At 41.6% G+C, this 51,225-nt stretch overlaps 3 protein-coding genes across 9 annotated transcripts; 1 reads left to right on the top strand and 2 right to left on the bottom strand.

The window, feature by feature from the left end:
• The first annotated feature begins 6,298 nt into the window (after nt 1-6,298).
• KANSL2 (KAT8 regulatory NSL complex subunit 2) lies at nt 6,299-25,848 on the top strand. 7 transcript variants are annotated; one of them, XM_080811712.1, is made up of 11 exons: nt 6,339-6,353; nt 6,472-6,558; nt 6,907-7,165; nt 7,969-8,147; nt 8,675-8,789; nt 12,922-13,085; nt 13,309-13,475; nt 14,019-14,115; nt 17,866-18,119; nt 23,474-23,593; nt 24,265-25,242. In XM_080811712.1, the coding sequence occupies exons 3-11, from the start codon at nt 6,915-6,917 to the stop codon at nt 24,394-24,396; spliced, it is 1,479 nt and encodes a 492-aa protein (XP_080667838.1). In that variant the 5' UTR covers nt 6,339-6,353; nt 6,472-6,558; nt 6,907-6,914; the 3' UTR covers nt 24,397-25,242. The 7 variants fall into 7 exon arrangements, with proteins under 7 accessions (XP_080667841.1, XP_080667836.1, XP_080667839.1 ...); XM_080811710.1 differs by lacking the exon at nt 6,472-6,558 and having other exon boundaries at nt 6,300-6,353; nt 24,265-25,848; XM_080811713.1 differs by lacking the exon at nt 6,472-6,558 and having other exon boundaries at nt 6,300-6,353; nt 23,474-23,624; nt 24,265-25,014.
• Nucleotides 25,849-39,027: 13,179 nt separating this feature from the next.
• On the bottom strand, nt 39,028-44,657 carry LOC308347104 (lysozyme C, milk isozyme-like; the record flags this gene model as incomplete). The annotated part of the gene is given in 6 exon segments (XM_080810252.1): nt 39,028-39,094; nt 39,448-39,524; nt 40,083; nt 40,085-40,244; nt 41,271-41,411; nt 44,624-44,657. Coding segments are annotated over 6 exon segments (480 nt in total).
• A 3,295-nt stretch (nt 44,658-47,952) lies between these two features.
• Nucleotides 47,953-48,957, bottom strand: LOC308347103 (olfactory receptor 11A1-like; the record flags this gene model as incomplete). The annotated part of the gene is made up of 1 exon (XM_080810251.1): nt 47,953-48,957. One exon carries the CDS (start codon nt 48,955-48,957, stop codon nt 47,953-47,955), a length of 1,005 nt encoding a protein of 334 aa, XP_080666377.1.
• Nucleotides 48,958-51,225: the final 2,268 nt, after the last annotated feature.

The raw sequence follows: 51,225 nt of genomic DNA, 5'->3' as shown, positions 1-51,225 counted from the left end.
TTTGATTCAGTGTGTCATTTTTCATAGTTCTGTATTATTGGCTTCACCAGTGTTGATAGAAAAAAAAATTAATCTCCAGTTGGAAACAGCAATGGATTAGGATATAGAAATAAAATCATGGTAACATCAGTGCTGGATTTCCTTAAGCTTCTGCTACCTAATTCCCCATGTTGAAAATGCATACCCCTCATACTTTGCTTCTGGACAAAGGCAATTAGAGGGGTCTTAGCCCACTACGGTAGGATTTTAAAGATCTTTGCCTCCCCTCCCCCCAATAAATGTGGGAACTTGGGAACAGATTAATTTTTTAAAAGGATTATTCTTTTGCCAATGAGTTATTTTGATACTAATGCTAGGAAAAGGGATATTCTAGAACATCTTGAAGTTGGAATACAAATATTATCTTGGGTTTTGGAGAATTTAAGCAGTCTATGCAACCCTTTACACGGTGAGAAATAAGCCCTTTGCAGTCCCAACTAAGCTTTCAGTGACTTTAATACCTCCCCAGATTTCTTGTGTTGCTGCTTGTTAACACCCAGCTTTTAACTGAGTGTTTGCTCCTGATGGTTTAAGAAATGTTCATGTTGTATCACACTATCAAGTTTTATTTTGTCTTTTATCCCTCTGTGGGTGTAAGTTTGAAACAAGCATGGTACTGTAATCCTACCTGATAGAGTGGTCTGGAATGAGAATTATTTTCTAAGTGGGAGACCCTTCCATTTTAATGTTTCTAAAGTTTTTAATATGAGCTTGGCATTGGAAAAGAGAGGGAAAGAAAATGTTTACTAAAAAGCAATGTCTGCTCTTCCCCTTTATGAGTGCATATTTATGGTTGAATGAAAAGACGAGAAAGACTCTTGGGTTTTCTGTTTCCATGTTAAGCATGGAGAGGGATGCTTGACAGCATGCTAATTGAAGCCAGAGCAAGTATGTCTCCATCATGTTATCAGGAACTCTTCAGTTGAATGCTGAGGACCTAACTAGTTAGTGGTAGATCACCTTGGAATTGGTTACAAGATGGAAGTGCTGTCTGGGTTAAGCACCCAAAGAAAAGAATGCAGCAGCCTAACATAGTGTTAACCTAGGTTTCTGGATTTGAAACTGACCTTTCCCTTACCCTACTCTGCACACCTGAAACTGTCCGTTTTCTTATCAGACCAAAGAGCAAAGAAGAAAAAAAAAAGTAAAATACTTTACCAATCTATGTCACTCAGGTACAATTTTGTGGTAATATTTTTGTCTGTTTTCTTTGTATTGCTCTAAAGAGTCCTTTCTCAGCATACTACTCTGCTGTTGCCTCTGTCCTCCTTGGGGCACCTCAGTTCTGGATGCTACCCCTGGGATCTCTACTGCTGTTATGTGATTGATAGGATGTAAGTGACCATTACAGTAAGGGCTCTTTGTAAAAAATTCAAACACATTTTTAAAAAATTTAAAAAAGGATGTTGTATACATTTTATAGTCTGGCTATCAGTTTGATATCTTGCTGTCAAGTATGTTTCTCAATCTGTATTTATCCATCCCATCAATAAATGTTAATGATAAAACACTCACCTGATTGTTGTTTATGTGTCCTAAGTCTTCGAATTAGTCTTTAACAGTCATTTTACTGTTAGGATTACAGTTTTCAGTTTGGGTAGTAGTGTGTGCTTTCTGACCACAAGATCCTGTGGGAATTAAGTCCGTTGGAAAGACCTAAGATTTGGTTGTCACAGTGAACCTGGTAGTATAAAGTATGATGTAGTCAGAGGGGGAAAAAAAACCCCTCACTCAGTACAGCATTCTTGGTGATGCCTGGGAAAATTGATAGTAAATACTCTTCATGGAAGATAAAAAATCACACACACAAGGTAAATCTTGTGAATTACATACTTAAAGGAAAAGAATTTTTTTTAAAAGATTTTATTTATTTGTCAGAGAGAAAGCACAAGCAGGCAGAGGCAGAGAAAGAAGCAGGCTCCCCGCTGAGCAAGGAGCCCCACACGGGACTCGATCCCAGAATCCTGGGATCATGACCTGAGCCGAAGGCAGCGGCTTAACTGACTGAGCCACCCAGGTGTCCCAGGAAAAGAATTCTTATGTTAAAATACTCCACAAACTTATAACACAAAGTAGCAGAAGGTATAGTTTAAAGGGAAAAAAAGATCAATTTGATAGAATGAATGATGTACACTTCTGAAAAAAATAATTACTTGAGTTCTGGTCATCCTTCCACTTTCTAAAATAAGACAACTTAAGATTTTTTGATTGCTGTGCCTCTCCTGAAACTTTTGTGGAAGTTGCTAACATTTTAGGAATTCTGTTCTGGTTTGAAGGAAGAAAAGAGAAGTAACTGAAGAATGTAGGAATGGGTGATATTACAAAATCCTGTTTAGTGATTTGCCTTTGTTTACTATCAACTGTCATCCTTGGCAGTAGATAAGATAGAAATCAGCATGAAGGTGGTGTGCAACTGGATCTTTGTTAATAGGGCTTGTTAAACTATTTGATAAGTTAGGCTTCATCTTATAGTCAGCGTTTACCATGATTCTCGTCTCTGTGGCACTTGATAGTGGAGTAAGATAGACTTGATCTCTATCATTCAGTGATCTGAGGAAAGTTTGAAGCCCTTTCTATGTCTTCCGTGGATTGTAGTTACAGTATTAGAGGCATGTATGTATGTATGTATGTATTTATTTTTTTTAAATTATTTATTTATTTATTTGACAGAGATCACAAGTAGGCAGAGAGGCAGGCAGAGAGAGAGGAGGAAGCAGGCTCCCTGCAGAGCATAGAGTTCCATGCGGGGCTCGATCCCAGGACCCTGGGATCATGACCTGAGCCGAAGGCAGAGGCTTTAACCCACTGAGCCACCCAGGTGCCCCAAGAGGCATGTATTTACTGCAATCTGTAGCTCTGGGGCCTATTTCTGAACTGATTTGGTTTATGTCACGTGTCCTACTTGTACTGCCTTTTTTTGCACTGTGGTATATCAGCCCCTTCATTTCACATAACAAACAGGTAACCAAAAAACCACAGTGATAAAAACAAGTTAAAATTGAGTACTAGACCTTTTCTGAAGAGTGGTTTCAGGTACTTTCCTGCCTTAAATTTATTCATTCATTAGAAAATAGTACCTATCAACTGCTATGTATTGTTTACTGATGGAAATGCGGCCGTAAACTTATCAAACATCCTGCCCTCATGGAATTTACATTGTAGTTGTAGGGGAGACAAATAAGTAAAACTTAGTGTGTTCAATACTAAGTGCTTTGGAGAATGTAAAGCAGAGAAAAGGCGATAGAGATGTTTTGTGTGTCTCTGTGTAGCTAAGTAGGGCTCTTGAAAATGGAAATAAGATGGCTAGGAAGGAAGGACTCATGAAATTACAGTTTAGCAAAGATCCGAAAGAGGTGAGAGAGAAAGCCATGAGAATAGCTGGGTTACCCCATGTTCTTACGAACATTATGGGCTCATTCCAGGAAACAAGTGCAAGGTTCTGAGGTGAGAACATGCTGGTATGTGTGAGAAATTGCAAGGAGGCCAGTGTGGCTAATATGAATACAAGTGAGGAGAGAATAGTAGAATATGTGGTTAGAGAGGCAGTGGAAGGCTGGTTACTGTATGGCCTCGTAAGCCACTATGGAGATAGTGAAATGCGCCACTGAAAAGCTTTGAGCAGAAAAGTGACATGATCTGGCTTAGGTTTTAAAGTGTTCATTTGGCCTGCTGTGTTTATTTTTTAAAAAAAAGATTTTACTTATTTGAGAGAGAGCAAGTGAGAGAACAAAGGCGGGGGTAGGGTGGGGCAGAGGGAGAGAGAGAAGCAGGCTCCCCATTAAGCAGGGAGCCCAGTGTGGAGCTGGATCCTACGAGTCCGGGATCATGAGCGGAAGGGAGATGCTTAACAAACTGAGCCACCCAGGCACCCCTGGCCTGCTGTATTTAAGATGGTTTTCACAATAATTAAGGTAAGAGATGAAAGTGGCTTAGACCAGGTAATGAGAAGTTATATATCTTGTAGTAGGAGCCAGTAGGATCTGCTGTAGGGTTGGAAAAGTAGTCACAGATGATTACCAGTGTTTGGCCTAACCAACTGCAAAGATGGAGTTGTCATACTGAGATGAGCATGACTTACAGAAAGGAGGAGTTTGGCCTTCATTCATACTCTCTGTCACGCGTGCACACACACAAACCTCTTTCTCTACGATTGGCCCCCCAAACTCCAAATTCTCAAAAATTCGATTTCCTTCAAGTATTCATCTTTGCCAAATTCTATTTACAAACAGCCTCAGGCCCACTTTAACCTATTCAATAGCTAACAAAGTGTTCAGTGGCTTAAAAACAGCCATCTACTTTGTTAAACAGCACAAAGAATTTGCCAACATCTTTAATAATATCCTTCCTCTTCCTTGCTTCAAAGGAAGTGGTTCTAAATAGCATTTTTTTTTGGCCTATCTTGAGCTTATCAGGAGGATTTTTTTTCTTTTTCAGCTAAGACCTATAGTAGACACTCTAATTAAACAAAGTCTGTTCATCCCTATATAGTTCCTGTTGCCTCTTCATTGTTCTCTGTAGTAGAGTTTTAATATTCCTTTTTAATATCACATTTGGTTGCAGATTCCTTTTGTTTCTTTTTCTAAGATTTTATTTTTAAGTAGTCTCTATGCTCAACATGGTACTCAAACTTAGGATGCCAAGATCAAGACTTGCATGCTCTAGCAACTGAGCCAGCCAGGCAGCCCTGGTTGCAGATTCTGATTCCCCTATTTTCTGTAATGTGATTGCCTCCCGCTAGTTTTGAGTTGTAGAGAGTTTTTAACAAATGTCTTCCTTGTACCCATTCTGAGGGTTGGAGTGTTTGCTTTTGTGTATAAATCGCAGTTGCTGTTAATATCATTTGTATTGCATCTACAACCCCAAACTGCTCTAGAATGATTACTCCGAAAGAGCAGGTTTATCTTTCTTCTACTCTCTGTATCCCCAGGTGCCTGGCAGTTAGGTGCTCAATACATATTTATCGAATGAATGAATTTCAGGAAAGGGCATTCTAGGGACGCCCTAATCTGGAAATGGCATCTCTTCCAACTGCCCTCCCCCATTTTTATTTTAATCACTTTTGTGTCCAAACTACTGTTGTTGAGCATTGTAGATTCTGTGCTCACCTGCAGTGTGAATCATACCTGCTCATTGGTGCTGGAGAAACCTCTTAAACTGACAATAGATAAAGAAGCATTGGAAGGATGGGATGCAGAAAAGATCCAGAAAGGTGAGAGGGGGAAATTGTTGGCTGCTTCCAATAAGAGGTGCGGTGGAGATGAAAAAAGATGATTTAACTAAAAATCGTTTAAGTATGATAAAATTGGGATTGTGTCTGCCTTTCTTTCTTTCTTTTTTTTTTTTTTAAAGATTTTATTTTACTTATTTGGTAGAGAGATCACAAGTAGGCAGAGAGGCAGGCATTGAGAGAAGGGGAAGCAGGCTCCCCGCTGAGGGGCTTGATCCCAGGACCCTGAGATCATGACCTGAGCCGAAGGCAGAGGCTTAACCCACTGAGCCACCCAGGCACCCATGTTTGCCATTTCTATATACCTGCCTTATTTAGCATGAAATTGTAGAGGATTTTAGAGAAACTGGGCCTAAACCGGAACTCGTATTTCCTTATTCTCGGTTATGGTCTATACTATAGGAGAGGCAATAAGGGATAAAGAATGAGGGCTGGGTTCATAACATTCACCTCCTTCTCCCATAACTAGATATAGGTCCATTCTGTTCCTCGGTTATCTTATCTGTAAAACTGCAGATAATAGCCCCCTTATTTCAGGGTTGCTCTGAAAAACCAAGTGTTTATAAATTATAAATTCCCCAGGCTCCGTAAATACTCAAATGTTTCAATAAATGAACTGCTCACAAAAGAAAACTACAGCCTTTTCCTGTATAAACAGTAAGAGTCAACTGTACAGCGATTTTTGGCCTCTGCATGTCTGATTTTTTACCCGCTGTGTCAGGGTGGTGAGGTAGTAGCAGCCTAGGTCTACACAGCGATCAAAATCAGCCTGAAAACCAGCCACGCAGCGAGCTGGAAGCAGAGCCCTGCCGCGTGAGCGACTCCCGCAGCCACCGTACGGTCAACCTCATTCTCCCCGGGGCGGAGTTGCTGACTGACGGACAGGTTGTCTTAGCCACCCCAGCCGCGCTTTTTCTCAGCGCACCGCCCCCCAGCCGTGATAGGTAGCCAGCCTCGGCCAATGGTGACACACAGCCGTGGGCACAGTAGCCAATCAGGGGTTGGGAGCTTGGAAAGGAGCGGGGTCGAGGTAGACGCGGGTGGCGCGCCCAGAGAGCTAGCGGCGCGTTGCGGCGCGGCGGCAGAGGTAAGATGGCGGCGGTGCTTAATCTCGCTACCGCAGTTAGGCTGCTGCTTCTCCCCTCCTGCCGTCTTCGAGCTGCTACTTCGTCCCAGTCAGCGTCGAGGTTTCTTTCCTTCTGTAGGCTTCCAGAAACCAGATTCTCTGGTGCCCGGAGCCGGAGGACAAAATGGCGCTTGCACGGGCGGCCGAGGACGGGCAGGGCCCAGCCGTGAGCTCTGAGGCGGGCCGGGACAAAGGCGGCGTGCAGGGAGGCGGAGGCCCGGCGCGGCGCTGCGGCGTTGCTGCCGCCGCGTGGGGCGGGCGCTCCCGGCTCGTGCGGCGGCGGTGCGAGCCAGAGATACTTAGGGCGTGCTGGTGGTTCGGGTGGCGGCGGGCATGGGGGAGAAATTGAAGTGAGACAAATGGACTGGTGGCCTGGGGAGGCGTGGGAGGAGGGCAGTTACGGAGAGTGACTTCTGCCAGTCTTTTGGAAACTACCCGCGGTCGGCCCGGATGTGGTGGAGCAGGAAATTTCGGGAAGGATAAGGGCTTTTTGATCTTCTGTGTGACCCTGCAGGTTTTGGTATGAACAGGATTCGGATCCACGTCTTGCCGACCAATCGGGGGAGGATCACCCCAGTGCCCAGGTCCCAGGAACCCCTGTCTTGTTCATTCACTCATCGCCCATGCTCACAACCTCGTCTGGAGGGGCAGGAGTTTTGCATTAAGCATATCCTTGAAGACAAGAATGCACCCTTCAAGCAGTGTAGTTATATATCAACAAAGAATGGAAAAAGATGTCCCAGTGCTGCTCCAAAGCCTGAGAAGAAAGATGGGTATATATGTATAGATAATCTATATCGTTTTTACTTTAAGTTTTAAAACGAGAGGGGGAGGTGGATATTGTGGCCTTGTGAATAGCTGGAGTTTTTGTAAAATTGGGGTTATGGATATATCCTTGAGAAGAAAAACAAAACAAAACAAAACACCCAACCCGGTGAAGACTGCAAAGAGGCCACTTCCAGTTGGGGCACTCACTTAATTTCTTTAGACCTTTTCCCTTGTCTGTAAAATAAGGGGATATTCTAGATTATTCTTAACCCTGGGGTCCCTGGCCCTTTGGTCATCCCTGAACCTTGTTAAGTTGTATATATGCGCATTCTTCTGGGAATGGCTTCATAGCTTTCATCATTTAAGCAAAAGTATTCATGCAGAATAATAACTTGGCTAGTTAATTCTGCATGTATATTTTGGATTTAAAATTGTGCCTCATATCTTATTACCTTCAGTGGATAGATACTGAAGTAAAATATAGAGTTACCAGAAACAATTTTGAGAGATGCAAGTGGATCTCTTTGATTTGTTCTAAGGTGATGTCAGCATTTTTATAGTTGGGATGTTTAGTTTGATGAATGAAGCGCCAGATTATTATGCTACTTGCATGTCCCCTTAGTAAGACCAAATGAGTTGATGTTGGGCCGGTTAAATTACTCTGCCTTACTGGCCTTTGTAACTTATAAATGGAGGTAGTAGTTATTTTAATTTCCTAAAAATGATCTAAAGACTAGTGACTGTGAAAATGGTTGAACTCTTTCAAGAAGGGACCTGAGTATAAAATGTTAATATTTTGTCTCCTTAGCGTGTCTTTCTGTGCTGAACATGCCCGTAGGAATGCCCTGGCACTTCATGCTCAAATGAAGAAGACCAATCCAGGGCCTGTGGGTGAAACACTCTTGTGCCAGCTAAGCTCTTACGCTAAGACAGAGCTGGGGTCTCAAACTCCAGAAAGTAGCCGCAGTGAAGCCAGTCGAATTCTGGGTAAGGATCTTTTCTCCTAGAATGAAAAAGGAAAAAGTAAGTTAAAGAACTTATTTTGGTTTAACACAGTGCCTTGAACATACACATGATAATAGAATAAAATTGTAATTCATTGACGATTTGGTGAGAATTCCAGGATTGCTGTGTTCACCAGTTCTTTTCGGTTTGAGGTAGTGTGTGCTTGGGTTTTCTGTCTTGAGTTTATGACTGTTTCCTTCATTGCCATTTTTATGCTTGTCTTTGTTAGGCAAGGTAATTTCAGGAAGCAAGAATAATTTTGAGTTGACCTCTCTGTCCTTTTGAGGGCACAGTTACCTTATTTATGTTTTAAGTAACCTTACTTGGGTTATATTTTTTTCAAGCCAGTTTTATTTGCCGGTGCCTTTGTATTAAGTTGTTGGGGGTTTTTGTTTGTTTGTTTCTCTTAAATGTTAATGTTTGGGTTGATGGGTTAAATAATCTAGTTCTGTGTGGTGGAGTTACAGAGGTGGGAAGTCTTAATGGCTGCTCTCCCTTCCTTGCCTCAGATGAAGACAGCTGGAGTGATGGGGAGCAGGAACCCATTACTGTGGATCAGACATGGAGAGGTGACCCTGACAGTGAAGCTGATAGCATAGACAGTGATCAAGAAGATCCCCTGAAGTAAGTTGTAACTCCACATAAGACTTTAAAATTTTTTTTGTAGTTAGAATGTGGACTACAGTAATGCATGCTTTTAATAGATAAAGAACCTAGGAGGGATGAAGAGAGTTTAGCTATTTGTGAACAGTAATAGCTTCTGTATTTTAAAGTGTCCTGGTTCATCACTGTCTTGCTGCAGAGCAAGATTTTATTCTTTTTTGGAAGTCAGGAATTTGGGAAAATTTTGGATATCAAATTCTACACATGAAAAAGTATAGGGGAGAAAATAGGAAATTTCTTGGACATAATGGGAGGTCGGTTGAGAAATGCTTCGATCAGTTAGAGAAGAGGAAATTGATTTAAATGGATTCCTGGCTTAAACCTCAGGAACAGTAATGTTACTGTATTTGAATAAATACTTTTTTTTGCAAAGTTATATTTTATGAGTTTTTTTTCCCCAGTAGAAAAATAAAAAGATGTTCAGGAGTTTCCTTTTGTTTCATGCCTAAGAAAGAGAAACTGATTTAGGATCCCAGAAGTGAGTAATCAGGCTAATTATATCTTAACTAAGGTTCTACTCTTTACTTAGCCCATGATCACCTAAGGAGTTGTAGGAAAAAAACATTGCCACTCAGAATCTCATATTTCTGTCTCATGGTTTAGGTTTAGTTTAATTTTTTCTTTTTTTGTTTTCTTTATTCTTTCTGTGTACTGTCTCAACACTTCTGTTGACAGGTTGCATAGAAGTAAATAGTACGAGGGATAATGAATTTCTAGTCTTGTCATAAAAAGTCATTTAGGTTTACATTTTCTAAGTAGAATTAATTTCATCTATTTTTCTTGAGTAATGTCAATTTAGTCAGCTCTTCAGGAAGTACTTGTTTGGAAAGTCTCATCTAAGTCCTTTGAAAAGAAAGGAATGTTCATTACCTGGAAGGATTCTCTCACCACAGTAACTTTATACCAACCCCACCCCCACCCCCCAATTGTGCTTCTGGAAATTCCAGACTTGCTGCTTTGAAGAGGTATATGCTCTCTATAGTCACAAAATGACTGTCCTTTGGTGTGGTAAATAACTCAGCTTTGAAGGTCAAAAAACTTGATTTTGTCAGTAGTAATTTAGAGTGGATCAGTCTCTAGGGGACATATTTATGCTAGTGTAACTTAAAAATACCACTTAATTTTATGAGATGTGTAAGTGTTAAAAGGACTAGGTACTTGATGTCGATTTCTCCTAAAAGGAATATTCAAAGGGGAAAATGAAGTAGGCAACTAAATAGAAGGTTTCTCTTAATTCCTCTGTGAGATGATCCAAAAAAAACTTCGGCCTCCTAAAATATTTGCATTTTTAGGGATGTCAGTAGAGTTGTTAAATGTCTTTTAATACTAAATTTGTTAATAAGGTTATGTACTGATGTCTTAAATTTAATGTAAGTCTTTTTATTTAATGAAATTCTTTTAATTTCCTCTCGTGTCAGTGTTCTGTTGTTACTAGGTCCATTTTTTGAATCATTAACAACAGCATATATCTTTTTTTAAAAAAAATATTTTATTTATTTGACAGAGAGAGAGAGAGATCACAAGTAGGCAGAGAGGCAGGCAGAGAGAGAGGGGGAAGCAGACTCCCTGCAGAGCAGAGAGCCTGATGCAGGACTCTGAGATCATGTCCTGAGCCCAAGGCAGAGGTTTAACCCACTGAGCCACCCACGCGCCCAGCATACATCCTCTTCACTTGGTTTTTTGGAAGGCTGCTTTTGTATTATCTGTGATGATGTCATTAGAGATTTTATCCTGACTAGAATTAATATTGGTATAGTTTCTTCCTCACCTTTAGGTATGTCTATGTGATTTTCCTCAAAGTAACCATTTACTTAATTGCTTTGTAAAAAGGAACCTGAGGACTTCATTTACAACAACATCCTGCACTGGTGAAGTTTTAGCTTAAGACTAATTGTTAAATCTTTCCTTTTTAAAAGATTTATTTATTTATTTATTTATTTATTTGACAGACAGAGGTGACAGGTAGGCAGAGAGGCAGACAGAGAGAGAGGAGGAAGCAGGCTCCCTGCTGAGCAGAGAGCCCGATGTGGGGTTCGATCCCATGACCTGAGCCAAAGGCAGAGGCTTTAACCCACTGAGCCACCCAGGCACCCCAGATCTTTCCTTTTTTAAAAAGTAATTTTTTAAAAGTAATTTTTATCATACGACATTCTACAGGTATTCAAAACTAGTTTTTGTAAAGGTCATTTCAGGTTATTGAGTCTTCATCATTGTTACTAAAATAAATTTGGGGGAATACTCTTTCATAAGAGACATTATTTAATAGAATATAAGATGGCTCCCTCTTTTTTGAAGATGAATTCAAGTAATAAAACCCTGACTTAAATTTGTGAATATCAGAGTAAAGGAAGTTGGTACATGATTTTAGTAACTAGCTGTGAATGTCTGAAACATCCATCTTTAAATAAATGACCCACTCCCCCCAGTGATTTGTAGTAAATTCTAGTGACTTTCCATTTATAAATTCTAGTCCCTGGACTATTGGTTAAATTCTCTTCTGGCAGGGTACAATGAAGTTAATTTCATTTTAACAAAATTAACATTAGGTTAAGTCCTCAATAGTTTAGGTTTGCAAACATACTAATGCAACAGACCTGTTTTCCTGAAGATGCAAATTAGTTATCTTATTTAGACTTCAGATGTTTTTAAAACCTTTTCACAGGTTTTGGTAGTCTTAGGTAGTCTTTGGTAGTCTTAGATTTTTGTCATTTGTATAATTTGCTAGTTTTTATTCATCATGTTTTGGTTCTTAATTTGTTATTTTTACTTCAGACTACTTTGTAATTGTACTTAATTAAGCACAGGTAGTATTGGCTTCCATTTATATTCGAGAAAGGTTTTGGGGAGAGATTACTTGCTTTTGGTCCTGAAGTTAATAATTCTATTCCGTGTGTTTTAATGGCTTAACAGCTAATTTTTTAAGAAGGTGTAATATTTGTATTTCAAATTAGCTTGAGTACAAAATTTGTATGTATTGTTTTAAATAAAGGATGTAATTTTTACTCAGTTAAAATACGAAAATAGGAAGTCAAGTATATATCTAATGTCCTCTTCCCGGTTATGTAATGATCATACAAGGCTAATGGAACCAAAAATCTTTTAAATTTGCAGTTAATCTTTTCATTTAGACTTAAGTCAGAATCAGGAAAGTCTCCAGTTAAATTGCTTCTTTAACTCAGTTGCTTATGTGACCTCATCATAATCACTAGAATAACTTCTTATGTTTATAATTGGTGGCCAAGCTTAGTAAAGTTGATGTGGATCTAGATCTTTGGCAATTAAGGGCCACCCCGGGGTGCTATATTTTTGAGAAATTTGTCAAGAAAATGAGCTGGGGACAGTGAATAGCCACTGTGGACCAGTGTTTTGAGGGCTCATGTAAATTCCAATATAGGAATATATTTTAAATTAGAAATTGAAATTACTACTTTTTGTATTTCGATTAAACTGTATTAAGATAGTAATATTATTAAATTGAATACTTTTAAGCTATCCTGACTGCTAAGTGACTAAATTATTCAATTTAGTCAATTATTCAATTATGAAATTGAATAAGATTGTAGATTAATAAAAAATTTGAATGTTCCAAATCTTCATATCTTAACTGCAGATAACTGGGAAAAATAATGAAACCACTCCCCTTCCTCATATGGTGAGATCATACGTTAGTATTCAATGCTCAGGGATTTTCTTTATTATTTATTTATTTATTTATTTATTTAAAAAGATTTATTTATTTATTTATTTGCCAGACAGATCACAAGTAGGCAGAGAGGCAGGTAGAGAGAGTGGAGGAAGCAGGCTTCTAGCTGAGCAGAGAGCCTGATGTGGGGCTCGATCCGAGGACCTGAGATCATGACCTGAGCTGAAGGCAGAGGCTTTAACCCACTGAGCCACCCAGGCGCCCCTATTATTTGTTTTTTAATAACTCAAATACTGTGATTGAAAACATTGATATTTAATAAGGTGATGGTCTCAGTGGTGGCTTACTGTTAAATAACAAACTTAAGTCTCCTCGCTACCCTTTTCTCCTTTTAAGCTTGGGTTTAATATTGTGTTTTCTTATTCTTTGCTGAATTCTGTTTTATTCCAGACATGCTGGTGTCTACACAGCAGAAGAAGTTGCTCTGATAATGCGTGAGAAGCTAATTCGTTTGCAGTCTTTGTACATCGATCAGTTTAAACGACTTCAACATCTGCTCAAAGAGAAGAAGCGACGTTATTTACATAATCGCAAAGTGGAACATGAAGCTCTAGGCAAGTTTTTTTTGCTGGTCCCAACCAGCTATTTGTGGGTTCACAATGCGAATTTGGTAGTAGTTAGATTTATCTGTCTTGGTACCTGGAGTGAAGGAGAATTTGCTTTTGAAAATAGCTATCTTATGGCCAGAATTTACCCTGTTTCTTTCTTGTTAATTTGGAGCAGCCATCCTTTATTGGTTGCTCGGCACATAACATCTTGACTGTTGTTACTCATCAGGTAGTAGTCTCCTGACTGGCCCAGAGGGACTTTTGGCCAAAGAACGAGAGAACTTAAAGCGTCTGAAGTGTCTTCGGCGGTATCGCCAGCGTTACGGAGTGGAAGCCTTACTACATAGGCAGCTGAAGGAACGCAGAATGCTGGCCACAGATGGTGCTGCCCAACAGGTAATTTGTGTTTATGCCTCTAAGGGGTATGTATTTGCTTTGTTTACTAAGTTAGAGTAATCGTCAAAACACTGTACAGTCTTGGCTCTGAAATCTGACTTAATTGGACGTGGGGTAAATTGAAAAGAGCACTTGAGTCCAGACACTGCTGATCTTGAGGTTGTCATGTGTTGAGTTTTTTTAGCTTTTAAGGATGTACCTTTCTTATATGTTACAAGTATCTATTCTCATAGATAATTCCTTGTATTTTCCCTCCCTCCCTCGCTCCCTCCTTCCTTCCTCTCTTTCTTTCTTTCTGTAAGATTTATAGAGACAGACAGAGAGAGAGTGCATGTGAGTGGGGTGGGGGCAGAGGAAAAGAATCTTTAAGCAGGCTCCCCTCTGAGCAGGAAGCCTGGCATGGGCTCAATCTCTCAACTCATGAAATCATGACCAGAGCCGAAACAAAGAGCTGGATGCAAACTGAGCCACCCAGATGCTCCAGTTGGCTGTATTTTCTTTTGATGGTTTGTTTGTTTGATTTATCTATTTTCTCCATTGTAGGCTCACACGACTCGTTCCAGTCAGAGGTGCTTGGCCTTTGTGGATGATGTTCGTTGTTCCAATCAGTCTCTTCCAATGACCAGACATTGCCTTACCCGTATCTTTTTTATTCAGTTCAACTTGCTAGCTAAAGGCTGGTGGGAATCTCTGATAGTTTGCTTAATTGAAGGTCTTTGTTTTCCTTTGGCCCTGAATCAAGGCCAGCAGTTTGCTGAAGCTGTTGGTTTCAAACAGGAGCCTAAAGAAATGTCTTTCTATGGTCTGTTGGCCATTTCAAAACTTCGGAAATGTAATGGTCAATTCATTAGAAAGAAATATGTGAGTCATTGGAGATAGCAGTGGGCTAATATTTATTTATAGTAGATTAGTATTGGGATTCCAAAATACAGAGATCCGTGCTAGAACTTTTTCACTGGAAATAGAATAGTGTTAAATCCAGTTATCTCTCTCACACACACACACAATTAATACAGGTTTTCCACCAGAAAACAGTCGGTTCTGAACTGTGACCTTTCTTTAAGAAGTATCCTTTTGTATGGTCAGGGCCCTAATTTGTATATTTTAGACTTCATTCAAATTGAAAACTTACTATTTCCAAAAACAGAATGATTCCACTCCCCACCCTCCCAGGTAGTTTGCCTTTGAACCATCATAGCATCTCTTGATTCTGCTATGAGACCACATTTACTGTCAGTTTGTAAGACTTTTTGAGTTTATTGGATTGTGAAAGTGCATCCTTATTATGGATATCAAGAAAGTTAATTTCACAGTAAAAGCACTTGTTAAGTATGATGATTTTTATTATCTAAAAGGCTTACATCTTGCTGGATTTCATTTGCCTGGCAAGAGATATAAAATACTTGGAAATGAAGTTTATCTTTTTTAATAGGAAAAGAAAAAGAATCTTCTCTTGGTCATCTGAGAGGAAAAAGTTGTTTTCTGTTCTGTTTATTTGAATATTTTACCAGTTTATTAATTATTATATCTGATAAAGGATTATTGTCCTTAATATACAAATTACTTGGTGCAAGGTAATTAAAAACTAAAGATAAATGCTCAAAACAATTGGGCAAAGGATGGCTAAGTGTTGAAAAGTTTATCTTCATTGTACATAAGTGAAAGAGGGAATAAGAAAATTTTTAATCTATGAATTTGATACTTATATATATATATTTAATGAATGAGTGAATTTCAAGTTGAAGTTGAGGTGAGGTTGTGGTGAATGAGTCCTTCTAAATGCTGCCAGTGGGAAGATCAAGTGGTACAAGCTTTCTAGAGAGGAGCTTGGCAGTATTCATATTTTTTTTTTTAAAGATTTTATTTATTTATTTGACAGACAGAGATCACAAGTAGGCAGAGAGGCAGGCAGAGAGAGAGGAGGAAGCAGGCTCCCGACTGAGCAGAGAGCCCGACGTGGGGCTCGATCCCAGGACCCGGGATCATGACCCGAGCCAAAGGCAGAGGCTTTAACCCACTGAGCCACCCAGGCGCTCCCAGTATTCATATTGTTTGATATAATGTTACCTTGGAATTTATCTTAAGGATATAATAAAATGTAGACCGATACTTTTACATAAAATTCCTTCAACTGGTGACAGCCTTTAAATTTTCAGAAATGGGGTATAGAGAAGAAAATGATGTAACGTTATATGGAATATGTTTAGGCAATAAGCATTAGATTTAACAAAATTTATGAATGACCTAGGAAAATGATTGTGACAAAAATAGGATATGAAATTACATATAATCAAATACTGGGAGGGGAATTAACAGAAATTAACTGCTTTTTGTTGGTGGGGTTACAAATGCCCTTTATTCCTCTGCCTTGTACTTTCCAGGTTTTCTTCAGTGAGTGTGAATTACTTTATAAATCAGAAAAAATCAGTTTACAGGTATTGAGGAATATTTTAGACTTAAAATATTATACTCAAATGGTTTATTAGGTTATTAGTATTTTAAAAAGCAAAGTTGAAAATGAAATGTATTTGAAAGGAGAAGGAAAGTATGATTTCTTTTGTTTTATGCTTTTTTCCTTTCCACTCCATAGTTGCTTAAGTCACTTACCCTTCCTTAAGTCCTTATCCCAGAGAAAGATGCGACTGCCATTGGTGACCTGTTAACTCTTTACACTGGTCTAATGGAGACAGCACTGGACTGAAAGTGAAGGACCCAGACTCTAGTTGTAGGTCAACCATTCCCTTCTCTTTGTCTCTCTTGTCCCCATTGGAAAGGAAAGGGGGTGGAGGAGGATGGGGGAGGGTTTTTCCAGGATATTGTATTAAATAAGAGACTTGTGAAAGTCCTTTGAATTCCATGAAAAAAGTTCTGATTAAAACATTTAATTTAATGGATTGATTTTAAGTGTTAATAATTTAATAAGATTGGACTTTTTAAGCACATTGGAGACTAGGTTTTCTTAAGCACATAGAGAATGCGAATCTGGTTGTTCCTGTATGATTCATGTGTTTGTTCGTTTGATTGTTCATTTTCACTTGATAAGTATTGTTTACTTTGTACTGTTTACTGTTCCTTTAGGGAAGTGGTTCTCAACTGGGGACCATTTTATCCCCATTTGGTGATGTGTGGAGACAGTTTTGCTTTTTACAATTTAGGGATGAGAGTGCTACTGACATCTAGTGGGTAGAGGCCAGGAATGCTGCTAAGCATCCTACAATGCACAGGCCAACCGGTGATGTCAGTAGAATTATGGTTGTGAAATCCTGTCTTGAGTTTAGCAGTTTCTAAGAATTGATTGAAACAAATGGCTTTATTCAAGAAGTTTTATTTGGTTTAAAAATAAAATACATGCTAGACTTCTTAATTTTTAGATATTACCTTAAAATTTGGGAGGAAAATTTACCCATAATTCTATAATCCTGGGTACAGTTAGTTCATAGAAAATTGTGGCTTCTGGTTTAAAAATAAGCCCACATTTGAAATAACAGTTGTCTGTTAATCTAGGGGGAAACCATGTAGTTAAGATTTCAAGAAATAGTTATCACTTGAATAAAACATTTCACAGGGAGAGTAACTTGAACTAAATTTTATTGTTTATCTAATCAGTTTAATTTTGATTCATCCTACAGAGCTGCTTTGCCAACTTGGAAACTTGCCCTTTTCTGTAGAAGTTGTTAGTCCTCCTGGAATGTTCCTGGGGTACTTGCTTTCCATGGGTCCTCATAAGCAAAATTATCTTCTTTCCTTTCTCTTTGGAACCATGGCAGAACTCCCCTGCACTAGCATCCCTATCCCCCCAAAAAGCAAGGGGGCATGGAAACTTGTTTTTATTTTTCGTCTATTACTAGATCTTCTATTTTCCCCAGTCCCCTGCTGCTTTAAACATATGTAAACATTTTGGAAACAAGATTCAAGAAGTTTTTGCAATTTTTTTTGCCAGTGTGCTTAACAGAGCAGAAACACCATATCTCTTGATTCTTGGGAGGCCTTGGTAGCGTTTCTGCAAGCTATTTGCCTTTGCCATAGCATGTTTCGTAGGAATAGATGCAGATTCCTAGGATTGTTACTGTCGTTTGCTTTGCAGTGTTGTCAAATGTTTTGTGTTTGACTCTCCCAAGTGAGAACAAGATTAGTGTCTCTAGTTTAAATGACTGGGATCCAGAAGTGTAATTTGGGGACTAGATTTAAATTACCGGTAGAGCTGGAATTGGATGGTAGTGAATGACACTTGGAGAAGAACTTTGAAAAAATTGCTAACTGTGTTTGATTCTGTTTCACATGTAACCAGTTGTCTTCTGTAGTGCAGACCTTGAATTTTACATGGCAGACAACACTTGTATTTTGTGCCTCTAGTAGATCCATTTTATTTCCCTTGACCATTTTTCTACAGATATTTGTCAGGACACGAATCAGGTTCTCTTCAAATGCTGCCAGGGGTCTGAAGAGGTACCCTGCAACAAACCAGTTCCTGTAAGCCTCTCTGAGGATCCCTGCTGCCCACTGCATTTCCAGTTGCCTCCTCAGATGTATAAGCCCGAGCAGGTACTGTCTGTGCCAGACGATCTGGAAGCCGGCCCCATGGATCTGTACTTGAGTGCTGCCGAGCTTCAGCCCACTGAGAGTTTACCTCTGGAGTTCAGTGATGTAAGTTAGAGAAGCTCTGCTCTGGTTGGCCCTTGAGGCAAGGCCTTATTTATTAATGGTGAGACTAGGTTCGTCTTTTGTGGCCAGGAGACTTGATAAGTTTTTGAAATGCTACATGTATGGTTGTGTTTGTATGTTAGCATATTAATTTAGGGACCATTAAGTTGAAGGAGTTTTTCTTTATCTGAGGGAATGATAAGGAATTAAATTGTAAACTATGGGAAGCTGGAAAGTCAAGATTGTTTTGGGTTTAGTATAGCCAGGAAACTTGGTACCCATCCACAAGGTGAGTGATTGACTAGAATCTTAATAGTACATATGAATTCTCATATCTACTCTTGATGGTTTTAAGCTGTGTGTTTGCTCTGTAGTAGTAAAGTTTCATTTTCAGGTTAATACGCCCCCGAAGAAATGACTCTAAACCCAGCTCTGGCTGCTGGCTTTTATTATTGATGTGTTATTGTAGATTCTGTTGTGAATGGACTAGAACAACAGTGATCTCTTTTTAAGTATTTACAGCCTTCTAAGTGTGTACACTACTTTTTTAAGCTTGTTCCTCAGTTGGTCCCAACCCCTTAACCCATCTCTGATTTTATTTGTTCCCATAGTTAGCACTGTCCTACTGTCAGACTCAGGGATCAGTTGATACAGCATCTTTGTCTTAGCACTTTAGTTAATATTTAGTATTCTGGATCAAGGTCTTCATTATTTGTTCTGAAGATGAGTCTGAATTTCATAATAAAGTTTTGTATATAACCATGACGTGTTTAATGTAACAAATATAAATGGAAAATTTAATATAGTTTGCAAGATTATTTACTAATGGTAGAAGCAAAGTTTGGGTGGCTTCAAGGGTATTGCTTGTTAAAAAGGATATAAAAGGACAGGGTAATATCTGAAAAAGAAAGGTGATACTAAGAAGAAACTGGGTCTAATTTTTTTTTCATGATCCCCTTTCTCTTTTACATATGATCTATAGGCTTATTAAACTTTTTTTTCATTATTTCATTTATAATAAAGTTATCATTTTTATTATAATCCTGATTATAATTGCTTTTTAAAAAAATTTCTTTAACACAGATTTCATAGAATATGAAAACTAGAAAGGGACCTTATATACTTCAGTACTTGCCAAGTTTTTCAGTGAGATTATGTTGAAGAGCGTAAATGAACAGATAGCCCTTTGTTGATAAGGACAGTTTTGTCCACTTCCCTTCATTTTAAATGTGAAGAAAATGCAGAGGTGCTATCTTTTTTTTTTTTTTTTTTTTAGTAACATGAGCAAATTTATAAGGTCTGAAAATTAACCTAATAAGCACTATATCACTACATTCCTTTCAGATAATAATGTAAATATGTAGAAACTAGCACATGTATTTCATGTAGATATATTAGGATAGTAACTTTTATTTCATCTGATAATTTTTTAGAGCCATTTCTCTTTTGACCTTTTTGCTTTTCCCCTTTCACCTGTTTTTGCCATATTAGTATTGCTCTTCGGAGAATTTTTACACAAAATCTTAGAGATTATAAGATTTGTGATTATATGTGTGTGAAACTGACATTTAAGGAATCTTAATTTTAAAAATATTTAGGGGTGCCTAGTGGTTCAGTCAGTTAAGGGTCTGACTCTTGGTTTCGGCTCAGGTTATGATCTCTGTCCTGGGATCCAGCCTCACTTCAGGGTTCTGTGCTCAACCGGGAGTCTCTTTGGCCTTCCTTCTCTCTCTGCTCCTCCTCCTGCTTGTGTGTGTGTGTGCATACGCACGCTTTCTCTCTCTCAGATAAATAACATCTTTAAAAATATTTAAAAACATTGTCAAATCTGTTTATTCATGTTGTTTGGATTTTTTTTTTTTTTTTCAAAAGAATGTGAGAAGTAACCTTACTTTTCGGATTCCAGTGGGTTTTTAAGATGGACCTTTGATGTTAGAGGTTTAAAATGATAATCATTTGGGGCGCCTGGGTGGCTCAGTGGGTTAATAAGCCTCTGCCTTCGGCTCAGGTCATGATCTCAGGGTCCTGGCATCAAGCCCTGCGTCTGGCTCCCTGCTAAGCGGGGAGCCTGCTTCCCCCTCTCCCTCTGCCTGCCTCTCTGCCTACTTGTGATCTGTCTCTCTCTCTCTGTCAAATAAATAAATAAAACCTTTTAAAAAATGATAATCATTTGTACTTTATCATCTACTATGTTTATATGAATACACTTTTGATAAATCATATTGGTCATTATAAGTATAGTTTTATTCTTAATCTTTGGAGGTAAAAATTCTCTGGAAAATGTTGAAACAAAATCCAGTTTTAGAAATTTTGTCCTCCTGTACTGGATATATTTACTAATACACAATTTTCCTGGGGGAAAAAATGATTTCTTTTTTTTTTTATAAAGATTTTTGTTTATTTATTTGACAGAGATCACAAGTAGACAGAGAGGCAGGCAGAGAGAGAGAGGAGGAAGCAGGCTCCCCGCTGAGCAGAGAGCCCGATGCGGGGCTCTACTCCAGGACCCAGAGATCATGACCCGAGCCGAAGGCAGAGGCTCCAACCCACTGAGCCACCCAGGCGCCCCGAAAAAATGATTTCTTAATTGTATGAATTTAACCAAGCAATCTTAGTTTGTAACCTACATTCTGCCTTAGATGTCATTTCTATAACTTGCTAATAACTTCTGGTAATTTTACCTGTGGGAGGACCAGGTATTAGATAATAATACAGGTTAAAATTCAGTCTTTCCTTCTGGATATTATACTTGCTTGTTTACTGTGCTTTGATCCAAGGATGTTTGGCAAAAACCCAATACCACAATCCTATTACTTTTTGTGTGTGATTTTTGAGATCAGAACAAAATGTGGATTCTGTTTTTATGTCCTGATGGACTTCTGTTTCTAAGTATTCCTGTTGTGATAGGCATTTCTGCTGATCCACTCTTCTTGTTTGAGGTTCCTTTCCCCAATTTTAATTCCTTTTTTTTTTTAAAGATTTTTTCCTATTTATTTATTAGACAGATCACAAGTAGGCAGAGAGGCAGGCAGAGAGAGAGGAGGAAGCCTGCTCACCGCTGAGCAGAGAGCTGGATATGGGCTCGATCCCAGGACCCCGAGATCATGACCTGAGCCGAAGGCAGAGGCTTCAACCCACTGAGCCACCCAGGTGCCCCAACCCAATTTTAATTCTTGTAACAGACAAAATGAACATGTGAGAAAAGCCTTTTGAATATCTTTTTTCTTTACAAAACATTTCCATACCATTGTCATCTTGAGACTTGGGAAACTTCATGCCTCATGGGTTCTTTTATTTTCATTTATTCATTTATTTTTTCATTTGCCAGAGAGAGAGTGCAAGAGTGCACACAGGCAGGGGGAGCAGCAGGCACCCTGCTGAGCAAGGAGGCCAACTGGGGGCTCCATCCCAGGCTACCCAGGTGTCCCTAAATGGGTTCTTTCAGATGCCAAGTTATTATATGTATAATAATTGTGCATAGTAAAAGAATTGAAGAGAACATTTTACAGGCTTAACCACATGAGAATACTGGTTTCTGTGGATAGTACAGAAGTTTCTAGGGGCACCTGGCTGGCTCTGTCAGTTTAGTGTGGGACTCTTGGTTTTGGCTCAGGTCATGATCTCATGGGTTGTGAGAGTCCGCTTGAAGAGTCTCTCCGTCTGCCCCTCCCCCCTACACAGCACTCTCATAAATGGAAGACTGAATGGAAAAATAAATAGTTTCTAACACATCTGAAATAGATGTTAGGTAGCTGACCATATCCTTTTCTGAATTTCTGCTTAAATTGAGCAGGCTTAAGTGTCGTACATTTTAAAATTAATATTCTTTACCTTAATTATATTGAAGTGTGATACTTAATTTGGTAATTAGCACACCAAAGAAAGGGTTTCACATACTTAGACTTAATTTAAAAGCATAGAACTAAGTCTGTTGTAAAGCTAGATTACTGGAAACAGCCTCTATAAAGTGGATTGGGCATAGGGGAGTAGAAGCCCTTTGTAAATTCACTCTTGGGAGGGGAGTTTAGCAGTAGACTCTTAGTAGCATGAAAGTTAGTTTGACACATTGTGGCCTTGTGATGCTTTTGGCCCTGAATCAAGACCAGTGGTTTGCTGTAGCTGTTGGTTTCAAACAGGAGCCGAGAGTACTGTGTTTCTGTGGTCTGGTAGCCATTCAGCATCCCAGTGGGAATGGCTCCTTCAATTGGAAGAACATAGATTATGGAATATGATTTTCTTTCTTTTTTAATTTTTCCTTTTTTTAAAAAAAGCTTTTATTTATTTGAGAGAGGCAGAGGAGAGAGAGGGGAGAGCAGGAATGTGGGGGGAGGGGCAGACAGAGAAGCACGGAGCAGGGACCCGGGAGCCTGACACGAGGCTCCTTCCCAGGACATCAGGATCTCAAGATCGTGACCTGAGCAGAGGGCAAATGCTTAACCAACTGAGCCACCCAGGTGCGTCCTCCCTCCCCCCTTAAAAGAGCAATTGAAGTATGTTTTGTTTAAGAATTAGGGATTTCTGGGAGGGGATAGGGACTTCATCCAAATAGTACTTCTTAGCTCACTGTGACTGTTATAGGGCATTAATCAAGCAATCTCATATTGTCCAGCCTTTTTTTTTTTTTTTTTTTTTTAAAGTAAGCTCTGTGCTCATCATGGGGCTTGAACTTAGAACCCTGAGATCAGGAGTTGCATGCTCTACCGACAGAGTCAGTCAGCCAGCCACCCTGCATATTGTCCAATCTTTGAAAGCAGTATTTTATTTTAGTTTGTGATTATGCTGATTGTCCATATTAGGTTCACCACAGGTGAACTTAGATGGTGACTACAGTTAGTCTTAGAAGGAATACACTTTTTTTTAAGTAAAATTTTTTTGTAAAATGTTTATAACATGAAATTTACTGTTAACCATTTTTACGTGTACAATTCGTGGTGTTATGTACATTCACAGTATTGAGCAGCTGTCACCATTGTGCATCTCTAGAATTTTCTATCAGCTTCAAGACTGTGCCCATTGAACTATAACTCCTGCTTCCTCTCTCCCTCCAGCCCTTGGTAGCTACTATTCTACATTTTTATCTCTGAATTGTTCTATTTGAAAATGCCTTTTTTTTTTTTTTTTTAAAGCTAGTACAGTGGTCTGTGCCTTATACTCAGCAGCAAGCAAAAGTTTTTAGAGCTTTTGGATCTTATCCTATTTGTTGGACATTCTGGGAAAAATCTTTTTTTGGTTAAAGGTAGGCAAGGGGGTGAGAGAAATAAAGGAAAATTGCTTTGAGGTTTATTGAAAAATATACCAGCTTCAGCTTACTGGTTCCCTTGGTTTTACTGATAGGCTTTTTCTCTTTGTTTTCCTAGGACTTGGATGTTGTGGGTGATGGTATGCAGTGCCCTCCTTCACCCTTACTTTTTGATCCTTCACTAACCCTTGAAGATCATTCAGTCAAAGAAATTGCCGAAGGCCCGGTGGATATTCTGGCAAGTGAAGGACAACCCCATCCAGGCACAGGTCTCCCTGCTGGCTATGGCTAGCATGTACTCCCAGTGTGGGGTTGTCATCACAAGTAGACTGTATAGGGGCCCCAGATGGCAGTTCTATAAATGGGCCCTTAAAGAGAACACCACTGTCCCAGAATTTCAGAGAGCAGAATGCGTGTTTCTTTAGTTAACTAGAAGAGGTTAAGACAAGGAATCTACATAAATCATAAGTGGTTCTTTTTACAGGGAGAGTTCAGCACTGGAATTATTTTCATCGTAGCATAAGGACAAGTCATGTGATTCAGCTTCTTTCTTTGAGCCTTGGGTGGGGTACCAGTGGCCCTGACTGAAGACTAGCAGTTGTACTATAGCTGTTTGTTTCAAGCAGAGGCCCAAAGGACTGTCTTCCTGTGATCTCCTGGCTGTTCTGGAACCTCAGCAGAGAATGGCTCTTTCATTGGAAGAAACAACCCATAGCTCTCCCTCCCATTGGGAGGGCCTCAGGAATGCTACCTGTCATGGCCGCTGACTCCAAGGATCAGAGATAGTACAGTATGGGGAAGAGCAACCTCTCAGTTACTATATTTCTGCTGTCATGATTTTGATAAGTCACATTCATGTTTCAGACCATAATGAATGGATTTGTAACCAGCGTGACTTCCTTTTAACAGGGCCAGATGCAGATGGCTGGAGATGGGTGCAGATCACAGGGGTCTCGAAATTCTGAGAAGGCCTCTACACCACTGTCTCAGAGCGGAGTGGCTACTACAAATGGGAAGCCAGAACCCTCTTCTATCAGTTGATGCTTTGTTTGGGGAACCATTTATCTGACTTTGGTGGATTTGAATTTTCCATTCTTTTAAACAAGTATTTATGACTGTCTCTCACTGAAGGACACCTCCGACTATGGCGTTTTTCCTCTGGGTTATTGAGTGCTGTAGTCAAACATAAACCAGATTTGTTGGGGAGGGACCAAGAGTGTCTCCCCAGTCTGCGCAGGGAAGAGAGAGATAGGTGATTCCTGTCAGAGCTGCTGGGACTGAGAGTATTTGGGATTGTGCCTAAGGGAGAAACATCTTTGTAATAGGAATTCCTAGGTCCAGGCACAAATACGCATAGGTGTTTAGGTAGGAGATGTGTACCTTTGGGTTATTAATGGAACCCAGTGTCTGATTATCTCTATCTAATGGCCTGTGTTTTAGCCTTTCTTCACCTCTCACCTGATTGGTAATCTGAATCCCTCCCTCCTCCACTGAACTCTGACCTATCATCTCTGAGAATAGCCCACAGGACTGGGCCCTCTTTAATCATCCATCTTGCTTCTAACCTATGTAAATTTCTGTAGTGGCTATCTTATGTAAAATAAAATAAAAAATTATTGTATATAGTTTCTATTAAATGTTAAAATGTTATGAAAATGTAAAACAATTGAATGCATGTTTTCTTTGTATTTGAATGTGTATATATATTTTTTGGGTCCTTAGGGAGTTGTATCTGATGGGAAAGGGAAAAACAGGACAGGTTAACTTCCATCCCAAGAAGTAAAATACATTTTCAGGAACTTGGTTTGGTTTGGAAGGTAAGATAAAAACCTGTAAGAAGTAAATGGAAACGGGTGGAACTTCCTTATTAAAGCCTACCAGTTTTAGAAATCTTCCTCATTTCATTCTGCTCTTTGTGCCACCTACTCCCATTTGCATTTCTTTTCTCCTAGTTAATGTCTGATTATCATCCCAAAATTCTCTAGAGCTAGGAATGTATGTAAAAAACTTGTATTGAAATTGAGCCTGATGCTGGAGCAGAGATAGGTGTAAACTGTCAAGATCATTTTGATGATGAATCTAAAGATAGGATTAAAATAAAAGTTCACTTAGGACTGAGTTACCTATGCTAGAAGTTGTCTGTTACAGGCATGCCTTGGAGATATGTAGGTTAGGTTCCAGACCACTGTAGTCAAAACAGATACCTTGATAAAGCATGTCAGGTGAATTTTCTGGTTTTCTAGCACATATAAAAGTTACACTGTACTGTAATCTACTAAGTGTGTAATAGCGTTATGTCTTTAAAAAGTCATAACTTAGGGGCGCCTGGGTGGCTTAGTGGGTTAAGCCGCTGCCTTCAGCTCGGGTCATGATCTCAGGGTCCTGGGATCGAGTCCCACATCAGGCTCTCTGCTCAGCAGGGAGTCTGCTTCCTCCTCTCTGCCTGCATCTCTGCCTACTTGTGTCTCTGTCAAATAAATAAATAAAATCTTTAAAAAAAAAAGTCATAACTTAGTTAAAAAATACTTTATAGCTAAACAGTGCTAACCATCATCTGAGCTTTCAGCAAGTGGTAATCACTGATCATAGATTATCATAACATATAATAATGAAATCGTGCAAGATTTATGAATGTGATGCAGACACAAAGTGAGCAAATGCTTTTGGGAAAATGGTGCCAGTACATTTGGTCGTTGCGGGGTTTCCACAAACCTTCAGTTTGTAAAAGAATGCAGCATCTGCAAAGTGCAATAAAGCGAAGCACAGTAAAACGTGTGCCTGTAATTGTCCCTGGACCTTCGTTAAAGTGCTGCCCAGCTGACTTCTACTATTTAGTAGTCCTGTGATCTTCGTGGCTGTTACCATGCTCCGTCCTGGCCTGCAGAAGGCTCGTTGAACTTGGTGACATTGGAGCCCTTCTACCTGATGGCTTTGGTGAATGGGAATGTCCTCTGGGTCTCATAACGGACCCATTCTGGCATATTCTCTTTGTACCTTTTGATTCCTTTGCTAGGGCAACGGCAGCATTTTCATATTGCTGAGTGTTCGCCATCATTTTTTTCCAGGTTTCTGAAAGGCACCCCTGCAGCTAGTTTACCCCCATTCCCTGGGCTCCTGGCCAAGGTGTTAAATTATGAGTACCGAAAACATGCTTCCAAGCCAGTGACTTCTTACAATTTTATGTTCTGGTCCTCTTGATTAGGCACTTTCAAAATCCAAGTCCAGGGGTATTCCACTGCCTTCTACCAATACCTGCTAGCTAGTTCTTACAGTTCTTTGAGGTACAATTTCTTTACTCCCTTATCAGGCCCAGTGCACTACCAGCAGGATCATGCTGGGATTTAACCCTGCTTTTTGGACTGGCAGAAAAGAAATGAGGTGGAGGCAGCTTTGTGGGAAGAGACACGTTTTGTGAGAATGCCCCCCCCCCCCTTTTTAAAAGATTTTATTTATTTGACAGAGATCACAAGTAGGCAGAGACAGGAAGGCAAACAGGCTCCCTGCTGAGTAGAGAGCTGATGTGGAGCTCCATCCCAGTACTCTGGGATCATGACCCAAGCCAAAGGCAGAGGCTTTAACCACTGAGCCACCCAGGTGCCCCAAGAATGGCCCTCTTTAAGAGAGTCTTCTGCATGGGGGAGGTGCTCGCTCTTGCTAGGGAGTGATAGGCCACTTCTGTGAACATGATTTGGTTCGCGGAAGTCTGCAGAGCCAGTATTGGGAGCTTCCATCCAGATGTCTTAATACCATAAGTTAGGGTTCCAGGTTTTTCCAGTCAGGCTCCTGAGCTTAGCGTAACAGTACCACTTGGAGCGTTTAGGCTTTTCTGGAATTCAACTCATTAAGTCCTCAGCCTGCCACTCAACTGTGAGTGCTTCTGTGCTGCAGGTGAAAGAGGCCTTTTAAGAAACCTCTTTGGCTCTCCCACTTCCCCATTTAGCTTTCTAACTCTTTTTCCCAGCCTGTAATTCTCCAGAATGTATTCATCATATAACTGAAAGTTTTTACCTTTGACCACCATCACCCATTTCCAGCACCCCAACTCCTGTCTGTGGCAATCACCAATCTGCTCTGTTTCTATGAATTTGTTTTTTGTTTTTTGGTTTTTTTTTTTTTTGATTCCATGGGTAGGTGGGATTATACAGTACTTGTTTGGCTTATTTTACTTACCATATGCCTTCAAGGTACATCCATATTGTCCTAAATGGCAGAATTTATCCAGGAAGTCTTGTCACCAGTATGTGTTTGGGATAAAGATAGGTTAATGCTTTCAGATTCCAGCAACCAGGGATGGTGTGTAATGGGTGAGGTCATAGTCTCAATCTTTGAAATCTAGCTTCCTTTAAGTGGAGAGAGTATTTCCTGGATTCCCTGTTACTTTATTTTCCTAACACTTTGAGGTCCGCAACAGGCTCAGCTGCCCCAATCTCACAGCCTGCAATGACTGGCCACTTTGGTTGTAACCCTGGGTCACCAGGACTGTCCCCATCCTGGCATCATCAGATAATACCACTCAGCCTCACTGTTAGCCCACCATGGATGGTTCCATTTGATGGGTATATCTACCCAACTTTTCTCAGACAGTCTGCTTACTTCTAGATGTCACTTTGATTTTGCTTGTTTCATCACTTGCCCAGGTATCACTGATGGAGCTGAGCTGAAGATGTAGTGATGGGAGTGGTGGTGGGGAAAGAACTGAGGCATGTAAGATGGCTTCTGTTTTCCCAGTCTTATATTCCTTCTGCTGATTAGCTATCTGAATGTCCCTTAAACCTCTTCTACCTGTGTTTCATGGCTTAGTGAATGACAAACCATCCACCCAGTGACCAGACTGGAGATGTAGAAGTCATCCATTTTTACCCCTCTCTTCTGCCCTCACCCGATTGATAACTATCACAATTCTTCCTTCATAATATCCTTTGAGTTTGTTTTCTTTCTTCTTCTCTATTGACTTCACCTTATTTTGAGCCACAAGTTGCAAACTGGTAACTTTTGTACCAGATTTGGCCCATATTTGGTTGTGTGCATGTGTGTTTGGGTGTGTTGCAAAATTTTAAAAATGAAAAAAATGCATTAAAATTTTCTTGACTAGAAGATCTAGCAATCCTGGGCAATATTCTTGCATGAAAACAATTGACAGGAGCTGAATTGTGGTGGGTTTTTATAGTGACATGTGCTTTTCATTTTCTACAGTTCTCACCTCTCCTGTTGTCTTAGAACTGGCCCATTTCACTCATGTCTGGCTCCTACAGGTCTGAAACTTGCAACCCCTTGTTCTCTCTCTTGAAAACTCATCTCCCAGCTTTAAGTTTTACCCTCTCTAAACTTATACTGCAGCCAGAATGATTCTTTGAAAGAAGCTTTATTTGGTCATTCTACTGCTTATGCCAACCTTTCACCTTCAGTGTCACCTCACTGTTTTCAGGAAAATACACAAACAACCTCTTTAGCATGCCATTTAAGACCCTTCATGATCTGACCTTAATTATCTAATGACCATTGTCTCAAAGAATGTTCTTTCTCTCATGTGCTACTTTCCAGCCATATTCAACTTCTTGGGCTTATTTGAAAAGAAAGCATTAAAATGTGGCCAAAATGAATGGGGTTTGAATTCAGAAGGACCTGGATTTTAAAAGTTTGGGGCACCTGGCTGGCTCAGTTGGTAGAGTGTGCAACTCTCCATCTTGGGGTTGTAAATTCCAACCCTGTGCTGGGTGTAGAGATTACGTAAAAAATAATTAAAGAAAAAATAAAAAGTTTGCTGAGCATTTCTTTTGTAGCTAGTGCCAGATTAATTGATTTCCTTTCTATTTCTGGTTTGCTAAGTGAAACCAAATCACATTGATACTGAGTTTTATTAGAAAAATTCTCTATCTATTGAGATGATAATGATTTTCTTCTTTAATATGTTGAAACAAATAGATTTATTTCTAATTTTAAACACATTGTTCCTTGTATAAACCCAACTGGTCATACTTTATTACTCTTACATATTTCTAGATTTAATTTTCATATGTATTGGGATTTTTGCATCTGGGTTTATAAGTGATATCGGCCAGTAATTTTCCTTCCTTGTTTACTGTCATGGTTTTATTGCTCTCATAAAATGAGTTGGACTTCTGTCAACTCTTTCTGTTCAGAATTTGTTTAAGCTTAGAATTATTTCTTCCTTGAATATTTAGCAGATCTTGCCTATGGAGAGACATGGTGCTGCAGGGTTTTTTCCATTGTTGTTACTGTTGCTTTTCGTGGATGATACTTATTTGATTCAATTTATTTAATGGTAAATGATTGTTAAATCTACTGTTTTTTTCTTGTGTCAGTTTTGGTAAGTTATACTTTTTCTAAGAATTTACCCATTTCATAAAATCTTCACATTTATTGCAAAGTTGTTTGCAATAAAATCTTACCTATTTGAAGACTGAATCGTATTTAGTGATTCTCTTTTTTCTCTTCCTATTATTTATCAGTGCATTCTTCACTTTTGTCTTAGTATCCCCTGATGTTTATCGATTTCCTTTGTCTTTTCTAAGAACCAACTTTGGGTTAAGTTCTTTTCTTTTGGATTTTTTTCTATTTTATTGATTGTGTTTTATCTTGATTATTTCCTCCTACTTTCTTTCTGCCTCAAATCTATTATTTTTATATCTAATAATGCTTTGCCTTTGTCTGATATTAATATATATGTAGGTCTTCTTTCAGTTATTGTTTAGATGTCTTTTTTATCATTTTATTTTTAATTGCAATATAATCAACATACAATATCCTATTAATTTCAGATGTATATCATAGTAATTTGATATTTTCATATATTATGAAGTGATCCCCATGATAAGCCTAGGATCCCTACCATCATTTTAGATTAAACTTCTCTGTATTTTCATTTTCAATGTTAGTCTTATAAACAGCATATAGTTGGGTTTTATTTTTTTTAAACTACTCAATAATTATTATTTTTTTAAATAGTTGTCTTTTAACTGAGACATTTAGACCATTTCCATTTGGGGGTGAATTTTTCTTTTGACTTCATTCTTGAAGGAAATTTTGCTGACTATAGGATTCTAGGCTTGGTAATTATTTGGTTTCAGGACTATCTTCTGGCTTGTATTGCTGTTACTCCTTCAGAGGTTATCAGTTCATCTCCACTATCCCCACAGAGTGGGGGACGGGGGGTTCCTCTTAAGGTTTAAGATGCCTGTCTGTCCTCTGTGAGAATCTCTGGGCTCTGTGTGTGTGTGTGTTTGTGTTCAACACAAAATTCATATAAAGTGTATGTGTTATAATTAGTTGATATGTCTTATAAGCCTCATTTACTCCATAGGCTATTCCTTTTTTCTTCTCCCGATTTTGTTACTGTGCAAGACAACAGGTGGTTTGTCTTAGAGAGATTTCAGTCTGGATTTAGTCAATTGTGTCTCCACAGTGCAGTTTAACATGTTATTCTGTCATCTGTATGTCTGCAAATCAGCAGTTGAGTCCAGAGGCTTAATCAGATTTCAGTTCATGATTTTGAGAAGTCTGCTTCAGAGATTGTGTTGTGTTCTTCCATCAGGGGGGCACATGACGTCTGGGTGTCTCTCTTTTTTGTGATGATAGCAGCGTTTTGAAGCTCAATGCCTAGATCTATTGATTCATTAGGAGTTAAAAAATGGTGATATTCTACCTTCATTTCTTCTTCATTCATTATCTGGGAAACTTCTACAAAGAGAAATGTCTTCTTATCTACTATTTGTTTACCCAGTGGTACGGTTTGCATAGGAAAGGCAGGATAAATGTTTACTTCTTTTTCTCCACTTACTATTTTTAAAAATAATGAGTTGGTTCATTAGTAGCCTCTAAGAGAAATCAAGTAGGGTTTTAAAAATTATCATTACAAACTTAAGGATTTAAGCATTTTCAATGTGTTTTATTTCATTATGGTTAAAATCCTTATTAATAATACTAAAAGGGTCTTTGCCTAGAAGGATGTTCTTTAAATTGACTTCTGAGTCTTTGATAGTTTCTTTGCTGTTCATATGCTAAGATGTTTTAGGCTTATCTCATTTATTTCCAGCTCCAGACCTAGAATAACCCGTTTCTACGGGGCCTTGGTTCTTTTTTAATGGGACATGGTGTTTTGCAATCTGAGTGCCAAGGATACCCATCGCTACTAGACTGGTCATTGTTTCTAGACAGAATTAGGAAATAATTCATTTTCTCCGTTTTCAAAAAGAGATAATGCCTCATGGTTTCATAATGACACTTCTAATTCAAATTCAGGATTAAACAGTTTTAACTTAACCTCTTCTATCTTACATTTGTACATTTTTTCCCCCTTGTGTTGGCTCAGTTCTCAACGACACCAAGGATGATAGAGTTGGAATATGACCTAACTGCACATTTGTTTTTTTATACTTTGTAAACATAAAAATTTGAGAAAAACAATATCAACACTATCACCAGAATATGATCAGTGAAAATAGTGAAGACATTTTTGCAGATCTTTTGCCCTTAGGGTAGATCCCACCAGGGATATTCAGTAAAATTACAATATTTTAAAGTCACTTTGGAATAGTTCCTTCTTGGGTGATTATTTTGCCAGATGGATTAATGTGTCTTTATATTTTTAGGGCTTGTTTAAAAATTAGTTATTTTATAATTATATAAAATGTTATATGATTCCATAGTCAAAATTATAAAACAAAGCTTATGTTTATTTTTTTTTAAGAAAGATTTTATTTATTTATTTGACTGAGAGAGTGAGAGAGCACAAGCAGGGAGAGTGGCAGGCAAAGGGAGAAGCCGGCTCTCCGCTGAGCAGGGAGCCTGAGGGTCTTGATCCCAGGACCCTGAGATCATGACCTGAGCCGAAGGCAGAAGCTTAACCAACTGAGCCACCCAGGCGTCCCCAAAGCATATTTTAAAAAAAGCATATACCTTCCCTTTCTTGTCTATCTCCTCTTCACTTATACATAATCACATATAAATTTTATAGTTTATTATTCCATTTTAAAAGTGTAAGTGTATATATTTACATTATCTCTTAAAGATTGGACCTAATGGCAACCTGTATTTCTTTGTTTTAGAACACTCACCCCCTCATCTTTCCCTCATTTATGCCTCAGCCTTACAGTATTCTTTTGATTTGATGATGATGGGCCTGGAGGGAATTTTTACATGCCAAGATGTGGAGCAGAAGATTTTCAGATGCCCAGAGATTATAAGAAATAGGGAAGAACTTCGCCAAGAGACTCTGAATGAGGTGTGAAGCTTGCGGTGTCAGGCTTTGTCCCATGGATGTCAATGGTGACAGGACAGGGTTGAAATGATATAATAGGAATGGGATTTTATGCAACTAATGTGTGTTAAAAATGGGCACTTTGGACCATGTACTATTTTCCATGATGTCCAGCAGCAATAGAATACCCTAATATTTTGCATGTGAGATGATCTCTTATCTGCCTTATCCTTAGACTCCAAAAGGTCATGCTAAGGTTGTCAAAAACAAACACAAAGTTTTAATATTGTCAAATCTTTGTCAACCCTGGCCTGGGACATTCTGTATATGTATATTTTAAGATTATTTATTTAGACAGAGATCGAAGTAGGCAGAGAGGCAGGCAGAGGGCAGGGTGGAGGAGGCTCCCTGCTGAGCAGGGAGCCCCATGCGGGGCTCCATCCCAGGACCCTGGGATCATGACCTGAGCTGAAGGCAGAGGCTTTAACCCACTGAGCCGTCCAGGCATCCAAGGGCCATTATATATTTTTAAAGTAAGTTTACATGTGTCGTCTGTGGTCCATTATGGATCTGGTTTTTTTGGTTAAATTCTTCAAGGTCACTCATACCCCCACGTAGAGGTCTTGGTGGGCGTACATCATTTTGCTTCCAGTACTACCTAAAGCCTATATATGTCGTATTCATGACTTTATTTTCTTCCCTTCACACTTTTACTCTACCACCTGCTTCTCACTTCCTTTTGTATCTAAGCATTAATTGGTGAGTAAATGAACCTAGAACCTATGACCTTTACTGAGCACCTACTAATGTTCTGGGTATTGTGCTAGGCTCTTGGGACACTCAGATAGCTATATAGCTCTATTCTTTTTGTGCTCGTCATGTAAAGTGAGAGGGAATTGGTTCCCATCTCTTCTCACACCCTCACTCCAGAGCAGTGAGTCTTTTTTTTTTTTTTTCCCCTCAAGATTTTATTTACTTCAGAGAGAGAGTGAAAGAGAGCAGGAGTGTGGGGTGAGGGGTTTAGAGGGAGAAGCAGACTACCCACTGAGCAGGGAGTCTAATGGGCTCAATCCTGGGACCTCGGGATCATGACCTGAACTGAAGGTAGATGCTTAACTGTCTGAGCCCCTCAGGTGCCCCAGAGCATTGAGTCTTAAAACTCCAAGCAATCCTTTTCTCTGTCGGTTCCACTTGATGACAGCTTCTCCTCCTCTGCTACTTGGGATCCCGTTGAAGGCAGGTGCTAACCTGAGCAGCACAAACTCTGTAGTTCAGTGCTCTCAGCTACTCCTTTCTCCTCCCGGCCACAGCACCATGTTCACACCAAGTCACGATTCCCACAGCTCACTCCAGCTGGTGCCTGAGTGTGGCAGAGGACCCGAGACAGGCCTGTCTCTGTGAAATGAAGATGAGGCTATAAACAGGCCTGGCACATAGAAGCACTAAGGCAGTGTAAGCCGGTGGAGGTTGTACTAGTAACAGCACTAGTAGTTCCTCCAGTTGTACAATCTACAGTGTATAGCCGATCCCAATGAATGCTGACAGAGCTTGACGGGAGGAGAAATATCCTGTAATTTAGGAGTGAGGACAGAGTAAGGAGTGGAACAGGCTGAAAGACATCCTAAATCGCTGTTGCAAAGGGTCAGATGCTGGCAGAAGGGCATTCTTAAGGCAATATGTTCTCTCACCTCCCCCACTAATGCAGGGGCAGAAATTTATTCTCTCACAGTTCCCGAAGCCAGAAGTCTGAAATCAAGGTGTTGGCAGCACCACGCTCCCCCTGAAACCTGTCAGGGAAAACTCTTTCCTTGCCTCTTCCTAGATTCCAGTGGTTTGCCAGCGATTTTGGGCATTCTTTGACTTGCAGTTTCCTAACTCCAATCTCTGTCTTCATCACATGTCATTTCCCTGTCTTCACATGGCTGTTGTCTTATAAGGACACCAGTCATATAGGGTTAGGGACCCACCCTACTTCACAGCTTACACATGCAATGACCCTATTTCCAAACAAGTTCACATTCCAAGGTACCGGCCGTTAGGACCTTTCTTGGGGGCCAAATTCAATCCATAACACCAAGTAATTAGGTCAGAGCTGGTGTAAGAATCCAGATAGACTCATGAGTAAGATCATGTCACGTGGTGCCCTATACAGGTGTGTATTCCTGTAATGAATGATCCCAGTTGTGTAGGGTATTGACTCTGAAGTCTTACTTTAGTCTTTCCTTTTAGGTAGAGTGCAGTTTTGAGATTTATATCTTATTATCGTGCTTGTGGTTGACCCAGTTTTATTTTTTTAGACAGCTTTATTTTATTTTATTTTTTTTTAAAGATTTTACTTATTTATTTGAGAGAGAGCACAAGTAGGGGGAGTGGCAGAGGGAGAGGGACAAGCGGACTCCATGTTGGGCTTGATCCCAGGACCCCGAGATCACGATCTGATGCTTAACCGAATGAGCCACCCAGGTACCCCTCTGGTTTTGTTTTTCTTTACATTGCCTCAGCCATTCTTTAGAGTTGATTTTTATAGAATTAAAAATAATAATTTTGCATTTTCAGGGGTAAGTAAAAATATCTTGCACCCAAAGCTCTGTTTAGAGAAGTGCCCCCCCCCAAGTCTTTTATTTCATAAATGCCTAAACAACACTTATAGAATCCAAGTCTACATTCCCTTCCTTGGTTTATGTGGGGAGAGGAAAAGAGCTATATTAGATTTTGATTAAGGGCCCATTTATATTAGTTACTGGTTGGATTATTCTGGGAACTTTAGAGTCTCTCCCTGGGTTTGTAATATGATAAAGGGCAAGACCCTCATATAAATCTCCTTTCAGGGCAATTAACCACCAAGTAAAGACTCAGTAAGCATATTCAAACTAAATGTAATGCAAATTCATCAAGGGAGGTACAGAATCTGCTCCCTCACAGTGAAGAGTCTTGCCAGTCAGGATAGGAATCCAAGTGGGGATAGGATTTGTGGTGGTCGTGTAAGGTGGACAACTCTGAGAAGACACAGGAGTGGGGAAGAGTATTAGTAAGTTTTTCTTTTTAAAAAGATCTTATTTATTTATTTATTTATTTATTTGAGAGAAAGAGTTAGAGATCACAGAGGGAGAGAGAGAAGCACATTCCCTGCTGAGCAGGGAGCCCAACTCAGGGATCCCCGAGATCATGACCTGAGCTGAAGGCTGACACTTAAAGGACCGAGCCACCCAGGCACCTCAGTCAATTTTTTTTTCTTGTGTCATAAACCACCTCAAAACTCAGTGGCTTATAACATTTTTTTTCCTGCTTCTGGGTCTGGTGGGTTTTCGATTGATTGGAGGGGGGAAGGGACTCTACTTTAGGAGCCAGGATTTGGACTGGGTTCAAGTCTGTTCCACATGTTTCATTCTGAGGCCCAGGTTGTGGGGAGGGTGTTGGGAATGGTGAGTACCTGAGGCATGATTGCCTGGCTATCACAGGAGCACAAGAGGCCAAAGGAAGCCATGCAGCCACACTTTCTGTTTCTATTTGTGTCACTTATGCTAACATTCTGTTGGCAAAGCAAACCACATGTCCAAGTTCAACATCCACCTGTAGGGGATCTGTCCATTGTAGTGCTCCGGAAGATCCATGACGGGGGTGGGGGTGGGGTAAGAAGCAGGGAATAATAACTCCCTCTAGCACAGAAAAGGGCAGGGTTCTTGGATGGTTGTGAGAATCCACCTTGCTGTCTCCGGGAAAGTAGAGGTGCAGAGAACTTCCTCCAGAAAAACTGGGGGAGAATTAGAATTAGCCCTGATAAAGAGCTGTGTGGTTCCGGTGCCAGAATACAAGCTGGCCTCTATTTCCTTGTTACTTACCCCGCTGTCCCTCCATTTCTTTCTTCTTCTACCTGGGAACCTTCAGCCGGAGCTAAGCCATGGTGACGGCAACCAGATGAGAGGGATCCAGCCAGCTGCTGGAGCAGCAGCCACAGGAGAGTGGGATCCAGTCGGAGAGCTAGCTGCCTGGAGGCTGGCAGCGGCAGGAAGGGTGGGATCCAGTCGGAGAGCTAGCTACCTGGAGGCTGGTGGCTCCAGGAACAGCAAGGCAGTATTGCGGCCGTCGGTATCTTTCTATAACACACAGAGTGCTCAGTGATGATCTGGTTTCTGAAAGTCCCCTGTCCACTGTGTCAACTTATTATATCAGGAGGTTAAGGGGGAAACTTTTTTGTTTAGGTTCTGCTGAGGCTTCAAGACAATAGAGATCACATTTCAGAATGAAACGTAAGACCACAATTATTTAAAAAGGAGACTGGGGGCATCTGGGTGGCTCAGTGGGTTGAAGCCTCTGCCTTCGGCTCAGGTCATGATCTCACGGTTCTGGGATTGAGCCCCACATCGGGCTCTCTGCTCAGCTGGGAGCCTGCTTCCCCCTCTCTCTCTGCCTGCCTCTCTGCCTCCTTGTGATCTCTCTCTCTGTCAAATAAATAAATAAAAATCTTTAAAAAAACAAAAAAAGGAGATTGTGGAGAATATATTTTGCATCTTTAGTTAATCTTCTGCTCGTCAGAAAACATGTTGGAGATGCCAAGAAAAGAGCCAGAGAGGAGAGGAATTCCTTGGACAGAGTTGGTGTGATCTCATTACCTAATGGTGACCAGGAAAGTCATGCCTAAGTTGGTTTTTTTTTTTTTAATGTTTATTTATTTATTTGGCAGACAGAGATCACAAGGAGGCAGAGAGGCAGCAGAGAGAGGGAGTGGAGGAAGCAGGCTCCCCTGCTGAACAGAGCGCCCGATGCGGGGCTTGATCCCAGGACCCTGGGATCATGACCTGAGCCGAAGGCAGAGGCTTTAACCCACTGAGCCACCCAGGTGCCCCATGCCTAAGTTTTTAATCCAGAGGTAGGAGAAGAACATACCCAACAGAATAAATTTAAAGGGATGGTGGGGGACAAAAATACTGTTATCTGGAAACATTTACACCATAGGAATGTGATTATGATTTACTTTATTAAATGAATTATTAGTTACTGGGGCATAAACTACTAGTTGTCCATCCAAATCCATTTGTCCCTTTTCCGGTAATACTAGCATTGTTACCAGGACCTGGAGTGCCCAGCTGGTACCATATCTCCTGGGCCCCCTTGCAGCCAGGAATGGCTTGCGATTAAATTCTGTCTCTGGAATATTAATGGAAGTGTGCCTCTTCCAGGCCTGGACCTTAAAACATTGCATGTGTGTTTCTCCAAACTTACTTCCCTTTATGCAGTTAAGATTTTCTTTATTTGAGAGAGAGAAACCACAAGCAGGGAGTGGGGCAGAGAGAAGCAGGCTCCCCGCTGAGCAGAGAACATGATGCTGGGCTTGGTTGCAGGACCCCGGGATCATGACTTGAGCCCAAGGCAGACACTTAACCCCGACTGAGCCATTCAGGTGCCCTACATGCCCCCAACTTAGAGCAAGGAGTGCCTCCAAGCTAACATTGTCCGTGTAGGACAACCCCTTAGGGCAGTGCTTCTCAGTTTCTTTTTTAATGCATAAGAATCACCTGGAGAGTTCATGAAAACAGAGATTAAAACAAGGATTCAGTAGGTCTGCAGTAGCCCAAGAATGTGCATTTCTTTTTTTTTAAATTTATTTATTTATTTGACAGAGAGAGAGAACACAAGCAAGGGAGAGTGGGAGAGGGAGAAGCAGGCTTCCTGCTGAGCAGGGAGCCTGATGCGGGGCTCAATCCCAGGACCCTGAGATCATGACCTGAGCTGAAGGCAGAGGCCCAATGACTAAGCCACCCAGGAGCCCCAAGAATTTGCATTTCTAACAAGTATCCAGATGTTGCTGGTGCTGCCAGTCTGTGGACCAGGCTTTTAGTCGTAATGCTTTAGTGGATGATAGAGATGCACGATGGAAAGAATCTGAATTTCTGAATGTCTGTGTGGGACAAAGGAGCCTGTCTACCCACCATGGACCACTTTGTGAGAACACCATATTTCGGGGACTCCGTTGTGGCAGCTTAGTTATTTACCCTAGCCAACATAATCATCCTGATTCTGCCTGTCCTTCTCTATGTCCAAACCACATCCCTCCGACAGTTCTCTTCTCTTGTATCTTGCACTCTCCTTCCTGGTGATGGAGAATAATATTAGCCACCGTTATAAATGAATTTCATAAGAGCTCACATCTGGAATGCTGTATTCATCTGTCATTTTCAGCCTGCAGCAGTTTTCAGTAAAGGATTTTCCTTATCTTTCCAGAGGAGATGGGGGAACTTTGGGGATGGGCTTGGAGGGAACAGGACCTCCAGCTGTCTATAGCAGGAAGCAAGTCTCCGTCATAACCCAGCCCTTAAACATGATACTTGAGACAGCTGAAATTGAGTAACTTTTATTTTGGAGGCAGAGAGCAGGGGAAATTCAGAGCTTCCAAGAACCTTGAAGAACTACCTTGCCTCCAGGGCCACCTTCTCCGGGAGCCATATTCCATGGCCATCTTACAGCTTACAGCTGGCCAGGTATTTGGACAAATCCTTGTCCTTGCAGTGTTTTACCCAGGCCATCGTAAGAACAGAGAAACACAGCATAAATCCGAGGCAGGGGCAGGAGTCTATAGGGGCTCAGCTGAGAGGGAATGTAGGGTCCGCTGGCTGCAGTCTGTTGATGCTGTGGGAGAGTCTCAGACAGGCAGGGTTTGCCTGACTGGGGACCTGGGAGTCGGTGCTGCCAGGATGCTTGGGGTGAGCACGGCACCATGTTACTCTGCCTCCCTTTATGTCTGGAGAACGAGTTCTGCTCCTACAAAGCCCAGGGAGAATCCTACAGCAGAGATGCTGCTGGTTCTATCAGCATCCCAAATACTGACTGGGTCAACGTCTGGCAGAGGGGCTGGTCTCTGCACTTCACACTCTGCTTACCAGGCGGACATCCCCTTAGGATCTCTCACAACCCTCTTGGCACAGACAATGTCATCATTGATGTTGTCATCCAGAAACTGAAAGGAAAAGGGGCTGAGTGGGGAGGGAAAAATCCCTTTTCCTGTTTCATTAGTCAATCCTTTTTTTTTTTTTTTTTGCGGGGGAATTTCCAGAGGAAACGGAGCCTGACTCAGAAACCCTCTATCTCTGGAGCCATCTTGTGGGTTTGCCTCCCACATGCCTAGGTTTTCTTGCCTTGCTTTGAATCTGCCTCTGAGCATGGCTGTCTGCGGAGGGCATCCAGGACTGAATGGACAAGGGAGAGCCTCTGTTGTCAGGAGACCGCTTAGCGTGTCCAGAGTGCCGCGTGGGGGGTGTGTGGACAAGGACGGAATAACATGGCTTGAGGGATGGGGACCCATGAAGGTGAAGTTCAATCAGGGGTCAGTGTATCTTGCTTCCTCCTTTTTGGCAGGAGGGGCTCTGTGGAATCCTGTTTTAGATGTGAGGTCTGTCCGGGGCCCCCTTATTCCCTGTCCTGGGCTTCTCCAGCGCAGGGAGTAGGGCGTTCAATTTCGTACCTTCTTTACCTGCCCTACTTTATTTACCCAGCCCTCAAAGGGGGTCGTCCTTACTGCTGCACATGATGTTGCAGGCATTTGCTAAGGAATGATGGCTGTTTTTGCACCACCACTTGCTGTTCAGCTGGAAGAGCCCATAGTCACTACTGCCATTGGCATTTTTCCCATTAAGGGCCCGGGTGTTGAAGTTACTCTCATATTCAGCCATGCAGACCCCTGTGTCAGAGAGAGCAAAAGGTGTGTGTAGACAAGGGGGATTGTTTCACAACGAGACACAACTCGTGCTATACTAGAACTGCTGGAAAGTCCCTTGAGACGGAAACGAAGACTATGAGATTGACGATCCATTGTGTGTTCCTTGTCCCAAGCAATAATGAGCCCGTGGTAAGTGTGTAATCACAATTGTTAAATAAATGCATTTGGAACGGCCAATAATCCATCAGTCGCCATCTGTCTCCCAAGTCTACCTTTCCAGCCTCATCTCCCAGTGAATAGCCAACTCCTGCCTTGTACATTCATGTAGCCTTATATCCCAAAGTATATGGAAGAGAAGAGGTGGAGAAGTAATGGAGAAGGATCCTAGAAAGGAAGCCCCAAAAAACCATCCTGGGGCAGGGTAACAAGAAAGTACATTTGGCATGAAGAAAAATGAAGATATTCAAAGGAACTTGAAAGAGCTTCAAGTGTTCTTACTAATGAGATGGTGACAGAGACTCTCGGTCCTTCTTGCACCTTGTCACTCACCACCTCCCCTCTGTTCTCACAGTCCCCATCCAACTCCCTCGTGACATGGATAGAACAAACTTGAGACAAAGGCAGCAGATGTAGGTTATTTTTTGGTGGACAGAAGGGCAGGGGAGAGGGTGGGAGGCAGCACCAAGTGTGCTGCAGAGATCGGGACTAAAAAAGACGCAGATGAAAGCAAAGGTGATGGGAGCAGGATGGGGAGTGCTTGGGTGAATCGTGGTGCTTCCAAGAAAGGATTCCAGGTCACCAGCTGGGAAGGTAACGTGGGGGAACAGTAGAAGAAAATTTATTGTAGATAAAATAATCCCTGGGGGAAAGAGAGAAAAGGAGATCCTGATAGGGGATATGAGGCCGTGGAGGCAGACACAAGAAGAGCAGACGGGGAGTGGAAGAGAGCCCGGACGAATGAATAAATCAGGAAGTGAAAAGGGAGAGACTGCTTGGCTGGGGAAGAAGGTCTCTTTGGGGAGAGACAGAAAGAACGTTCACACTCACAGTCTGCCAGGCTGTAGTCATGGTAGCCATCCATTCCCTTGGTCTTTAGCTTGTGGGCCAGCTCACACTTGGAGAAAATTTTAGCCTCATATGCTGCACAGAAGCAGCTAAGAAGGGTGATGATCAGAATAGACCTTATTTCTGCAGCTGGTGGGGCTCAAGTCTGCTATGCCCGGGGGCTGTTGTCTCTTATACCCTCTGGGCGCAAAGGTATCTCTGATTGGGCAATAATGCTGGCATCTGTTCCAGGAAGGGCTTGGTTGTCTAAGGTTAGTTCCCCAAACTGGTCCAGCCAGTGTGAACCTCAGGGAAGGGACTGTAACCAAGAAAAATATCAGGAATAAAGTCTCATTTTGGTGAGGGTGGCTCCCAGTTTGGGCAAATGTGTATAGGAGGGAAATGGTAGTTGGTAGGAGAAGGGAGTTGGTAGGAGAAAGAAGTATGATTTTCAAGCTTCATGCTTTTGTTGGAATGTCTCCAGAGGGGCTTGTCCCTGTGTTTTGCTGAACTTTGTTCATTATCTGTGCTTGGTTGAAGGTATTTTATCACTCAGGCTAGTGGGGGACCTGTGATGAGCACCACTGAGTTTGGAGAAATTGACGATCTCCTGGCATCTGCAATCAGTAAACTATTGGTTGGATAGGAGACCACTAGAACTCAAGTTCATGATATCTCTGTGTCTGCAAGAAGTCATCAGATCTAAACCCCCAATTATATTGAATTTGATCTATTATCTGTGTGATCAGTGATCATCAAGCATCTTGTATTAGTGGGGTTCTCCAGAGAAATGGAACTAATAGGGGATATATATGGCTAGAAAAAGCTGGTAATTATTAGAATACAAGGTCTTGATTTCAGTTTGGTGGAGAGGCATTGTGAAGGAAGAGTTATCGCTAGATCAATACTTTCTAAGAAGACACAAAAGAGTAATAATAGTGGTAGTGCTAGAAGGGGGTGTCTGTAGGTCTTAAAGTAACCAGCAAGCCTTTGCTGTTAAAGGGCATCATATGATGTTGACTTGCAGACATAAAGGAATGGATACTAGGCATAACTTTTTTTTTTTTATTTTATTTATTTATTTGACACACAGAAAGAGAGAGAGAGAGAGACATTACAAGTAGGCAGAGAGGCAGGCAGAGGGAGAGGGGGAAGCAGGCTTCCTGCTGAGCAGAGAGCCCGATGCGGGGCTCAATCCCAGGACCCTGAGATCATGACCTGAGCTGAAGGCAGAGGCTTAACCCACTGAGCCACCCAGGCGCCCCAGGAGGGCACTTGTGATGAGCACAAGTTGTTGTATGTAACTGATGAATCACTAAATTCTACTCCTGAAACCAATATTACACTGTATGTTAACTTATTGGAATTTAAATAAAAATTTGGTGAAAAAATGAAAACAAGAGCAACAACCAAAAAAACCCACACCACTGACTCTATTCCCTATACTTCCATAGTGGAAGCCTATCTGTCCCCTCCCTGATTCATCCGTTCTACCCATCCCCCCACACCTCTCCCCTCTGGTAACCATCAGTTTGTTCTCTGTATTTATGGGTCTGTTTTGGCTTTTTTGGTTTGCTCACTTGTTTTTTTTTTTTTTTTTAAGTCCACATATAAGTGAAATCATACGGTGTTTGTCTTTCTCTCAGACCCTTAATATTTTAATATCCTCTAGTGTAAATCTTCCAACTGGTGATTTTTTGGCTACCTTTTGTAGAGTTAGGTTTTTTCCAAGTACTTTCTAATATTGGGTCTCAGACTCATTTTGAGTTCCTGGTCGTGAAGCTCTGGGCTCTCTTGCCTCCTTAGATGTGCTCTGAGTTAGCTTTTTGCCTCAGATAGTAGCAGGCAACAGGTTTTTCCATTTCTCGTTATTGAAAAGAGGCCCTGTGCCTAGCCTTTCCCTTCTCGAGTGCCTTTGGCTCTGGCTCCTGCAGCAGATGGAGAACTTTTCATCTCTGTGACCTACAGGAGCTGAGCCCAGAGCTGCCTTTTCTTGCTTCGGCTTGGAATCAAGCAGGTCTTTGGCTTCAGCCCTACTCACGGCTTTTGTGATTCCTCTCCTTACATTTGTGGCCCATGGAGATATTTATATTGTTTTTGAGCTATCATATGCCTTTTACATTTTTTCCTTTTGCATTTTTTTCAGTTATTGCTGTGCGCTTGCTGTAGGTAGGATAGCTCAAAGCATGGAATTACCATGTAATATTGAGCTGAAGTCCGATTAATAACTGAAACTTTTTTTAAAAACATGGAGTTTTTTTTTTTAATTTTTAATTTTTTAAATTTCTTTTCAGTGTACCAGAGCTCATTGTTTATGCTCCACACCCAGTGCTCCATGCAAAACAAAACAAAACAAAACATGGAGTTTATTTTTGAAAAATTTATTTATTATTTATTTACTTAAGATTTTATTTATTTACTTAATAGAGAGAGACACAGTGAGAGAAGAAACACAAGCAGGGCCAGTGGGAGAGGGAGAAGCAGACTCCCTGCTGAGCAGGGACCCCCCCCCCCCCGCCCCCCGCCCCTCCATGTGGGTGGGGCTTGATCCCAGGAGTCTGGGATCATGACTTGAGCCAAAGGCAGATGCCTAATGACTGAGCCCCTTTACTTTTTTTTTTTTTTTAAGAGATTTTATTTATTTTATTGAGAGAGAGAAAGCATGAGCAGCGGGGAGGGGCAGAGGGAGAAGCAGACTCCTAGCTGAGCAGGGAGCCTGAAGTGGGGCTCAATCCCAGGACCCTGGGATCATGACCTGAGCTGAAGGCAGACGCTTAATCGACTGAGCCATCAAGGTGCCCCTAACTGAAACATTTAAAAAGAAAAGATATTTATTTATTGGAGAGAGAGAGAGAAACAGAGCAGCAGTGTGAGCAAGGGGAGGAGCAGAGGAAGGAGGAGCAAACATCTCCAGCAGACTCCACACTGAGCACAGAGCCCATTGCTTGTCTTTATCCTACAACCTGAGATCATGGCTGGAGCCAAAACCAAGAATCAGACGCTTAACCATCTGAGCCACCCAGGTGCCCATAACTGACACATTTTAATGCAATCTATTTAAAAAAAGTCTGCTTCCTTTTCATTAGGAACATAGGCATGTGGTCCCAGTGGAGGAATCTGGGAAAGTTTTCTGGAACCCTTCCTTTCTCCTGGGCTTCTCCTACTTCTTTCCTGTATTTTTGTTTTTAAGATTTTATTTATTCATCTGGGGGGGGGGCGGAGGGAGAATGAGTTTGGAGGAGGGACAAGCAGACTCCCCACTCAGCAGGCATCAGGACCCTGGGATCGTGACCTGGGCAGAAAGCAGCTGCTTAACTGCCTGAGCCACCCAGGTGTCCCCTTCTTCCCTTTCTTACCTCTTCCACTTGTGGCTTTTACTTTCGCTTCCATTATCCCTCTGCTTCCCCTGTTTTGTCGTTTCGTGTTCCCTGTCCCCCTTTTTCTCCCTTCCGTCCTCTTCCTCTTTCCTAGTTTCCTTCTCTGACTCTCTCCCCTTGGGTTTCTCCTCTGTTTAGGTCCAGTTTTCCTACGACCTGGCCTCCTTCCAGTGTTGTCTCAGTCCTTTAACCCCAGGGGATGAGAAGGAGCAGCTGTGGCTCATGTTTACAAGCAGCGAGGTTCCACTCAGGGGAAGGGTCAGCAATAGGACTGAAAGGAGAGAGTCTTGTGACTTTCCTTGAGGAAAAGGAGGGCGAGGGAGAATGTTAATGTTGGTTAAAATGTGGCATAGACCAATCAAAGCACAGAGGCAGAGGGCTTTATGGTATGTACTTCATTTAATTTCCACAACAATCTTGTGAAGTACGTATGTATGTCTTTTTTTTTTAAAGATTTTATTTATTTATTTGACAGAGAGAGATCATAAGAAGGCAGAGAGTCAGGCAGAGAGAGGAAGGGAAGCAGGCTCCCCACTGAGCAGAGAGCCCGATGTGGGGCTCGATCCCAGGACCCTGAGATCATGACCTGAGCCGAAGGCAGAGGCTTAACCCACTGAGCCACCCAGGCATCCCTGTATGTATGTCTTATTATTCTTCCTTTTGTATTATACATCAGGAATCTGAGACTCGAGTTGCCTGAGCAAGAGTGTGGTCAAGCGCAGATCAGCATAGAAGGGTTTGCTGCTTTCCTCTCCTGCAGCACCATGTGCGTTTGACTCTTGATTAAAATGGTGACACTTTTCATTTTTTATTATTTTATTTATTTATTTATCAGAGAGAGAGAGAGAGAGAGAGAGAGAACACAAGCAAGGGGAGAGGCAGGCAGAGGGACAAGCAGGCTCCCCCACTGAACAAGTAGCCTCATGTGGGACTTGATCCTAGAACCTTGGGATCATGACCTGAGCCGAAGGGAGACGCCTATCTGACTGAGCCACGCAGGTGCTCCAAAACAGTGACATTTTAATAGGAATTCCTGGCTTTAGGGGTAGGCACAGGACTGCTTACGGCAGGGTGTGTCAGGTGATGGTGGTGATAGGGGTGAGGAGAAGGGCTTGGAACTTTCTCAAAACCCTGGAAATAATATCATAAAGGCAGCCACCTGCTTTGTGCAGGTCTCAGGACCCAGACCTCCCTGTTCCCCAGGACAATTCCCAACCTGTCTGTAGACTCTTCTCAGTGCTTCTCACGGAGATAGTAAGCAAACCCCTCTGGGCATGGTGGGAGGCAAGCACCCCGAGGAAGCCGCTGGGTTCTTTGTTTGGGGAACCTGATGTGCATCATGTTCATTCTGTCCTGGCCTTCCATGCAAGACACCGCTATAACACAGGATTTCACTTTTGACTTGAATGCAAAAACAAATATCACAGAGACATTTTTAATGCTCGTGTGCAGTCTGGGTTCTGCCTACTTCCCAAGCAATATTTGGACAAGGCAATTTCCTTCCTTCCTTCCTTTCTTTCTTCTGACTTATTTATTTATTTATTTGAGAGAGAGAGAGAGAGAGTGAGAGAGAGTGTGAGCAGAGGGAGAGGGAGAGAGAGAATCCCAAGCAGACTTCTGCTGAGTGTGGAGCCCCACAGGGGACTTGATCTCAAGACCCTGAGATCATGACCTGAGCTGAAACCAAGAGTCAGATGCTTAACCAACTGAGCCACTGAGGTGCTCCCAGACAGGGAAATTTCCTATTTGTTTTTTCTTGCCTGTGTTTCCACCCCACCTAGAAAGGGCCAGCTATCCCAGGTTTTCTACTTTCCTCCAGATCCTCTCTCTGGCCCTTTTCGTACATCTACCTGTCTATTTGATCCCCATCTCTCAGGATCACATCTCTTTACATCCATGAGGAAATGTGTCTCCCCCCAACCTTTTTTAGGTCAGTTTTCCTATTACTCTTGTCACCCCTGGTAGCCATGCCCTCTCCCTCCACTGAGAATCAACTGTGGCATGTTACCTGTAGATCCTTGGCCCCCCGTTTCTAGAGGTTCTGATTTTGTAGGTGTGATGAAGAGCCTAGAAATCCTCATTTGTAAACAGCTACTCTAGGTCATTCTAGTACAGGTAATCTACATACCATACCTTGAGAAACATGTTGATATATTTCCAATGAAAAAATTAGAAATGTTTTTGTGTCAATTTTAAAAGACTTCAGGGGTGCCTGGGTGGCTCAGTCAGTTGGGCACCTGACTCTTGGTTTTGGGTCAAGTCATGATCTCAGGGTCCTGAGATCAAGCCCCTTGTCAGGTTCCGTGCTCAGCGTAGAGTCTGCTTGGGACTCTCTCCCTCCCCACTCTGTCTCTCCTCCCACTGGTGCTCTCTCTCTCTCAAATAAATAAATGAAATCTTAAAAAAAAGGAAAAGATTTAAAAGATTTTCTGTTAGAGGCAAAATTTCAGAATTCTCTCATTGGATTTAATTTATTTCCTTCTCATTTAATCTCCTTCCTTTCCCCTTCTTCTTACTTGTCTGACATCAACAACAGAAGGGCTAACGGGAACTCCCAGAGCAGTGGCCCAGTTGGCCTCCTGGGCTACAGGCATGAATGGCTGACCCTTCCTCTCCCAAGTGGCTCTTGCACCATCACTACCTCCATCATTACTACATACTTTATGTCTAAGGCTGTCTCTCTGTTTCTGAGATTTCATTCGAAGCATGTCATGAGATTTTATCTTCATTCTGGTCCTTATTACCATCTCCCTACTCCTCCTTTCTCTATCTGCCAACCTTAATCTTGTCATCTTAGATTCATAATCTGCAAATATTCCCCCCTTGAGTTGTGCTCTGCTTTCTCTGGCATTCTTTTACATATTCATTCATTCATTCATTCATCCATCCATTCATTTTGTTTCAACTAATGTTTGTGGAGTGCTATAACATTTAGGCCCTCTACCAGGCATAAGATTTTGAACCTCTACCCCATTCCAACTGGAAACATGAGTTTACCTCATTTTGGCAGACATCTCTTTTATGTTATTTTTTTTAATTTAAAGATTTTTGTTTCTTTATTTGACAGAGAGAGAAACAGGGAGAGAGCGTACACAAGCAGGAGGAATGGGAGAGGGAGAAGCAGGCTTCCCGCCGAGCAGGGAGCCTGATGTGGGGCCTGATCCCAGCACCCTGGGATCATGACTTGAGCCAAAGGCAGACGCTTAACAACTGAGCCACCCAGGTAACCCCAGACATCTCCTTTCAATCCTACATTATTTATCTTTTCATCACAGTGGTCTCTAGTCCTCTAGTCTTTGAGGAAGGGGCTAAGCTGGAATCCAGGAAAAAGTCAACAGCTGCCCTATCCCTCTCAGTGGAGTATGTCTTGGGATAATCTTTCCCCAGAGCCTGTGAAGGGCCCCCTTTACCTCTTGGTTCTTGAGGCTGTAGATGATAGGGTTGACCATAGGGGTGAATACAGTGTAAAGGACAGAGAAGGCCTTTCGGAGCAAGGGGGCCATGTGGTCTGTTGGGGCTACATAGACCACAATGAGGGTGCCATAAAACACCCCGACCACGGTGAGGTGGGAGGAACAGGTGGAGAAGGCTTTCTGCCTACCATGGCCTGAAGGTATTTGCAGCACAGTCCTCAAGATGAAGGCATAGGATGCCACAATCAACAGGAAGGGGGCCAGCGTCAGAAAGCCTGAGATGCTCACTCCGGCTCCCCACATGACCCCCACATCCCCACAGAACAGCCCTACAACGGGAGCAAAGTCGCAGAAGTAGTGGTCGATCTCCCTGTGGCCAGGGCAGAGGGGCAGAGGGGCTGCCAGGGCCAGAGTGAAGGCAGAGAAAGAAAAGCCACTGACCCAGGCTCCAGCAGCCATGCAGCCACACAACCAGGTGCTCATCAGGGCTGGGTAGCGAAGTGGGTGGCAGATGGCCAGGTAACGGTCATAGGACATAGCAGAGAGCAGGAGGCACTCAACGGCAGCCAGTGAGGCAAACACGTAGAACTGGACCAGACAGCTGACCAGTGAGATGGTTTCCCTCCCTTCCAGGAAGCTCCACAGCAGCCGAGGCATGATGTTGGAGGTATAGCCAATCTCCAGCAGGGAGAAGTGGCAGAGGAAGAAATACATGGGTGTGTGGAGTGTCCGACTGGAGGCCACAGCCAGCACGATGAGGGCGTTGCCCTCCACTGTCACCACATAAATGGCCAAAAAGAAGGCGAAGGGGAGGAAGCCCAGGTGTTGCAGTTCCCCAAAGCCGACCAGGATCAACCAGGTGGTCTGGTTTTCTCTGTCACCACTGGACTGCTTCCTCATCTAGATCTGGGCCCAAGAGAGGAAGGTAACTTTAACCAAGATCCTATTGGGACCACACACTAACCCTTGCTTATTCATTTATTCATCACAGTAACCATTAAAGGTAGACCTTATTGTCTCCTGTATACAGAGGAGAAACTGAGACCCACTGAGATTAAGTCAGTTATTCAAGGCGATTATGATGGAGTCATGATATGAACCCACATTTGCTTGACTCCAAAGCTCCTGCAATAGTCTGCTATCCTACGGAGCTTTCCCAAATCCTTTGTGACTGGTAGAAATATTAGTACCAGAGAGCAGCATAGAACTCTCCCAATCATCAATGAGCTATTTACTGACAATTTTGGCTGAGTATCAACAGCAGAACTACACCTGGTGAGGTCCTCTGGGGCAGGAGGGACTGCCCATCACTTGGTGGGCAGGTGGTCCTACTCCGAGGTCATGCACATTCCTGAAGCAGCCACTCATCTCATGCTGTTTTTCCTTTCTAAGAAAATGAGACTTGGACTTCTGATGAGCAATCTGTATCATTTATTTCACAAAAGGTGCAATATAGAAAGATCTGTATTAACTCAGATCCCACTTCCCTGGAAATCCACTCCTTTTCCTTGGACAAGTGGACTGGTGACCATGGGTAAAGCCATTTTTAAACTATGCTCAGTCTCTAATCAGTTTGTTGGAAGCTGAGAATACTTTCTTTTTCTTGGTTCTCCTGCCCTATATTCTCTATGCTGGTCACATGGTCATTTTATCTCACCCAATGTGGATTATTTAGACATTTCTACCATTACAGGATTCCTTCTCTTAATCATTACAGTACTATGCTAACACCAAACACATAGGAAGACCTTGATAAGTACTTGTGGGATGAATTAGTAAACAAGTGAATTAGTTACAATAATTTTCCAATGGCAAATTGCCCCAGAAAAATTGCAGCATCAGATAATGCTTGGGCAAGGGAAAGAGGCATTTAGATGATTGCTAAAATGGAGAAGGAATCTCTGAGTCCTCCCCTGACTGAGGGAATATTGGAATTTTGTCACTCAGTTTGAGATGGAACCATGATTAAGGTTGGAGATGGAAGTCAAGTAGGGGTGTGTGTGTGTGTGTGTATGGTTGGGGGAAGAAACCAGAAAGTCCATCATGATAGAGAGTTTTCTCATATTTGAAGTTAAGAGAGATGATATTCCATAATAGCAAATGGCAGCAAGAACACAGGGTTTTTGTGTTCCTTCCCTGGTCCTACCTTTTCCTCTCATTTTGGGCTTCAATCATGCAGACACCATTTGGTCACATGCGGGATACAGACATAGAGGGAACAGAATACTTTCAGATGTATTTGATACATATTTTATCTTTTTGTATACTAGTGACTCCTTCTTCCTCTCTTTTTTTTTAGAGAGAGAGAGAGAGAGAGTGCGAGCAGGGTGAGGGATAGCGGGAAAGGGAGAGAGAGAATCTTAAACAGACTTCCTGCTATACGTGGAGACTGACCTGGGACTTGATCTCAAGACCCTGAGATCATGACCTGAGCTGAAATCAAGAGTCAGAGGCTTAACTAACTGAGCCACCAGGGCGCCCTTACTAGGGACTTCTTAAAGAGCCAGGGAGAGACTTGAAATGAGAATGGAATAGACCTCAGGGTTAGCAGAAAGATGGAGCGAGGGAAGAAGCTAGTGAAACTAACCAAACCAACCAACCAGCCAGTCAACTGACTAAAAACTTCCTAAGTCTCCTCAAGTCTCTGAGTCAATGCTTATGATAAAAAAGTTACGGTTGCCATTGTTAACCAGTAAATTTGACCTTGGTCCCTGGTAAAATTCTTAAATAGATGCTTTATAAGAACACGTGGAAATCTCATAAGTAGACTTCACCAGGAGCTATGTAATGCCAATTATAATGTCAAAACTCATATAAGGAGACATCACCAGGAGATATACAAGGTTCATTATAATGTCAAACCTCACAGTAAATTTGACCTTGGTCCCTGGTAAAATGCTTTATAAGAACACATGGAAATCTCATAAGAAGACATCACCAGGGGCGCCTGGGTGGCTCAGTGGGTTAAAGCCTCTGCCTTCGGCTCAGGTCATGATCCCAGCGTCCTGGGATCGAGCCCCATATCGGGCTCTCTGCTCCGCGGGGAGCCTGCTTCCTCCTCTCTCTGCCTGCCTCTCTGCCTACTTGTGGTCTCTGTCTGTCGAATAAATAAATAAAATCTTTAAAAAAAAAAAAAAAAGAAGACATCACCAGGAGCTATGTAATGCT

The sequence above is a fragment of the Martes martes genome (genome assembly GCF_963455335.1).
Source record: "Martes martes genome assembly, chromosome: 8".
Taxonomy (NCBI): domain Eukaryota; kingdom Metazoa; phylum Chordata; class Mammalia; order Carnivora; family Mustelidae; genus Martes; species Martes martes.
This window is presented reverse-complemented; position numbering and strand designations above follow the sequence as displayed.

What these genes read in the sequence shown, in the direction of transcription:
- KANSL2 (XM_080811710.1), top strand. Translation starts at nt 6,915, where the DNA reads ATGAACAGGATTCGGATCCACGTCTTGCCGACCAATCGGGGGAGGATC. An exon ending in AAGCCTGAGAAGAAAGATGG is followed by an intron (nt 7,166 to 7,968) that starts GTATATATGTAT and finishes TTGTCTCCTTAG; the next exon opens with CGTGTCTTTCTGTGCTGAAC. An exon ending in GACCAGACATTGCCTTACCC is followed by an intron (nt 14,116 to 17,865) that starts GTATCTTTTTTA and finishes ATTTTTCTACAG; the next exon opens with ATATTTGTCAGGACACGAAT.